Source organism: Pelobates fuscus, chromosome 5, assembly GCF_036172605.1.
Source record: "Pelobates fuscus isolate aPelFus1 chromosome 5, aPelFus1.pri, whole genome shotgun sequence".
Classification (NCBI taxonomy): Eukaryota; Metazoa; Chordata; class Amphibia; order Anura; family Pelobatidae; genus Pelobates; species Pelobates fuscus.
In genome coordinates, this window is record NC_086321.1 from 235,561,216 (window position 1) to 235,633,304 (window position 72,089).

Below are 72,089 nucleotides of genomic sequence, written 5' to 3' on the forward strand. Positions count from 1 at the left end.
TTAACCTTAATATGTAGATATCCCAACCCTACTATGAAAAACAGACATAAGAAACAAGTGACCGGTAGCAGAGACTACAAACAGTTGCATACGTACCTGATTAATCTAAACTAAAACATAAAACAAGGGAGGGATAAGAAAGGGTGGGAAATACTCGCCTCCTGTCATTAATAAAATTAAGATTATAGGTACACTAAAGCTAGCATAATATACAATTTTATAACATGACAGGAGGCTTTGTATTTGCTGTTTCAACGTTCAATACACCAATCCAACGCTGTTTGTGTCGCTGGTACCTTTTTAAGGAGATATCCGAGTAATCCTAATCGGACTTAACAATTGCGATCAAGGACAGAAGACGGATCAATGAAGATGCCAGCCGACGAAGCATCTCAAACACGGAAAAAAGACACCATCCGCCGATAGATCCATTGTACGTGGTGTTGCGACGTGTTTCCTAGCAGTCGGTCCACGAGCTGGCAAGCTGACCTATCAGCCATATTCCTGTAGTTGTATAATATCGAAGGTCAATTTCGGACTTAGGGTCGCGAGAAGAAACTGCCACCATGTCTCAACTCATGATCCATAAGGCGGCTCCTCCGCTCGTGCCAGGGTCATTCGGCAATGTGGCCTTGCAGGTAGATCCATCTCAAGGAATGCGCCTAAGTCCACCACCAAAATCGCAATAGAAACCGAGGAGGCTCTTTCGTTCCTTCCTGTCCTACCCGGTGAGATGTCTCCTCCGAGCATAAAATTCATAATGCAGGCAAGAGTGTGGCCAAACCAGCCGTATTCTAAGTGATTCCAATATTCCAAATGGACTGTGTAATCCTCGGACGCAGTAGAGAAAAGGCTCCAAAGGACGTCCATTCAGGGTTCCGAACTGAACTTGTGTGGAGGAACGGTGGTCGGCTATTCTGGGAATAGGGAATCCCAGAAATCTTCAAAGGAATGGGAAATGCAAACAGGAACGCAGATTTCCATCCAGAAATGCCCTCGTCCAAGAGTGAAAGATTTCTGTGTAGGAGTCGGGGCACACTAGGTACCTCCATAAAGTCTCGTAGGTCTCCACGACGATAGTTGAAAAGAAGGTTAGCGCGAATCCAACAAAACAGCTCCCGTGAGGGATAAATAGAGTATAGACGGAGGGTCCTCCATCTCCGAACCATGATCACCAGGTATGCGCTCCGAGGAGACAGGGCAGTCCTGCCATCTTATCCCAAGATCTGATGACCGGGCAGATCAAGACAACCGGGGTTTCCGGTCTTACCATGTGATCCATACGTACGGTTTTACTTTCAGACCGCGTAATAGGCCTTCCTTAATCTTGTTACCCGAGCAAGGCAGTGCCCGTTTGCTCCATGAAGGTCTCCGTATCTCCTGACATCTTGACATGGGAGAAAGTGTCTGCGCAGTTTGTTCGTAATGGTCTGGATATCCAAAACAGAAAGCAATTCTCTGTATTATATGGTGCAGAATATACCAAAAACCTGCATTCTCATAATACCGGAGGACCATCAGTCAGCCGAACCATCTCCAGGAGTGTGTGTAAATAAGTGGGGGTCTCCCCCCGTTATACCTCTGTGAGTATTTCTCGCGTGTGTTACCGCGGTCCGGATCCAGTAGATCCATTACAGGAGATAGAATAGAGGGATCCAGTCTAAATAATTATATCTTGCATGACCAGGCAGTCCTCTAGAACGAAGACAGTAGCATGAATGTAATCTCTAATTGAATGCAGGAGGGACACCCCTCTATGTAGTAATCAATGTCTTGCACAAGTACAAGCCTGTGTGATGAACAAATGGCCGGTGCTGTAGAGCGTCGAGTGTATGAGAGAGCCGCGCTCTCTACTAATGTGATCGCATACCGTGATAGCGTCTGGCTGCTAGCCTGAGCGGGCCGCACCCGTTAATAACCAACAGCAGAGTCTACATCCGTGTCTGGTTCTCTCTATGAGAATGTGTCCTCCAAACCTGTCCTCTGTATCCAGCCCAGTATCTGGTTGAGGTCGAGGGAGGGGCTGCGCCCTCTAATAACAAATCAGTATCCGGTTCTGTATATGAGAGGGGTTCGCCCTCTGTTCCTGAAAATAAATCTACTCGGATCGAGGTGATGGAGGGCTGCACCCTCCTGTGATGCAAACTAGAGCCCCTAGAGACTCAGGGTGACCAAACTGCAGGGCACACCTCTTATAAATCTCAGCATAAGGCTGAGGGCAATCTTCGGAAACAACGATGGAAAACTATCAACCGACTATCCGGATCCCGTGCGCGCGAGTGGGGTCCAGGCTGACCGTTGGTAGTCTGAGGAAAGCTGGAGACATTCTCCGCAATCCACGAGTGCCCGGGAAGTCGGAGGAGGTCAAGTCAGGCCTCGCGACGACCAGAGCAAAAAAGGAAAGGAAGTCATGAAAAAGGAAACAATTAACGTAGATAAGAGAAAAAACACCAATTCTATCTCAGATAGAAGGCAAATAGCAGGCCGGAAGGTAATAAAAGTAAGTCCCACTGGACAGGGCCAGGAGCTAACCTAACGTGGGAAAAAACTGCCGACACCTATAAGGATTCCGGGAGGCAGATACGGAGTAGCTGGTAAAGACAAGGAAAAAAACACCGCTATCTCCTGAAGGTCCTGAGTACCGGTCCTTGCCTGTGCGAAGTTCTCCTTGGAGATGTGCCGTCGCCGGTTTGGAGTAAACCGTGGGTGTGTCCGGGGTCTTCATAAGAAACTTTGCCCTTCAGGCATGAGGTTTAGGGCCTTCACCCTTCCCACCATATTCAGATGGCCGTATACTGGTGTCCTCTTGAACATCATGGCAATGGTGTTTGTTTGGACACCTGCCTATCTCCATGTCACTGGCGGCCACTGGGTTTTCCTCAGTGATATTCCCCCAGGCCTGCGGCCAAAAGGGGTTCGGTACCAATAGTGCAGGCCCATGTGTAGGGTACAGGCCCAGAAGGCCAAACGAATGGACACAGAATGGTTAGCCAAGCAAATAGGCACAGCCATAGCAGGCCATTCAATGGGGCACAGACATAGCAGGCCGTTTTAATGGGCACAGACATAGCAGGCCGTTCTTATGGGCACAGACATAGCAGGTCGTTCTTATGGGCACAGACATAGCAGGCCGATCTTATGGGCACAGACATAGCAGGCCGTTCTTATGGGCACAGACATAGCAGGCCAATCAATGGGGCACAGACATCATGGGGCACAGACATCATGGCCAATCTGTCATGGCCGTTACCTGCACTACCTGTCTCTTCCGGGTTGACGGACTGTAGCCACACCCCCCCCTCTGACGCGGTCTCATTGCGCTACATAATGCGACCGCGCCAGGCAACAGACGCTGGATTAATGAACAGCGTACCGCGGAATTAAACCGGCTGCAACTTTTCTCTACAAACTTACCTGTGTACCGAACCGGACTCGTAAACGACTAACCTCCTTCTCCTTCCTCGACCACGGCTAGCACTTGACTCCTCTCGACCTCTCTCCACGGAACCTCTCCGGAAGGCACTCTGGAACCAACTTCAACTCCTCTGGAAGCTAAGTTACCTCGCTGTATTATACGAACTTTCCCTGACTACTGAGCTCAAGCTCAGCCTGCTCACACATCCTCCTATCGTTATAGGAGTAATTCCTAATCATTTACCTTTCTACCTCCAAAAGAGATGTTTTCTATCAATTAAGCTAAAACGAATCTCTGCAAGTTAAATCTACATTGCTTCCTTCATATTATTGCTTCAATTCATTTGTATAAATGAATCTAAGAATCCACTCAACAAACTTGAACCATTTAAAGATACAGTACCTGTGTTTCTTCAACCAAATATATTAAAGACACAGTATCAGTTAACACCCTGGTTAACTGTCATCTCTTTATTTCCTCAACTCCTCACATTCACATCTAATTAATCAGAAATCTGCAGTTGAGCTCCTTCAAACTCTATGTGAACGTGACAGATTAATCCAGCCTTGTAATGGATCCAGCAGATTTCGATTCAAAATTGACAAGGCATGCAAGATCTCCAGGTTACAAATGAACGGATTCTTACTTATGTCAGAGACTTACAAACCCACACTCCTCATGCTGTTATGCACTCAGCCAGTGAACCTGCTGTCTGTAATCCGGAGAAGTTTTCTGGAGATAGATCAAAATACAGGGAGTTCCTAAACTCCTGCAAACTATTGATTGCTCTAAAACCCCGATCTTATCCCACTGAAAGATCTAAGGTTTGTTCAGTTATATCCTTCCTAAGAGGTGAGCCTATGGCCTGGGCCCACTCCTTCTTGGAAAATGATGATCCCATCTTAGACTCATTGGACGAGTTCTTTGAAGCTATGTCTCTCCTTTACGAAGATCCTAATAAACAGTCTACAGCTGATCTAACCATCCGAACCCTCCAGCAAAAGCATAGACCTGTTGAGGATTACATAGCTGAGTTCAAGAGATGGGCAATTGAAACTCAATGGAACGATATAACCCTGCGCAACCAATTTCGAATTGGGTTATCCGAAGGAGTAAAAGATGAACTTTCTCGAACTGAACTCCCTGCTACATTAAACGCTCTTATTCAACTATCTATCAGTATTGACAGACGGCTTAGGGAAAGAAAGGCTGAAAGAGCTCTCTCAGGTTCATCAATTAGGAAACCAGCTGCTCCTCCAAAACCAGCTGAAAAACCTTCGTTGCCTAATGAACCTATGGAAATTGGCACTATAAGAAGTCCTCTCACACTAGAAGAAAAATCTAGAAGACGACTACTTAACCTTTGCATGTACTGTGCCTCACAAGACCACTTAATCCCGGACTGCCCTCTATTGAAAAGACCACGGAGTGGTAAGCATGCTCATACCACTTCTATACTGAGTGCACTCCCTCCTAAATCATCCACTCAATTTTTCTCCATTTCTCTCATATTACAGTGGGACAAAGAAAGAATAACGACTGAAGCCATCGTTGACTCTGGGGCTAACGGAGTGTTCATCGATTCATCCTTTGTAATCAAAAATAAAATTCCTTGTGTCCGTAAAAGCACTTCTGTCTCTGTCAGAGTAATTGATGGCTCCCTCATAGCCTCGGGTCCTATCACAAAAGAAACTATTCCTATACGAACAACTTCACTTAACACTCATACCGAATACCTCATTTTCGATGTTATCTCTTCTCCCCTTTATCCGGTCATCCTAGGAATCAATTGGCTAAGGGACCACAACCCTCAAATTACCTGGTCTCCCTTTTCTCTCGCTTTTAACTCCGTGTACTGTAAGGAAACGTGCTTACAACATATTCCACTCCTCCAAACTATCGAAGAACCATATATACCTTCTTGCTATTCAGAGTTCTCTGATGTATTCAGTAAAAAGGCAGCTGAGACACTTCCACCTCATCGTCCCTACGACTGCCCTATCGACCTCATACCTGGTGCCCCCATACCTTTTGGGCACATATACCCTCTCTCTGAATCTGAATTAAAAATCCTCAAGGAATACTTGGAGGAAAACCTCCGTAAGGGGTTCATTAGACCTTCCAGCTCACCTGCTGCCTCCAGTATGTTTTTTTGTGAGGAATAAGGACCAGACCATCCGTACCATCATTGATTACAGAGCTTTGAATAAGATAACAGTCAAAAATCGCTATCCTCTTCCCCTGATAAACGAGCTAATTGAAAGGTTAAAAACAGCCACTATCTATACTAAGCTTGACCTCCGTGGGGCATACAATCTCGTTAGAATCAAAGCCAACGATGAATGGAAAACTGCCTTCAGAACTAGATATGATCTCTACGAGTATCTTGTGATGCCTTTCGGCCTCTGCAATGCCCCTGCCACCTTTCAACATTTCATAAATGACATCTTCAGGGATCTTCTGGACGTCTGTGTTATCATTTACTTAGATGACATTCTTATATACTCCAATACACCTGAAGAACACAAAAAACACGTGAGATGGGTGTTATCCAGACTTCGAACTCATAAATTATACGCTAAACCAGAAAAATGTCTCTTTAATGTCAACGAAATAACCTTCTTAGGTTACGTTATCACTCCTCATTCAATTGGAATGGATAACTCAAAAATCAGTTGTATCCTCAACTGGCCCATTCCTTTTAATGTAAAAGAATTACAACGGTTCTTGGGCTTTGCTAACTTCTACAGGAAATTCATTAAAATTACTCTGATGTAACTCATTCACTTAATTCACTTAACAGCAAAAAACATGCTTTCAATTGGAACGAAAAGGCCCAAAAGGCTTTCGATGAATTGAAAAGAAGGTTTACAACTGCTCCTATCCTTCAACTCCCTGATCCCACATGTCTATATGTCCTTGAAACAGATGCTTCAGAAACTGCTCTCGGAGCTGTCCTTTCCCAACACAAAACTCCTCAAGATCCTCTTCACCCTGTTGCCTTCTTTTCCCGTTCCATGTCTCCGGCTGAAAAGAATTACCCTATAGGAGAAAAAGAATTATTAAGCATAAAATTAGCTTTAGAAAACTGGAGACATCTTCTGGAAGGAACACAAACTCCTATAATAGTTTATACTGACCATAAAAACCTTGAATATCTTCACTCCAACAAAACTCTGTCTGCGAGACAAGTAAGATGGAACCTCTTCTTCTCCCGGTTTAATTTTCAAATCGTTTTTAGACCTGGGGCAAGGAACAAAAAGGCGGATGCCCTCTCCAGAATTCATCAAGATCCTGAAGTAGAAAACCCCCATACAGTCATCGGAATTGTCACATCCCTTAAAGATGACATAAAAGGTCTTCATCCAGATGCTCTTGACCTTCCTAAATCAACGAAATTATCACTGAAGGACGGTCTCTATTATTTTCATGATAGAATTTACATTCCTCCCCCATTTAGGAATAAAATACTTGAATTCATTCATGACTCTCCTCTGGCAGGTCATCCAGGTATTAAAAAGACCCTCGAATTATCCAAAAGATATTATTGGTGGCTGCGTCAGGACAGCACCATCGAATCCTACGTGAAAAACTGTTCAACCTGTCAAAGATCCAAATCTGACCATCATCAACCCTTTGGTCAGTTGATGAACCTACCAGTTCCAGAGAGACCTTGGCAATCTATCTCTATGGACTTCCTGGTGGAACTTCCCCCTTCTCAACACCATTCTGCCATTTTAGTAGTAGTAGACCGATTCACAAAGATGTCCCATTTCATGCCTTTGAAGAAGTTACCTTCATCATCTGAACTTTCAAAAACATTTCTCGATAATATTGTAAAACTTCATGGACTCCCAGATGAAATCATATCGGACCGCGGAACCCAGTTTACCTCCAAATTCTGGAATGCATTATGTACTTCCCTTCGTATCCAACGTAAACTATCTTCCGCTTATCATCCTCAAACCAACGGGCAAACTGAAAGAGTTAACCAATGCCTGGAACAGTATTTACGTTGTTATTGTTCCCACCTACAGGATGATTGGATGACATGGTTACCTAAGGCCGAATTTGCTTATAACAACTCAGTTCATTCAAGTAGCAAAATGACTCCCTTCTTCTCCAATTATCGATTTCATCCCTCCTCATTTCCTTCTCAAATCATTCCTTCATCTAACCCCACTGTCTCGGATCAAATCTCTCACATGTCCTCCTTATTTCGACAATTACATGAAAATCTTGAAGTGGCATCTTCTAACCAGAAGTAGTTTTTTGATGCTAAAAGACAACTTTCCCCTTCTTACAAAGTGATTTTGCGATTTTGTCTGGCTCTCCTCAAAAAACATCTCCACCAACCGTCCCTCGAAGAAGTTGAGTTCCCTGTTTCTTGGCCCTTTTCAAATAATGTCTATCATAAACTCTAATGTTGTGAAATTGAAGCTTCCACCTACTTTTAAGCTTCACCCCGTCTTTCATGTGTCCTTGCTCAAGCCCTATCATCCTGATCCTTTTCAAAGGAATGTAATCACTTCTCCTGATCCTATTTTGGTACATGGTACTGAGGAATACGAGGTCCATAAAATTCTTGATTCAAGGATCCATCGTGGCTCTCTACAGTACCTCATTAGATGGAAGGGTTATGGAGTTGATGAAGATTCATGGGAAGATTCCTCTGTGATTCATGCTGATAGGCTGCGTACAGCATTCCACAAACATTATCCGTCCAAACCACGTGGATAGCACCCAGTGGGTGCTCGTTACAGGGGGGATACTGTCATGGCCGTTACCTGCACTGCCTGTCTCTTCCGGGTTGACGGACTGTAGCCACACCCCCCCCCCTCTGACGCGGTCTCATTGCGCTACATAATGCGACCGCGCCAGGCAACAGACGCTGGATTAATGAACAGCGTACCGCGGAATTAAACCGGCTGCAACTTTTCTCTACAAACTTACCTGTGTACCGAACCGGACTCGTAAACGACTAACCTCCTTCTCCTTCCTCGACCACGGCTAGCACTTGACTCCTCTCGACCTCTCTCCACGGAACCTCTCCGGAAGGCACTCTGGAACCAACTTCAACTCCTCTGGAAGCTAAGTTACCTCGCTGTATTATACGAACTTTCCCTGACTACTGAGCTCAAGCTCAGCCTGCTCACACATCCTCCTATCGTTATAGGAGTAATTCCTAATCATTTACCTTTCTACCTCCAAAAGAGATGTTTTCTATCAATTAAGCTAAAACGAATCTCTGCAAGTTAAATCTACATTGCTTCCTTCATATTATTGCTTCAATTCATTTGTATAAATGAATCTAAGAATCCACTCAACAAACTTGAACCATTTAAAGATACAGTACCTGTGTTTCTTCAACCAAATATATTAAAGACACAGTATCAGTTAACACCCTGGTTAACTGTCATCTCTTTATTTCCTCAACTCCTCACATTCACATCTAATTAATCAGAAATCTGCAGTTGAGCTCCTTCAAACTCTATGTGAACGTGACACAATCAATGGGTTGTGTATTACCATTATATTATTATTATCATGTATTTATATAGCGCCTTCCAATTCCGTAGCACTTTACATAGGGTATTGAATGAGTAACGGGGACCTCTGAGTTCGGGTAGATGTCCCTAAAAAATTGTACATCCTCAGGGCATCCTGTGACATAGGACCCTTAGACACCAACCCTTTTAGACAGCGTGATGCCATGTGAGTAACCTGAACCGGGACTGACAGCCCCTAAATGCCCAGCAGGCAAACAGTGGTATTCCAGCTGTAGCGGGTATAAGCGGAAGTTGTTCCAGTGACCATCATGTCCATGAATGTAAGATACACTGATCGATACTCTCCGTAAACTGTGAATCGGTATGCACATGCTCACACAGATCCGTTCGAAATGTCTTAGCATCAGATAGATTACCATCACCATACCACCTGAAGGATATTGCAACCATGGACACTTCCAGGAGTAGGGCTAAACAATAGCCAACTCAATGACTCTCCCCAAGAACCTGATAAAATGTATAGTATCAGCGTAGACTCGTCTCCCATATCAGTTTGAGTCAGAGCCAGGTCTGTATCTTATATATACGCCATGGACAGAGAATCATACCAGAGTAGTCCCCTCTGAGACCTCATAGCTGGGCCAGAAAAAATATATACTGAGAAGGATATGAATCCAAGAGCTAACTGGCACTGTATACACCCTGTACAGAGCCTGTATTACTGCGTTCATATACACCTGTAACTCGCAGAAATCTGTGATATAACCTGACAGAGAACGCACAGTAGTCAGCGATACGCATTGTCCGCAAAACTCTCAGCAATCTGAGATATACACTGTGAGCAAAAACTCACATGTCAGTAGTAAAACTCACAGCAGTCTGTGATACACGCTGTCAGGAAAACTAAAACTCGAAGTACACTGTCAGTACAACTAAATCTGTGATCAACACTGTCAGTAAAACACACAGCAATCTACAGTAATCTGTGGTATATACTGTCAGAAAACTGTGACATACACTGTCCGCAAACTGTGACATACACTGTCCGCAAACTGTGACATACACTGTCAGCAAACTGTGACACACACTGTCAGCCAACTGTGATATACACTGTCAGCAAACAGTGATACACACTGACAGTAAAACACATAACAAGCTAAATAACAACTGACATAGAACTCAGAAGCCTAACATGAAAAGAAATCTAATATAAAAAAGTCATAAAGCTCACAGCAAGCTGTGAGATATACACAGTTATATTACACTATAGTCATATTGTAGAAAGCCGTGGTAGACCTGCTGAGATCTGCTGGGGGATCCCAGCAGGGCAACAAAACACTGAGATCCGACCATGGAAGGAGGAGGGGCCACGAGCAGGCGCCCCTTCTAGAGCCGGTCGGATGCACATGGCTGAAAAAAAAAAAAAACAGCCGTGGCGAGGCGGCCACGTGCGTGAGCAGACCCGGTCGCAGGGTACTCGCGTCTGACCGCGAGAAACCTCGGTCGCTGGCAGGCTCATGCTGGAGCTCGGGTAGACCGAGGAGGCAGCCAAACGGCTAGTCTCCTGACACCCAAACGTGCACCTGTAGAAGGGCGCTAGGTGGTGGTATGGAGGGGGGGTAAGCAAATAGAAGGGAATCCCAAGGGGCCCCCCCGAAAACCACCACATGTCCGGAAAGAACATCCCCAAAGACACAGGGGAAACGAGGAAAAAACGGGCAGAAATCCCAAAACAAAAATAAATAAAATAACGAAAAAACAATATAAATAATCTGCAAATAAACATATGAAAAGGATAAAGGCTATAACTAAAATCATAGCTTAAAAAATACATAAACAATATATATAATCAATAAATATGAAATCAAAAAAATAATTAAGACTAAATACAATATACATAATATAGATAGCACTAAATACTATAAACCTAAAAATATATACCTAAGAAAGATATAATATATAGATATAATGATAACATGACTAAATTAAATAAATATATATCCTAAATAAATCATAGAAATGGTTTGGCTTACTGGCCTTTTTTATACTCCCCTCATTTAGAACATGTCTCCTTGTTTACTTGCTTCCAGCATCTCTCAACTGCAGTTTATGCCTCCAGGCCTCCAGAAGCTTACCTCTGTAACATGTCTCCCACCTCCACACTACAGCTGTCTTCAACTATCTTGCCACCAGTGTCTGACACTGATACATGTTTGAACACTGTCTAAGTTTCTGATAGCTCACACCACTCTACAAGCTCCAAAAACACTACATTTATAAGGACTGCAAGTAAGGAATGTCTATTTACACTGGTAGACTGACTAAGTGTTTTAGTGGGAACATGGAGGGAAGATTGGGTAAGTCAATGTGTAGACAATTTGACAAAGTTTGATTAGTACCTCTATCAGTGCTTTGGTTCTGAGTCATTTTTTATATTATGTTTATATTTAATCATAGAGTTATATATACCTCTACAAACATATCAATACAACCTAATTACCACAACACTTATAGATTACCATCCAGGTGCTTTCATACAGTAATACAAGGAGTGGGCCATTCTACCATACAGTTGGAATTACAGTACCTAGATATTGCTTGTATAAGTGGCACACTAGTCATCTCACTCAATTACCTCTTCATTCCCTTTGTATTTTACCTATAGCTGCTTCTCTCTGTTAACTCTTTTAGCCATCTCCTCCAAATTTCCCCTGCTACCTCTTGTCTCAAATCCCCATTGTATCCTTTAAATTGTAAGCTTACAGGCCATCTAGCTAAGCACTTTGTATAAAAGAGCTCCAATGGCTAAATATCAGCTTACTGGCAGAGCTCTCTCCACCTCTTGTATGTGTCTGTGTATATTGTACGTTCTCCACTAATTGTACAGCGCTGCGGAATCTGTTGGCGCTTTATAAATACCAGTAATGTATAAAAAATACATTAACTATAATTAGCTCAACTTCCTTCATGTCTGATCGACAATAAATAAACAATAATATGCCCTGGTGATAGTGAAGACGAAGCGCAGAGTTTATTTATCTTAGTTCGACAATGTAAAACATTGTATCAAATCTCACACCGTCAACCTATTTCAATCATAAATAGTATCACAGTGACATTTCAATAAGGTTAATGCATTCTGCTTACTGTATTCGGCCCCCATTAGAAAATAATTTCTACTCGTTAATCCATACTCAATCGATACTATCGATGTATATATGTATATATACACATATATACATATATATATATATATATGGCTGAAATGTTATGATAAATGTTGTATCATAGATGTTATGGTTTGATAGTAGGTGTTGGTAGTGTTGCTTTTATGATTCTACAAATTTCATACATTTCCAGGGCGGATATAATACAGAGAGTGATTATAATTTGGAGAAAATATATTATTTTTTGTTACTGAGCTTTGTATATCACAGTACTCACTCAATTGAGATGGTGTTTGTTATGAACTTCCTCTATCTAGAGGACATATAATTGGGCTATTTTTGTCACTGTACTTCCTCTATCAAAAGGTCATTTATATGGAATATGGTTTGTTATGGTGAGTTACTGAGCCTTCTATACTGCAGTGCTCACATAACTGAGATATTGTTTGTTCTGAATCTCTTTTATCTCAGAGGTCATGTAATTAAATGTTGTTACTGCATGTCCTTTATCAAAGAGGTCATGTGATTGGAAGTTTCTTTGTTACTGAGCACCCTCTATTTCAAAGCACATGTATAATTGGGCTATTGTTATCAGTATCACTCCATCACTGTTATCACTCCAGATAATCAGATTGTTTCAACCACTTGTGAAATAAATCTCCCTACATTAAAATACAATTCTTGGTATTTTAATTAACCCACCACTGCCATCTGAACTTGAAAAGATTATTGGTCTTGTAATTCACGCACATTTGTTTCTATTTCACACTGATTATGGTATTGTTTTAGGCTGATGTCCCTTCGGTTTGATACTCCTCATGAGTGATGTACCGAACTGTCCGCCGGCGGACAGTTCCCGGCGAAATTAGCTTGTTCGCGTTCGCCGCTGCGGGCGGACACATGCGCAGTTCGATCCGCCCCCTATTCGTCATCATTGGGCAAACTTTGACCCTGTGCCTCTCGGTCAGCAGACACATTACAGCCAATCAGCAGCACTCCCTCCCTTCCACACCCTCCAACCTCCCTCCCAGCATCCATTTTCGATTCATTCGGAAGATGCATGCTTAGTGAGAGGAGGGAAAGTTTAGCTGCTGCTGATTACATAGGGAAATTGATAGCTAGGCTAGGGTATTCAGTGTCCACTACAATCCTGAAGGACTCATCTGATCTCTGCTGTAAGGACAGCACCCCAAAAAGCCCTTTTTAGGGCTAGAACATCAGGCTGCTTTTTTTTTTTTTTTTTTCCTGTGTAATGTAATTGCAGGTGCCTGCCTGCCAGCCTGTGTGTCAGGCTCACAGCATATACTGTGCCCACTTGCCCAGTGCCACCACTCATATCTGTTTTAACAATCGGTTAAGCTTTACATTTACAATAAATATTTTTTTTTCACTGTAATAGAAGAGCAGTTGCCTGCCTGCCAGCTTCTGTGTGAGGTTGGATGCCTTGCCCATTTGCACAGTCAGTGCCACCACTCATATCTGTTTTAACAATCAGTTAAGCTTTAGATTTAAAATAAATAAAAAAATTTCACTGTAATAGAAGAGCAGTTAGTTGTCTGCAAGCATCTGGGTGTCAGGCCTACTTCAGCGTGTGCCCTGCACAACCCTGCCAGCGTGCTTTGACAGTTGCCAATCATATCTGCTGTCTCTTTAGCGTGCTTTTACAAAGAAAAAAGGTTTCCAGTGTAAGCTAATAGCAGCCAGTCAGTGTCCTTCAAGCGGCTCTGTCAGGCCTTCCTTCAGCATGTGCTCTGCACAACCCTGCCAGCGTGCTTTGACAGTTGCCAATCATATCTGGTGTCTCTTTAGCGTGCTTTTACAAAGAAAAAAGGTTTCCAGTGTAAGCTAATAGCAGCCAGTCAGTGTCCTTCAAGCGGCTCTGTCAGGCCTTCCTTCAGCGTGTGCCCTGCACAACCCTGCCAGCGTGCTTTGACAGTTGCCAATCATATCTGGTGTCTCTTTAGCGTGCTTTTACAAAGAAAAAAGGTTTCCAGTGTAAGCTAATAGCAGCCAGTCAGTGTCCTTCAAGCGGCTCTGTCAGGCCTTCCATCAGCGTGTGCCCTGCACAACCCTGCCAGCGTGCTTTGACAGTTGCCAATCATATCTGGTGTCTCTATAGCGTGCTTTTACAAAGAAAAAAGGTTTCCAGTGTAAGCTAATAGCAGCCAGTCAGTGTCCTTCAAGCGGCTCTGTCAGGCCTTCCTTCAGCGTGTGCCCTGCACAACCCTGCCAGCGTACTTTGACAGTTGCCACTCATATCTGGTGTCTCTATAGCATGCTTTTAAAACCAAAACTTTGTTTCCACTGTAAAAGAAGAGCAGTTGCCTCCCTGCCAGCTTCTGTGTGAGTTTCACAGTGGATACTGTGCCCTCTTGCCCAGTGCCACCACTCATATCTGTTTTTACAATAGCTTAAGCTTTAGATTTAAAATAAATATTTTTTTTCACTGTAATAGAAGAGCAGTTAGTTGTCTGCAAGCGTCTGGGTGTCAGGCCTACTTCAGCGTGTGCTCTGCAGACCTGTGCCAGTGTGCTTTGACAGTTGCCACTCATATCTTGTGTCTCTATAGCGTGCTTTTACAACCAAAATTTGTTTTTCACTGTTATAGATTGAATAGCAGTTACCTGTCTTCAAGCGGGTGTCTCAGGCCTACTTCAGCGTGTGCTCTGCAGCACTGTTCCAGTGCACATTGCCAATCATATCTGGTGTCTCTATAGCGTGCTTTTAAAAACAAAATTTGTTTTTCACTGTTATAGATTGAATAGCAGTTACTTGTCTTCAAGCGGGTGTCTCAGGCCTACTTCAGCGTGTGCTCTGCAGACCTCTGCCAGCGTGCTTTGACAGTTGCCACTCATATCTTGTGTCTCTATAGCGTGCTTTTACAACCAAAATTTGTTTTTCACTGTTATAGATTGAATAGCAGTTACTTGTCTTCAAGCGGGTGTCTCAGGCCTACAGTGTGTGCTCTGCAGAACTGTTACAGTTCACATTGCCAATCATATCTGGTCTCACAGTAGCTTGCACGCGTAGTACCACTAATCCCCAAAAAAATGACAGGCAGAGGCAGGCCACCCCGCAGGGGCCGTCGTGGTCGTGGTGCTGTGATTCCCTTTTGCCCTAGAATAATGCCCAATTTTCAGAAGCCACGTACCCTGAACTTGAAAAGTTCTGAGGACATAGTTGACTGGCTAACACAGGACACCCAATCTTGTACAGCCTCCGCTCGGAACCTTGACGCACCATCCTCCTCCAGCTTAGCTTCAGGCACCTCTCAAGATAGCACTCACCCGCCTGCCGCCACCACCAAAACTAGCACCACAGCCGCTTTACTTGGTATGTCAGAGGAGTTATTCACACACCCGTTTGAAGAAATGAGTGATGCGCAACCATTATTGCTAGAGGATGTAGATAACAGGGATATGTCTCAGGCAGGCAGCATTAAACACATGGAGGTACGGTGTGATGATGATGATGTTGTACCCGCCGCTGCTTCCTTTTCTGAATTGTCAGATACAAGCGAAGCGGTTGATGATGACGATGCGTCCATGGATGTCACGTGGGTGCCCGCTAGAAGAGAAGAAGAACAGGGCGAAAGTTCAGATGGGGATACAGAGAGGAGGAGGAGGAGACCAGTTGGAAGCAGGGGGGGTCGTCGCAAGGAGCTAGTGGCACAGTCAGACAGCATGCATCGGCACCCGGGGTCAGCCCGACAGCACGCCAATCAACGCATGCTGTGTCCACCACCAGAATGCCGTCATTGCAGAGCTCAGCAGTGTGGCATTTTTTTTGTGTGTCTGCCTCTGACAACAGCGATGCCATTTGCAACCTGTGCCAAAGGAAACTGAGTCGTGGGAGGTCCAACACCCACCTAGGTACAACTGCTTTGCGTAGGCACATGATCTCACATCACAAACGCCTATGGGATCAACACATGAGTACAAGCAGCACGCCTACTCTAAGCCGCCATCCTCCTCCTGGTCCAGCATCTTCAGCCACGTCAACCACTGCTGTCCTTCTTGCCCCCTCTCAACCATCCGCCACTCCGTCTCCCGCCTTGAGCAGTTCCCGCTCATCTGCCCACAGTCATGTGTCTGTCAAGGACATGTTTGAGCGTAAGAAGCCAATGTCACCAAGTCACCCCCTTGCCCAGCGTCTGACATCTGGCTTGTCCAAACTATTAGCCCGCCAGCTTTTACCATACAATCTGGTTGAGTCTGAGGCGTTCAAAAAATTTGTAGCTATTGGGACACCGCAGTGGAAGGTACCCGGCCGGAATTTCTTTTCACAAAAGGCAATCCCCAACTTGTACTCGATTGTGCAAAAGGAAGTCATGGCATGTCTGGCACACAGTGTTGGGGCAAGGGTCCATCTGACCACTGATACCTGGTCTGCAAAGCATGGTCAGGGCAGGTATATCCAAATACAAAAAGAGAAGTCCTGCGCTTAAGCAGCAAGGACTACAACACATATCAGCCCCAATATATAGTAAAAACCAAAGAAAAGAAAATGTTACTTGCGCTTTCTCCTTAATCCCTATGTATATTTAGACAAATGGAGGTCATTTAGTTGCTCCAATGGCCATTGGAGGGATGCCCGCCTGCCAACGTCAAGGCAGACCCCCCTAAGCGGGTCCTAACACTGACCCTTCAGCCTGCTTCCTTGAGCTTCTGGCAAAGATATCTCTAATGAGACAGAAAGGGGTATTTTTTATATACACCCCTTTACTTATTAACCCTTAATAGGGAACACATGGGATGGGTAGCAGCATTGTAACCAGGCTGTGTGATACAAAGTAAATACAAATACAAAAAGAGAAGTCCTGCGCTTAAGCAGCAAGGACTACAACACACATCAGCCCCAATATATAGTAAAAACCAAAGAAAAGAAAATGTTACTTGCGCTTTCTCCTTAATCCCTATGTATATTTAGACAAATGGAGGTCATTTAGTTGCTCCAATGGCCATTGGAGGGATGCCCGCCTGCCAACGTCAAGGCAGACCCCCCTAAGCGGGTCCTAACACTGACCATTCAGCCTGCTTCCTTGAGCTTCTGGCAAAGATATCTCTAATGAGACAGAAAGGGGTATTTTTTATATACACCCCTTTACTTATTAACCCTTAATAGGGAACACATGGGATGGGTAGCAGCATTGTAACCAGGCTGTGTGATACAAAGTAAATACAAATACAAAAAGAGAAGTCTTGCGCTTAAGCAGCAAGGACTACAACACACATCAGCCCCAATATATAGTAAAAACCAAAGAAAAGAAAATGTTACTTGCACTTTCTCCTTAATCCCTATGTATATTTAGACAAATGGAGGTCATTTAGTTGCTCCAATGGCCATTGGAGGGATGCCCGCCTGCCAACGTCAAGGCAGACCCCCCTAAGCGGGTCCTAACACTGACCCTTCAGCCTGCTTCCTTGAGCTCCTTGAGGGCAGATATATCACCTACACTGCGCATTGGGTAAACCTGCTGACGGCTGACAAGCAAGGAATGCGTGGCATTGCAGAGGAGTTGGTGACACCGCCACGAATTGCAGGCAGTCCTGCTGCCACCTCCTCTACTCCTCCTACTCCATCCTCTTCCATAACCTCCTTGGCTGAGTCCTCTTGTGCCGCTGCTTCTTGCTCCACATCAACGGCACCCCCCCAGCTCCCCAGGTACTATTCCACATCCCGGATACGGCAGTGTCACGCCGTCTTGGGTTTGACTTGCTTGAAAGCAGAGAGTCACACCGGACAAGCACTCCTGTCCGCCCTGAACGCACAGGTGGAAAAGTGGCTGACTCCGCAGCAACTGGATATCGGCAAAGTGGTGTGTGACAACGGAAAAAATTTGATAGCGGCATTGAAGTTGGGCATGTTGACACATGTGCCGTGCATGGCACATGTGTGTAATCTGATCGTACAACGCTTTGTGCATAAGTACACAGGCTTACAGGACGTCCTGAAGCAGGCCTGGAAGGTGTGTGACCATTTCAGGCGTTCCTACACGGCCATGGCTCACTTTGCCGATATCCAGCGGCGAAACAACATGCCAGTGAGGCGCTTGATTTGCGACAGCCCTACACTTTGGAATTCAACACTCCTAATGTTCGACCGCCTGCTCCAACAAGAAAAAGCTGTTAATGAATATTTGTATGACCGGGGTGCTAGGACAGCCTCTGGGGAGCTGGGAATTTTTTTGCCACGTTACTGGACGCTCATGTGCAATGCCTGTAGGCTCATGCGTCCTTTTGAGGAGGTGACAAACCTAGTCAGTCGCACCGAAGGCACCATCAGCGACATCATACCATTTGTTTTCTTCATGGAGTGTGCCCTGCGAAGAGTGCTGGATCAGGCTGTAGATGAGCGTGAAGAGGAAGAGTTGTGGTCACCATCACCACCAGAAACAGCCTTATCAGCATCGCTTGCTGGACCTGCGGCAACGCTGGAAGAGGATTGTGAGGAAGAGGAGTCAGAGGAGGATTGTAGCTTTGAGGAGGAGGAGGAGGAGCAAGACCAAACACAACAGGCATCCCAGGGTGCTCGTTGTCACCTATCTGGTACCCGTGGTGTTGTACGTGGCTGGGGGGAAGAACATACCTTCAATGACATCAGTGAGGAGAAGCAACGGGAAATGAGTAGCTCGGCATCGAACCTTGTGCAAATGTGGTCTTTCATGCTGTCCTGCCTGTTGAGGGACCCTCGTATAAAAAGGCTGAAGGAGAACGACCTGTACTGGGTGTCCATGCTACTAGACCCCCGGTATAAGCAGAAAGTGGCGGAAATATTACCCAATTACAACAAGTCGGAAAGGATGCAGCATTTGCAAAATAAATTAAAAAGTATGCTTTACACAGCGTATAAGGGTGATGTCACAGCACAACGGGAATCTAACAGGGGGAGAGGTGGAAGTCATCCTCCTTCTCCTCCTCCCACGACCACGCCGGCAAGGACAGGACGCTTTAAAGACGTGTTGTTGATGGAGGACATGCGGACCTTTTTAAGTCCTATGCATCGCCACAGCCCTTCGGGATCCACCCTCAGAGAGCGACTCGACCGACAGGTAGCAGACTACCTCACCTTAACTGCAGATATCGACACTCTGAGGAGCGATGAACCACTTGACTACTGGGTGTGCAGGCTTGACCTGTGGCCTGAGCTATCCCAATTTGCGATAGAACTTCTGGCCTGCCCCGCTTCAAGTGTCCTGTCAGAAAGGACCTTCAGTGCAGCAGGAGGTATTGTCACTGAGAAGAGAAGTCGCCTAGGTCAAAAAAGTCTAGATTACCTCACCTTTATTAAGATGAATGAGGGATGGATCCCGAAGGGACTGACACTGGGCGATACATTCGATTAAAAAAGGCCTGATGAGATGAGCTGCCTTGGGCTAAAAATTGTCCACACGCTGCTGTATTTTAGCTCTGAATGACGTTTGACTTGCGTGACTTATCCGCCACCAACTAGGGTTCAAGCCGCCATGTTTTAGGGCACTTTCTGCCTGTGAAACAAACATCAATTTTTCTGGACGCTGCTACAGCAGCGGCTGCAACAATACCAAATTTTTCAGGCATGTGTAGATGCCTAATTTTTAGGCCCACTGGTGCAAGTGGACTGATTACAATTACAGGGCCTCTAAAGAGTCCTGTATTGTTATTTGTCGTCACTACCTTCCCGCGTCGGGAGTGGGTCATTTGTGCCCCTGCTGCCTTCCTTGCATGTGGTAGCTGTTTGTCAGGGATTTGTCAATCCATATCTGCCAAGTGACCCTATGTAGGGGTAACAGTCCCTATTCTGCTCTGTGTCAGTGTGTATCATGGTCTCTGTGGACAAGGAACAGTCTCTATTCTGCTCTGTGTCAGTCTGTATCAGGGGTTTTGAGGACAGGTGTCAATCCATATCTGCCAAGTGACCCTATGTAGGGGGAACAGTCTCTATTCTGCTCTGTGTCAGTGTGTATCAGGGGTTTTGAGGACAGGTGTCAATCCATATCTGCCAAGTGACCTCATGTAAAGGGAACAGTCTCTATTCTGCTCTGTGTCAGTGTGTATCAGGGATCATTAGGACAGGTGTCAATCCATATCTGCCAAGTGACCCTATGTAGGAGGAACAGTCTCTATTCTGCTCTGTGTCAGTGTGTATCAGGGATCATTAGGATAGGTGTCAATCCATATCTGCCAAGTGACCCTATGTAGGAGGAACAGTCTCCATTCTGCTCTGTGTCAGTGTGTATCAGGGATCATTAGGACAGGTGTCAATCCATATCTGCCAAGTGACCCTATGTAGGAGGAACAGTCCCTATTCTGCTCTGTGTCAGTGTGTATCAGGGATCATTAGGACAGGTGTCAATCCATATCTGCCAAGTGACCCTATGTAGGAGAAACAGTCCCTATTCTGCTCTGTGTCAGTGTGTATCAGGGATCATTAGTATAGGTGTCAATCCATATCTGCCAAGTGACCCTATGTAGGGGTAACAGTCTCTATTCTGCTCTGTGTCAGTGTGTATCAGGGATCATTAGGACAGGTGTCAATCCATATCTGCCAAGTGACCCTATGTAGGAGGAACAGTCTCTATTCTGCTCTGTGTCAGTGTGTATCAGGGATCATTAGGACAGGTGTCAATCCATATCTGCCAAGTGACCCTATGTAGGAGGAACAGTCCCTATTCTGCTCTGTGTCAGTGTGTATCAGAGATCATTAGGATAGGTGTCAATCCATATCTGCCAAGTGACCCTATGTAGGGGGAACAGTCTCTATTCTGCTCTGTGTCAGTGTGTATCAGGGATCATTAGGATAGGTGTCAATCCATATCTGCCAAGTGACCCTATGTAGGAGGAACAGTCCCTATTCTGCTCTGTGTCAGTGTGTATCAGGGATCATTAGGATAGGTGTCAATCCATATCTGCCAAGTGACCCTATGTAGGGGGAACAGTCTCTATTCTGCTCTGTGTCAGTGTGTATCAGGGATCATTAGGATAGGTGTCAATCCATATCTGCCAAGTGACCCTATGTAGGGGGAACAGTCCCTATTCTGCTCTGTGTCAGTGTGTATCATGGTCTCTGTGGACAAGGAACAGTCTCTATTCTGCTCTGTGTCAGTGTGTATCAGGGGTTTTGAGGACAGGTGTCAATCCATATCTGCCAAGTGACCCTATGTAGGGGGAACAGTCTCTATTCTGCTCTGTGTCAGTGTGTATCAGGGGTTTTGAGGACAGGTGTCAATCCATATCTGCCAAGTGACCCTATGTAGGGGGAACAGTCTCTATTCTGCTCTGTGTCAGTGTGTATCAGGGCTGGGCTTTGAGGACAGGTGTCAATGTTAGGTGATGTCTGCCTTTATGGATTAAAAGCAGACTCTGCATCAACTGTGCAATTTTCCATGGGAGTTTTGCCATGGATCCCCCTCTGGCATGCCACAGTCCAGGTGTTAGTCCCCTTGAAACAACTTTTCTATCACTATTGTGGCCAGAAAGAGTCCCTGTTGTTTTTAAAATTCGCCTGCCCATTGAAGTCAATGGCGGTTCGCGCGGTTCGCGCGGTTCGCGCGGTTCGCGCGGTTCGCCGGTTCGCGAACATTTGCGGAAGTTCGCGTTCGCCGTTCGCGAACCGAAAATTCCGGGTTCGCGACAACACTACTCCTCATATCTATTCTTTGTACATGAATGTCTGTCCCTTTTCCTATACTGAAACAATGATGAATCTTATTATCTGTAGTGATGTACCAAACTGTCCGCCGGCGAACAGTTCCCGGCGAACTTAGCGTGTTCGCGTTCGCCACCGCGGGCGAACACATAGGCGGTTCGATCCGCCCCCTATTCGTCATCATTGGGCAAACATTGACCCTGTGCCTCTCGGTCAGCAGACACATTCCAGCCAATCAGCAGCACTCCCTCCCTTCCACACCCTCCAACCTCCCTCCCAGCATCCATTTTCGATTCATTCTGAAGCTGCATGCTTAGTGAGAGGAGGGAAAGTTTAGCTGCTGCTCATTAGATAGGGAAATTGATAGCTAGGCTAGGGTATTCAGTGTCCACTACAATCCTGAAGGACTCATCTGATCTCTGCTGTAAGGACAGCACCCCAAAAAGCCCTTTTTAGGGCTATAACATCAGGCTGCTTTTTTTTTTCCTGTGTAATGTAATTGCAGGTGCCTGCCTGCCAGCTTCTGTGTGAGGTTCACATTGGATACTGTGCCTACTTGCCCAGTGCCACCACTCATATCTGTTTTAACAATTGGTTAAGCTTTAGATTTAAAATAAATAATTTGTTTTCACTGTAATAGAAGAGCAGTTGCCTGCCTGCCAGCTTCTGTGTCAGGTTGGATGCCTTGCCCATTTGCACAGTCAGTGCCACCACTCATATCTGTTTTAACAATTGGTTAAGCTTTAGATTTTAAATAAATAATTTGTTTTCACTGTAATAGAAGAGCAGTTGCCTGCCTGCCAGCTTCTGTGTCAGGTTGGATGCCTTGCCCATTTGCACAGTCAGTGCCACCACTCATATCTGTTTTAACAATAGCTTAAGCTTTAGATTTTAAAGAAATCATTTTTTTTTTCACTGTAATAGAAGAGCAGTTGCCTGCCTGCCAGCTTCTGTGTCAGGTTGGATGCCTTGCCCATTTGCACAGTCAGTGCCACCACTCATATCTGTTTTAACAATAGCTTAAGCTTTAGATTTTAAAGAAATCATTTTTTTTCACTGTAATAGAAGAGCAGTTGCCTGCCTGCCAGCTTCTGTGTCAGGTTGGATGCCTTGCCCCTTTGCACAGTCAGTGCCACCACTCATATCTGTTTTAACAATAGCTTAAGCTTTAGATTTTAAAGAAATACTTTTTTTTCACTGTAATAGAAGAGCAGTTGCCTGCCTGCCAGCTTCTGTGTCAGGTTGGATGCCTTGCCCATTTGCACAGTCAGTGCCACCACTCATATCTGTTTTAACAATAGCTTAAGCTTTAGATTTAAAAGAAATCATTTTTTTTTCACTGTAATAGAAGATCAGTTAGTTGTCTGCAAGCGTCTGGGTGTCAGGCCTACTTCAGCGTGTGCTCTGCAGACCTGTGCCAGCGTGCTTTGACAGTTGCCAATCATATCTGGTGTCTCTTTAGCGTGCTTTTACAAAGAAAAAAGGTTTCCAGTGTAAGCTAATAGCAGCCAGTCAGTGTCCTTCAAGCGGCTCTGTCAGGCCTTCCTTCAGCGTGTGCCCTGCACAACCCTGCCAGCGTACTTTGACAATTGCCATTCATATCTGGTGTCTCTATAGCGTGCTTTTACAAAGAAAAAAGGTTTCCAGTGTAAGCTAATAGCAGCCAGTCAGTGTCCTTCAAGCGGCTCTGTCAGGCCTTCCTTCAGCGTGTGCCCTGCACAACCCTGCCAGCGTACTTTGACAATTGCCACTCATATCTGGTGTCTCTATAGCGTGCTTTTTCAAAGAAAAAAGGTTTCCAGTGTAAGCTAATAGCAGCCAGTCAGTGTCCTTCAAGCGGCTCTGTCAGGCCTTCCTTCAGCGTGTGCCCTGCACAACCCTGCCAGCGTACTTTGACAGTTGCCACTCATATCTGGTGTCTCTATAGCGTGCTTTTACAACCAAAATTTTGTTTCCACTGTAATAGAAGAGCAGTTGCCTGCCTGCCAGCTTCTGTGAGAGGTTCACAGTGGATACTGTGCCCTCTTGCCCAGTGCCACCACTCATATCTGTTTTTACAATAGCTTAAGCTTTAGATTTAAAAGAAATAATTTTTTTTCACTGTAATAGAAGATCAGTTAGTTGTCTGCAAGCGTCTGGGTGTCAGGCCTACTTCAGCGTGTGCTCTGCAGACCTGTGCCAGCGTGCTTTGACAGTTGCCAATCATATCTGGTGTCTCTTTAGCGTGCTTTTACAAAGAAAAAAGGTTTCCAGTGTAAGCTAATAGCAGCCAGTCAGTGTCCTTCAAGCGGCTCTGTCAGGCCTTCCTTCAGCGTGTGCCCTGCACAACCCTGCCAGCGTACTTTGACAATTGCCACTCATATCTGGTGTCTCTATAGCGTGCTTTTACAAAGAAAAAAGGTTTCCAGTGTCAGCTAATAGCAGCCAGTCAGTGTCCTTCAAGCGGCTCTGTCAGGCCTTCCTTCAGCGTGTGCCCTGCACAACCCTGCCAGCGTACTTTGACAATTGCCACTCATATCTGGTGTCTCTATAGCGTGCTTTTTCAAAGAAAAAAGGTTTCCAGTGTAAGCTAATAGCAGCCAGTCAGTGTCCTTCAAGCGGCTCTGTCAGGCCTTCCTTCAGCGTGTGCCCTGCACAACCCTGCCAGCGTACTTTGACAGTTGCCACTCATATCTGGTGTCTCTATAGCGTGCTTTTACAACCAAAATTTTGTTTCCACTGTAATAGAAGAGCAGGTGCCTGCCTGCCAGCTTCTGTGAGAGGTTCACAGTGGATACTGTGCCCTCTTGCGCAGTGCCACCACTCATATCTGTTTTTACAATAGCTTAAGCTTTAGATTTAAAAGAAATAATTTTTTTTCACTGTAATAGAAGATCAGTTAGTTGTCTGCAAGCGTCTGGGTGTCAGGCCTACTTCAGCGTGTGCTCTGCAGACCTGTGCCAGCGTGCTTTGACAGTTGCCAATCATATCTGGTGTCTCTTTAGCGTGCTTTTACAAAGAAAAAAGGTTTCCAGTGTAAGCTAATAGCAGCCAGTCAGTGTCCTTCAAGCGGCTCTGTCAGGCCTTCCTTCAGCGTGTGCCCTGCACAACCCTGCCAGCGTACTTTGACAATTGCCACTCATATCTGGTGTCTCTATAGCGTGCTTTTTCAAAGAAAAAAGGTTTCCAGTGTAAGCTAATAGCAGCCAGTCAGTGTCCTTCAAGCGGCTCTGTCAGGCCTTCCTTCAGCGTGTGCCCTGCACAACCCTGCCAGCGTACTTTGACAATTGCCACTCATATCTGGTGTCTCTATAGCGTGCTTTTTCAAAGAAAAAAGGTTTCCAGTGTAAGCTAATAGCAGCCAGTCAGTGTCCTTCAAGCGGCTCTGTCAGGCCTTCCTTCAGCGTGTGCCCTGCACAACCCTGCCAGCGTACTTTGACAGTTGCCACTCATATCTGGTGTCTCTATAGCGTGCTTTTACAACCAAAATTTTGTTTCCACTGTAATAGAAGAGCAGTTGCCTGCCTGCCAGCTTCTGTGTGAGGTTCACAGTGGATACTGTGCCCTCTTGCCCAGTGCCACCACTCATATCTGTTTTTACAATAGCTTAAGCTTTAGATTTAAAAGAAATAATTGTTTTTCACTGTAATAGAAGAGCAGTTAGTTGTCTGCAAGCGTCTGGGTGTCAGGCCTACTTCAGCGTGTGCTCTGTAGACCTGTTCCAGCGTGCTTTGACAGTAACCAATCATATTTGGTGTCTCTTTAGCGTGCTTTTACAAAGAAAAAAGGTTTCTAGTGTAAGCTAATAGCAGCCAGTCAGTGTCCTTCAAGCGGCTCTGTCAGTCCTTCCTTCAGCGTGTGCTCTCCAGAACTGTTCCAGTGCACATTGCCAATCATATCTGGTGTCTCTATAGCGTGCTTTTAAAACCAAATTTTTTTTTTTCACTGTTATAGATTGAATAGCAGTTACTTGTCTTCAAGCGGGTGTGTCAGGCCTACAGTGTGTGCTCTGCAGATCTGTTCCAGAGCACATTGCCAATCATATCTGGTGTCTCTATAGTGTGCTTTTAAAACCAAAATGTGTTTTTCAGTGTTATAGATTGAATAGCAGTTACTTGTCTTCGAGCGGGTGTCTCAGGCCTACAGTGTGTGCTCTGCAGAACTGTTCCAGTGCACATTGCCAATCATATCTGGTGTCTCTATAGCGTGCTTTTAAAACCAAAATAAGTTTTTCACTGTTATAGATTGAATAGCAGTTACTTGTCTTCAAGCGGGTGTCTCAGGCCTACAGTGTGTGCTCTGCAGAACTCTTACAGTTCACATTGCCAATCATATCTGGTCTCACAGTAGCTTGCACTTATAGAACCACTAATCCCCCAAAAAATGACAGGCAGAGGCAGGCCACCCCGCAGGGGCCGTCGTGGTCGTGGTGCTGTGATTCCCTTTTGCCCTAGAATAATGCCCAGTTTTCAGAAGCCACGTACCCTGAACTTGAAAAGTTCTGAGGACATAGTTGACTGGCTAACACAGGACACCCAATCTTGTACAGCCTCCGCTCGGAACCTTGACGCACCATCCTCCTCCAGCTTAGCTTCAGGCACCTCTCAAGATAGCACTCACCCGCCTGCCGCCACCACCAAAACTAGCACCACAGCCGCTTTACTTGGTATGTCAGAGGAGTTATTCACACACCCGTTTAAAGAAATGAGTGATGCGCAACCATTATTGCTAGAGGATGTAGATAACAGGGATATGTATCAGGCAGGCAGCATTAAACACATGGAGGTACGGTGTGATGATGATGATGTTGTACCCGCTGCTGCTTCCTTTTCTGAGTTGTCAGATACAAGCGAAGCGGTTGATGATGACGATGCGTCCATGGATGTCATGTGGGTGCCCGCTCGGCAAGAAGAAGAACAGGGCGAAAGTTCAGATGGGGAGACAGAGAGGAGGAGGAGACGAGTTGGAAGCAGGGGGAGGGGTCGTCGCAAGGAGCTAGTGGAACAGTCAGACAGCATGTATTGGCACCCGGGGTAAGCCCGACAGCACGCCAATAAACGCACGCTGTGTCCACCACCAGAATGCCGTCATTGCAGAGCTCAGCAGTGTGGCATTTTTTTTGTGTGTCTGCCTCGGACAACAGCGATGCCATTTGCAACCTGTGCCAAAGGAAACTGAGTCGTGGGAGGTCCAACACCCACCTAGGTACAACTGCTTCGCGTAGGCACATTACCTCACATCACAAACGCCTATGGGATCAACACATGAGTACAAGCAGCACGCCTACTCTAAGCCGCCATCCTGCTCCTGGTCTAGCATCTTCAGCCACGTCAACCACTGCTGTCCTTCTTGCCCCCTCTCAACCATCCGCCACTCCGTCTCCCGCCTTGAGCAGTTCCCGCTCATCTGCCCACAGTCATGTGTCTGTCAAGGACATGTTTGAGCGTAAGAAGCCAATGTCACCAAGTCACCCCCTTGCCCAGCGTCTGACAGCTGGCTTGTCCGAACTATTAGCCCGCCAGCTTTTACCATACAATCTGGTTGAGTCTGAGGCGTTCAAAAAATTTGTAGCTATTGGGACACCGCAGTGGAAGGTACCCGGCCGGAATTTCTTTTCACAAAAGGCAATCCCCAACTTGTACTCGATTGTGCAAAGGGAAGTCATGGCATGTCTGGCACACAGTGTTGGGGCAAGGGTCCATCTGACCACTGATACCTGGTCTGCAAAGCATGGTCAGGGCAGGTATATCACCTACACTGCGCATTGGGTAAACCTGCTGATGGCTGACAAGCAAGGAATGCGTGGCATTGCAGAGGAGTTGGTGACACCGCCATGAATTGCAGGCAGTCCTGCTGCCACCTCCTCTACTCCTCCTACTCCATCCTCTTCCATAACCTCCTCGGCTGAGTCCTCTTGTGCTGCTGCGTCTTGCTCCACATCAACGGCACCCTCCCAGCTCCCCAGGTACTATTCCACATCCCGGATACGGCAGTGTCACGCCGTCTTGGGTTTGACTTGCTTGAAAGCAGAGAGTCACACCGGACAAGCACTCCTGTCCGCCCTGAACGCACAGGTGGAAAAGTGGAATTCCACACTCCTAATGTTCGACCGCCTGCTCCAACAAGAAAAAGCTGTTAATGAATATTTGTATGACCGGGGTGCTAGGACAGCCTCTGGGGAGCTGGGAATTTTTTTGCCACGTTACTGGACGCTCATGCGCAATGCCTGTAGGCTCATGCGTCCTTTTGAGGAGGTGAAAAATCTAGTCAGTCGCAACGAAGGCACCATCAGCGACATCATACCATTTGTTTTCTTCCTGGAGCGTGCCCTGCGAAGAGTGCTGGATCAGGCTGTAGATGAGCGTGAAGAGGAAGAGGAAGAGTTGTGGTCACCATCACCACCAGAAACAGCCTTATCAGCATCGCTTGCTGGACCTGCGGCAACGCTGGAAGAGGATTGTGAGGAAGAGGAGTCAGATGAGGAATGTAGCTTTGAGGAGGAGGAGGAGGAGGAGCAAGACTAAACACAACAGGCATCCCAGGGTGCTCGTTGTCACCTATCTGGTACCCGTGGTGTTGTACGTGGCTGGGGGGAAGAACATACCTTCAATGACATCAGTGAGGAGGAGGAACGGGAAATGAGTAGCTCGGCATCCAACCTTGTGCAAATGGGGTCTTTCATGCTGTCCTGCCTGTTGAGGGACCCTCGTATAAAAAGGCTAAAGGAGAACGACCTGTACTGGGTGTCCACGCTACTAGACCCCTGGTATAAGCAGAAAGTGGCGGAAATGTTACCGAATTACAACAAGTCGGAAAGGATGCAGCATTTGCAAAATAAATTAAAAAGTATGCTTTACACAGCGTATAAGGGTGATGTCACAGCACAACGGGAATCTAACAGGGGGAGAGGTGGAAGTCATCCTCCTCCTCGTCCCACGACCACGCCGGCAAGGACAGGACGCTTTAAAGACGTGTTGTTGATGGAGGACATGCGGACCTTTTTAAGTCCTATGCATCGCCACAGCCCTTCGGGATCCACCCTCAGAGAGCGACTCGACCGACAGGTAGCAGACTACCTCGCCTTAACTGCAGATATCGACACTCTGAGGAGCGATGAACCCCTTGACTACTGGGTGTGCAGGCTTGACCTGTGGCCTGAGCTATCCCAATTTGCGATAGAACTTCTGGCCTGCCCCGCTTCAAGTGTCCTGTCAGAAAGGACCTTCAGTGTAGCAGGAGGTATTGTCACTGAGAAGAGAAGTCGCCTAGGTCAAAAAAGTCTAGATTACCTCACCTTTATTAAGATGAATGAGGGATGGATCCCGAAGGGACTTACACTGGGCGATACATTCGATTAAAAAAGGCCTGATGAGATGAGCTGCCTTGGGCTAAAAATGGTCCACACGCTGCTGTATTTTAGCTCTGTATGACGTTTGACTTGCGTGACTTATCCGCCACCAACTAGGGTTCAAGCCGCCATGTTTTAGGGCACTTTCTGCCTGTGAAACAAACATCAATTTTTCTGGCCGCTGCTACAGCAGCGGCTGCAACAATACCAAATTTTTCAGGCATGTGTACATGCCTAATTTTTAGGCCCACTGGTGCAGCACTGTGGCTTCAAAAACCAAACCAAAAAAAAATCCTCCAAGATGGCACCAATATACCAGTGGTCTAAGCATCTTCCCACCTTGGCCTAAAAAGGGGAGGTGATTCAACAATTAAAAATCTCTGCCATTTACACGTCCACTGATAGGAGACGCGGAAGGTATTAAACTGATATGAACAATACTAAACTCACCACTCCTATCTGGTGGCACATTAGCTTGCCCGCGCAGTGCCACAAATTTCAAGTAAGAGGACCGACCAAGCATCTTCTTCCATCTCCCTGTTACATAAATCAATGCCATATCCATAGAACTTGTAGAGAATATCCAGGATAGTTTTACAGGGCCAAATCATGTCACCTGTTGAAAGAGGTGACCTTGCTCGGGTCCCAGGTGTGCGGTTCCTAAAATGGCTGCCATATACATGTCCTCTGATAGGAGACGCGGAAGGTATTAAACTGATATGAACAATACTAAACTCACCACTCCGAGTGCTGTTATTTATTTAATTTTTTTGTGGTGAGGCTTTACAGGACAGAGTGCTTCTCCACGGGACATGTTAACTCACGGGCAGCTGGCTCATCAAGGAACCAGAGCAGCTTGAACGAGGTGACCTTGCTCGGGTCCCAGGTGTGCGGTTCCTAAAATGGCTGCCATATACACGTCCACTGATAGGAGACGCGGAAGGTATTAAATTGATATGAACAATACTCCACTCTTATCTGTAGGTCCGTCCCATTGTGATTTATGCCCCCCACCCACCGCGTAGGGATGGGGGCCGGGGGGGAGGAAAGTAGGCCCCGCCCATTGTGATTTATGGCCCCCACCCACCGTGCAGTGGTTGGGGAGGACAGTAGGTCCCCCCAGTGTGTATCATGGGCTTTGAGGACAGGTGTCAATCCATACCTGCCAAGTGACCCTATGTAGGGGTAACAGTCCCTATTCTGCTCTGTGTCAGTGTGTATCATGGTCTCTGTGGACGGGGAACAGTCTCTATTCTGCTCTGTGTCAGTGTGTTTCATGGTCTCTGTGGACGGGGAACAGTCTCTATTCTGCTCTGTGTCAGTGTGTATCATGGACTCTGTGGACAGGGAACAGTCTCTATTCTGCTCTGTGTCAGTGTGTATCAGGGGCTTTGAGGACAGGTGTCAATCCATACCTGCCAAGTGACCCTATGTAGGGGGGACAGTCTCTATTCTGCTCTGTGTCAGTGTGTATCATAGTCTCTGTGGACGGGGAACAGTCTCTATTCTGCTCTGTGTCAGTGTGTATCATGGTCTCTGAGGACAGGTGTCAATCCACATCTGCCAAGTGACCCTATGTAGGGGGAACAGTCTCTATTCTGCTCTGTGTCAGTGTGTATCAGGGGTTTTGAGGACAGGTGTCAATCCATATCTGCCAAGTGACCCTATGTAGGGGGAACAGTCTCTATTCCGCTCTGTGTCAGTGTGTATCAGGGATTTGACTATCTTTATTCAGATTCAAAAATTACAATTCCAGGAAAAATTTAACAAACATTTACAAGAACATGTTATGCACATCATAGAAACAACGTGAACCTCTTTAAAGCCACAAACTTAAGACAAAAAATACGTACACACAATGTGTAAGGGTTTGAAAGAATATTCTGAATCCTTACATGTTTACTTTATCGTTTGTTTGATTTTTGTGAACCATATATAAACTACAAGCAGCGTGAAAACTATAAAAACTCAAGTGGCCATGCTGATCAAATTAAATAGTATGCTTTACACAGCGTATAAGGGTGATGTCACAGCACAACGGGAATCTAACAGGGGAAGAGGTGAAAGTCATCCTCCCCCTCCCACGACCCCACCATATCTGCCAAGTGACCCTATGTAGGGGTAACAGTCTCTATTCTGCTCTGTGTCAGTGTGTATCATGGTCTCTGAGGACAGGGAACAGTCTCTATTCTGCTCTGTGTCAGTGTGTATCAGGGGCTTTGAGGACAGGTGTCAATGTTAGGTGATTTCTGCCCTTTATGGATTAAAAGCAGACTCTGCATCAACTGTGTAATTTTCCATGGGAGTTTTGCCATGGATCCCCCTCCGGCATGCCACAGTCCAGGTGTTAGTCCCCTTGAAACAACTTTTCCATCACTTTTGTGGCCAGAAAGAGTCCCTGTTGGTTTTAAAATGAAGTCAATGGCGGTTCGCGCGGTTCGCCGGTTCGCGAACATTTGAGGAAGTTCGCGTTCGCCGTTCGCGAACTGAAAATTTCGGGTTCGCGACAACACTAATTATCTGGAGTGATCTGTTTGTCTTCTGCAGTACCTTACAAGACTAAAGGGATAGTACCCTGCCAGATAATCTTAAAAAGAATGCAAGTGGCCAACATTTAACAGAAGTATGAGTAGCATCAGTAGGTCTGCATGTGTATATTGGTTTTGTAATTATAATTTATTTTGCCCCCTCTTCTACAGGCTCATCTACTTATCGGCAATGGCACACCAAAGCCAACTGATCTCTATAACTAAATGCTTTTCCACAGCTTTTGTCCTTGATCATAAATGAGAAGGCTGTTAAGCTTGCAGTGGTCATTTGGGGTTAACTTCATGCTCCCAGTGCTTATATACCAAGAGTGCCAGTACACAAACGAAGAGAGAAGCCGCATTCAATTCCAATTGACACCATGTGCACTGGAGCAGGACCAGCAATCCCACAATGCTTAGGCAAACAAAAAAATGGTCTCCAGGCACTCAGAGTGTTTAAACCAAAGGCAGATTTATTGGGTCAAAACGAGACAGAGCAGCAATGTTTCAATGTTTGTAAGAACTTCTGTAACAATGGGCAATCTCCCTCCTCAATCTCCCATCAGCCCTTGCTATTGTCTGACCCCACCCTTCCTTGTACTATAGTGCTCTATGTAACCTATTGTATGTATATGATGCTGTTGGGGGTTTAAATGTGTGTATAAATTGTAAGTGCTGGCTTGCATTAAAAATACCTGCTTGACCCCTTCTTGAAGCCTTGGCTCATGTTTGGGGGATGGGATAACTACACTCTTAGGGATTGCTATAATCACAATACTCCCCTGAGTATAAGCTCTTGTAAGAGCTTGTTCCTGCTACGCTCTCTGGAGTAGGAGAGGTCTACCCACTGGAAGCTGGATCCTGGTCTTGAGTCCAGGGTGGGTGGAGGACCCCAGAGCAGCTGCAGTGCTTATGGTGTCTGGTGGAGTGCTTGGAGTCCTCGGCAAGCAGTAGGAGCTTGGATTGGTGGAGGTACTCGGTCGGAGTGCCAGCGGTCCGTAACATTGAATATTAATATATTAACCTGTCTGTTGCACTAACTTTCAGCATATAAGCACTGGGGTTGTGAATTTATTGCTACTGCCCCACATGAACACTACAGCAACTAGTCACACTGCAGGGAGTAAGATTTAGACCCCAGTCTCTGCAGTAGTCAGTTAGCCCACCTGAGGATCCTGGAATTATTCATCGAGTGAAACGTGCGTCTAAATGCCATCTTATTAACAATCCTCCAGCAACCATTTTTACTTGATTGTTAGAAACTTCTTTTGAAATATCAGTTCTATTTCATTCCTAACCCTCACAAACTATCTTTCTTGGGGAATATGGTTGGCTTGCAAAAATGCATGGTCTAGCTAGTGCATTCTACAGCTGAACTATACTGGTGAACAGCCAATATGTGTTTCCCAACTTGTGAAGTTTGTGATAAATATTTTTGTTATGGTTTAACTTTTACTAATATTTTAATACAACAACTTTATTCCATGTTATTTAGGTGGTTTTGAGTATCTAATACCCTCTAGTTGTATGAATGCCATATATGGGTGACAAAAGCCAACTCTAGTGGATGATTCGTATAACTACATGTACCACGCTATTGAAAATACACTTATTTGTAAAGATCTATATTACATAAACTAGTGGATATTTGGATTCTATTGGAATGCACCTTAGTGATAATAACCAAGAGGAAAAATAGGTTGAGTGGATTCTAAGTTACTACCCCCTTCTATATAGTTTGGACTTTATATTACTAATTTATACTTGTAATCGCCTTCTTTATGGACTAGTGGGTTCAAAGCGGGAGATGGAAAAAGATGCTTGGTCGGTCTTCCTACTTCAAATTTGGGGCACTGCGCATGCAATCAAATGTGCCACCAGATAGGAGTGGTGTGTTAAGTAGTACTATTCCTATCAGTTTAATCCCTGTTACATCACCTATCAGGGGACGTGTATATAAGGCATCGATTTTAGGAAGCGAGAGATGGAAAAACATGCTTGGTCGGTCCTCCTACTTCAAATTTGGGGCACTGCGTGTGCAATCTAATGTGCCACCAAATAGGAGTGGTGTGTTAAGTAGTCCCCCTCATCAGGCCTTTTTTAGACGAATGTATCGCCCACTGTCAGTCCCTTCGGGATCCATCCCTCATTCATCTTAATAAAGGTGAGCTAATCTAGACTTTTTTGACCTAGGCGACTTCTCTTCTCAGTGACAATACCTACTGCTGCACTGAAGGTCCTTTCTGACAGGACACTTGAAGCGGGGCAGGCCAGAAGTTCTATTGCAAATTGGGATAGCTCAGGCCACAGGTCAAGCCTGCACACCCAGTAGTCAAGGGGTTCATCGCTCCTCAGAGTGTCGATATCTGCAGTTAAGGCGAGGTAGTCTGCTACCTGTCGGTCGAGTCATTCTCTGAGGGTGGACCCCAAAGGGCTGTGGCAAAGCGTAGGACTTAAAAAGCTCTGCATGTCCTCCATCAACAACACGTCTGTAAAGCGTCCTGTCCTTGCCGGCATGGTCATGGGAGGAGGAGGATTACTTTCACCTCTTCCCCTGTTAGATTCCCGTTGTGCTGTGACATCACCCTTATACGCTGTGTAAAGCAAACTTTTTAATTGATTTTGGAACTGCTGCATCATTTCCGACTTGCCGTAATTCGGTAACATTTCAGGCACTTTCTCCTTATACCGGGGGTCTAGTAGCGTGGACACCCATTACAGGTCGTTCTCCTTCAGCCTTTTTATACGAGGGTCCCTCAACAGGCACGACAGCATGAAAGACCCCATTTGCACAAGGTTGGATGCCGAGCTACTCATGTCCTGTTCCTCGTCCTCAGTGATCTTTCTGAAGGTATGTTCTTCCCCCCAGCCACGTACAACACCACGGGTACCAGATAGGTGACAACGAGCACCCTGGGATGCCTGTTGTGGTTGGTCTTCCTCCTCCTCCTCAAAGCCACATTCCTCCTCTGACTCCTCTTCCTCACAATCCTCTTCCAGCATTGTCGCAGGTCCAGCAAGCGATGCTGATAAGGCTGTTTCAGGTGGTGATGGTGACCACAACACTTCCTCTTCACGCTCATCTATGGCCTGATCGAGCACTCTTCGCAGGGCACGCTCCAGGAAGAAAACAAATGGTATGATGTCACTGACGGTGCCTTCGGTGCGACAGACTAGGTTTGTCACCTCCTCAAAAGGATGCATGAGCCTACAGGCATTGCGCATGAGCGTCCAGTAACGTGGCAAAAAAATTCCCAGCTCCGCAGAGGCTGTCCTAGCACCCCGGTCATACAAATACTCGTTAACGGCTTTTTCTTGTTGGAGCAGGTGGTCGAACAATAGGAGTGTTGAATTCCAATGTGTCGGGCTGTCGCAAATCAAGCGCCTCACAGGCATGTTGTTTCGCCACTGGATATCGGAAAAGTGAGCCATGGCCATGTAGGAACGCCTGAAATGGCCACACACCTTCCTGGCCTGCTTAATGATGTCCTGTAAGCCTGGGTACTTATGCACAAAGCGTTCTACGATCAGATTACACACATGTGCCATGCACGGTACATGTGTCAACTTGCCCAAATGCAATGCCGCCAACAAATTTCTTCCATTGTCCCAAACCACTTTGCCGATCTCCAGTTGGTGCGGAGTCAGCCACTGATCCACCTGTGCATTCAGGGTGGACAGGAGTGCTGGTCCGGTGTGACTATCTTCTTTCAGGCAAGTCAACCCCAAGACGGCGTGACACTGCCGTATCTGGGATGTGGAACAGTATCTGGAGAGCTGGAGGGGTGCCGTTGATGTGGAGCAAGATGCAGCAGCAGAAGAGGACTCAGTCGAGGAGGTTATGGAAGAGGATGGAGTAGGAGGAGTAGAGGAGGTGGCAGCAGGCCTGTCTGCAAGTCGTGGCGCTGTCACCAACTCCTCTGCAGAGCCACGCATTCCATGCTTGGCAGCCATCAGCAGGCTTACCCAATGCGCAGTGTAGGTGATATACCTGCCCTGACCATGCTTTGCAGACCAGGTATCAGTGGTCAGATGGACCCTTGCCCCAACACTGTGTGCCAGACATGCCATTACTTCCTTTTGCACAATCGAGTACAGGTTGGGGATTGCCTTTTGTGCAAATAAATTTTGTCCGGGTACCTTCCACTGTGGTGTCCCAATAGCTACACATTTTTTGAACGCCTCAGACTCCACCAGCTTGTATGGTAAAAGCTGGCGGGCTAAGAGTTCAGTCAAGCCAGCTGTCAGACGCCGGGCAAGGGGGTGACTTTGTGACATTGGCTTCTTACGCTCAAACATGTCCTTGAGAGACACCTGACTGTGGGCAGATGAGCCGGACAGGAGGACGGAGGGGCGGATGGTTGAGAGGGGGCAAGGAGGACAGCAGTGGTTAACGTGGCTGAAGATGCTGGACCAGGAGGAGGATGGCGGATTTGAGTTTGTGTGCTGCTTGTACTCATGTGTTGATCCCATAGGCATTTGTTAAGTGCGATCATGTGCCTTCGCAAAGAAGTTGTACCTAGGTGGGTGTTGGACTTCCCACGACTCAGTTTCTTTTGGCACAGGTTGCAAATGGCATCGCTGTTGTCAGAGGCAGACACACTAAAAAAAATGCCACACTGCTGAGCTCTGCAATGTCACCATTCTGGTGGTGGTGCTTTTATTTTACAGTCCAAAACGTTGTTTTTTTGTTAAATGCAAGCTATTGTGACACCAGTGAGTGAGTGGTGGCACTGGGCAAGCCCTGAAACGCACACGTGTGAAGGATACTGACTGCTATTATACTACATTAAAAAAGTTTTTTTTGTTTAAATGCAAGCTATTGTGACACCAGTGAGTGAGTGTTGGCACTGGGCAAGTGGGCACAGTATATGCTGTGAGCCTGACACATAGGCTGGCTGGCAGGCAGGCAACTGCAATTACATTACACTGAAAAAAAAAAAGCAGACTGATGTTCTAGCCCTAAAAAGGGCTTTTTCGGGTGCTGTCCTTACAGCAGAGATCAGATGAGTCCATCAGGACTGTAGTGGACACTGAATACACTAGCCTAGCTATCAATTTCCCTATCAAATCAGCAGCAGCTACACTGTCCCTACTCTCACTAAGAATGCAGCTTCACAATTAATGTAAAATGGATGCTGTCCAGGAGGTGGGAGGGTCTGGGAGGGAGGGTCTGCTGCTGAATGGCTGGAATGTGTCTGCTGACTGTGAGATATTGGCAAGGGTCAAAGTTTACTTAATGATGACGAATAGGGGGCGGACCGAACAGCGCATTTGTTCGCCGTCCGTGGAGAACGCGAACAAGCGATGTTCACCGGGAACTATTCGCCAGCGAACAGTTCGGGACATCACTATTTGTAACCCTCTCCAGTTGGTTAGGTCTTTACTTGTAATAACCTCGGTATAGGTTGGGTTTCTGGTAATCTATATAGCACTGACTTTTGGTATATAGATACGCAACATTGAAACTTCATATGTGGTTGTCCCTTAGAATTATACATACTGTAATCTATTGTGTACTATCAAATTTAGTATTAATAATATTATTTCAATATAAATGAAAATTCTGGCTCTCAGGTTATGGTAGTAACACATCTCTGTTCGTATACACATCTCTGCTATATTAGTAACCTCTTAGTGTAGATAACAAACACTAAATAAAAAAAAATTAGAAAAGCATATATTGGATATACAAATATAGCAATAGTTCTTCCTCTTCTTTAAAACATAGTCTATTGGATACTTTCCAAGTCCTCTTTCAATATTAGCCACCATTGTGTAAGTCCCGTCTAGTCACTTTCTTTGACGTATCAGGCCTACACACCGAGGTCCGTAGCGTCACTTCCTGTATTACAGAAGGTTAATGTTAGTAAGGTCCTTAGAGTCTCTCTAGCCTGAAGGGTGCCATTTTTAAATAGGTATCAAGTCCAAAACATCATAAAGGAAAAAAGGCAAAGAGAAAAATTTAAAACTATTTAAAAGACCCAATTAATAATAAAATCTAAAAGGGAAACACACTTCATCTGCCAGGAGCTGTGCTGTACCTTATGCGTGTTCAAGAGTACAATAATGATGTCTCTGATGTTTAATGTTTTCATAGTGTTCCTTTAAGTTATTAATTTAAAATCCATTTGTTTTACTTGTTTTAATATTTTTATTTGCCTCCCACAAGTATGTATAACAATAAAAATATTAGAATCACAATTTCAAGATTTAACCAATATTCCTTCTTAATGATTCAATAAAAAATAAGACACATTTGCCAAGCTTCTATATTATATTATATTAAACTAAGAATATTGTTTGTGTACATCTTGTGTGTTATTGAAGAGTACTTAAACATCTGTATCTAAACCCAGAGATATGTATCATAGGATAATTATTGTATTTAGAGTGTGTTAACATTATAGTCAGATTCCCTAACACATTCATCATCTGTGACACTAAGTAGTAATTCAATATGCTCATAAAAAGTCTACAGAGAACATGATAAACAAAAATCAGAAGGTTAAAATGTGAATGGGAGAACAATGGGAAAAATAAGAAATGTATATGAAACATGCTGAACATTTATCTATATACAAATATAACCCCTACTACTATAAAAAAAATATATAATTAACATGTCATCAAGATTTCAAACAAACCAAATGAAGCGCTAAGCGATAAAAAAATATCACTCAATTGACAAACTAGTGGAGAGAGTCAAGGCAGATTTTTTTTATGTACCGGTGTATACTCTTGCAAGGTAATATCTAAAACATATCGGCATTATCCCTTTTTGGACTGCTAAATAAACTAGATATATTCTAGACATTTTTTTTTTATATTTCATTCGAATGAAAAAAAAAACATTTGTTTAGTCTGAACCAATCTTCATCTGTTTGTTTATTAGTTTTCAGACAAAATTTGGTATTTGTTTTCATTTACAAATTTCATTCGGACAAATGACATTTCAATCCGTGTCTAGGGCCGTATCTTCATCATTCAGATGTTTAGTAGAAAAAACCCTAAATTGGTATCCTTGTGCGGTTGCCATATTTAAGGGTGCAAATTTAGGAAACTGTTTAGCAGATAGATCATTTTTGGTATCCATATGGCAATCCCACAAGGATTAGGGAGCTATTTACTAAAAAGCTGAAAAAAACCTTCCTTTTCTTAATTTTTGTCTTTCACACAACTTTACTAATGGTAAGTAAAACATACTTAGTATTAGTTAGTGATGTCGCAAACACAAAATTTTCCATTCGCGAACGGCGAACGGGAACTTCCGCAAACGTTCGCGAACCGGTGAACCGGGCGAACCGCCATTGACTTCAATGGGCAGGCGAATTTTTAAACCCACAGGGACTCTTTCTGGCCACAAAAGTGATGGAAAAGTTGTTTCAAGGGGACTAACACCTGGACTGTGGCATGCCGGAGGGGGATCCATGGCAAAACTCCCATGGAAAATTACACAGTTGATACAGAGTCTGTTTTTAATCCATAAAGGGCATAAATCACCTAACATTCCTAAATCACAATGGATATGGATTGACACTTGACATATGACATATTGACGCCTTGACATATGGATTGACACCTGTCCTTAGAGACCCTAATACACACTGACACAGAGCAGAATAGAGACTGTTCCCCCTACATAGGGTCACTTGGCAGATATTGATTGACATCTGTCCTCAGAGACCATGATACACACTGACACAGAGCAGAATAGAGACTGTTCCCCCTACATAGGGTCACTTGGCAGATATGGATTGACACCTGTCCTCAGAGATCATGATACACACTGACACAGAGCAGAATAGAGACTGTTCCCCCTACATAGGGTCACTTAGCAGATATGGATTGACACCTGTCCTCAGAGTCCCTGATACACACTGACACAGAGCAGAATAGGGACTGTTCCCCCTACATAGGGTCACTTGGCAGATATGGATTGACACCTGTCCTCAGAGACCTAATTGTGTAATAATGGTAATACTATTACATATTATATAATATTGGCAGGGGCAAGGAAATTCCCTCTAAATAGATGGGTATAGGCAGAGAGTATGGAGACCAGAGTGATAAAGTGTCAATAAGGTGATATAAAGTTAAATGTATCACAGACAAACAGCCACCCTTTCTCTTATCTAGTTTCCAGAAATGCTGGATAGGTAGAAGGGCTATAAAGACTCAGATAGGTCTAAGAAGAATCCTCTAAACTAGCCCTAATCTCCTGAAACACCTTCAAGGGTGTTCTAAGCTAAGGAGGATGACTTTCACCTCTTCCCCTGTTAGATTCCCGTTGTGCTGTTACATCACCCTTATCCGCTGTGTAAAGCATACTTTTTAATTTATTTTGCAAATGCTGCATCCTTTCCGACTTGTTGTAATTCGGAAACATTTCCGCTACTTTCTGCTTATACCGGGGTTCTAGTAGCGTGGTCACCCAGTACAGGTCGTTCTCCTTCAGCCTTTTTATACGAGGGTCCCTCAACAGGCACGACAGCATGAAAGACCCCATTTGCACAAGGTTGGATGCCGAGCTACTCATTTCCCATTCCTCCTCCTCAGTGATGTCAATGAAGGTATGTTCTTCCCCCCAGCCACGTACAACACCACGGGTACCAGATAGGTGACAACGAGCACCCTGGGATGCCTGTTGTGGTTGGTCTTCCTACTCCTCCTCAAAGCCACATTCCTCCTCTGACTCCTCTTCCTCACAATCCTCTTCCAGCGTTGCCGCAGGTCCAGCAAGCGATGCTGATAAGGCTGTTTCAGGTGGTGATGGTGACCACAACTCTTCCTCTTCACGCTCATCTACGGCCTGATCCAGCACTCTTCGCAGGGCACGCTCCAGGAAGAAAACAAATGGTATGATGTCGCTGATGGTGCCTTCGGTGCGACTGACTAGGTTTGTCACCTCCTCAAAAGGACGCGTGAGCCTACAGGCATTGCACATGAGCGTCCAGTAACGTGGCAAAAAAATTCCCAGCTCCCCAGAGGCTGTCCTAGCACCCCAGTCATACAAATATTCATTAACAGCTTTTTCTTGTTGGAGCAGGCGGTCAAACATTAGGAGTGTTGAATTCCAACATGTCGGGCTGTCGCAAATCAAGCGCCTCACAGGCATGTTGTTTCGCCGCTGGATATCGGCAAAGTGCGCCATGGCCATGTAGGAATGCCTGAAATGGCCACACACCTTCCTGGGCTGCTTCAGGACGTCCTGTAAGACTGTGTACTTGTGCACAAAGCGTTGTACGATCAGATTACACACATGTGCCATGCACGGCACATGTGTCAACTTGCCCAACTTCAATGCCGCCAACAATTTTTTTCCGTTGTCACAAACCACTTTGCCGATATCCAGTTGCTGCGGAGTCAGCCACTTTTCCACCTGTGCGTTCAGGGCGGACAGGAGTGCTTGTCCGGTGTGACTCTCTGCTTTCAAGCAAGTCAAACCCAAAACGGCGTGACACTGCCGTATCCGGGATGTGGAATAGTACCTGGGGAGCTGGGGGGGTGCCGTTGATGTGGAGCAAGACGCAGCATCAGAATAGGACTCAGCCGAGGAGGTTATGGAAGAGGATGGAGTAGGAGGAGTAGAGGAGGTGGCAGAAGGCCTGCCTGCAAGTTGTGGCGGTGTCACCAACTCCTCTGCAGAGCCACGCATTCCATGCTTGGCAGCCGTCAGCAGGTTTACCCAATGCGCAGTGTAGGTGATATGCTTTGCAGACCAGGTATCAGTGGTCAGATGGACCCTTGCCCCAACACTGTGTGCCAGACATGCCATTACTTCCTTTTGCACAATCAAGTTGGGGATTGCCTTTTGTGAAAATAAATTTCGTCCGAGTACCTTCCACTGCGGTGTCCCAATAGCTACAAATTTTTGAACGCCTCAGACTCCACCAGCTTGTATGGTAAAAGCTGGTGGGCTAATAGTTCAGACAAGCCAGCTGTCAGACGCTGGGCAAGGGGGTGACTTTCTGACATTGGCTTCTTACGCTCAAACATGTCCTTGACAGACACCTGACTGTGGGCAAATGAGCGGGAACTGCTCAAGTCGGGAGGCGGAGTGGCGGATGGTTGAGAGGGGGCAAGGAGGACAGCAGTGGTTGATGTGGCTGAAGTTGCTGGACCAGGAGGAGGATGGCGGCTTTGAGTTTTCGTGCTGCTTGTACTCATGTGTTGATCCCATAGGCGTTTGTGATGTGCGATCATGTGCCTACGCAAAGCAGTTGTACCTAGGTGGGTGTTGGACTTCCCACGACTCAGTTTCTTTTGGCACAGGTTGCAAATGGCATCGCTGTTGTCAGAGGCAGACACACACAAAAAATGCCACACTGCTGAGCTCTGCAATGACGGCATTCTGGTGGTGGACACAGCATGCGTTGATTGGCGTGCTGTCGGGCTGACCCCGGGTGCCGATGCATGCTGTCTGACTGTGCCACTAGCTCCTTGTGATGACCTCCCCCTGCTTCCAACTCGTTTCCTCCTCCTCCTCTCTGTCTCCCCATCTGAACTTTCCCCCTGTTCTTCTTCTTGCCGAGCGGGCACTCACATGACATCCATGGACGCATCGTCATCATCAACCGCTTCAATTGTATCTGACAACTCAGCAAACGAAGCGGCAGCGGGTACAACATCATCATCATCACTCCGTACGTCCATGTGTGTAATGCTGCCTGCCTGAGATATATCCCTGTTATCTACATCCTCTGGAAATAATGGTTGCGCATCACTCATTTCTTCAAACGGATGTGTGAATAACTCCTCTGACATACCAAGTGAAGCGGCTGTGGTGCTAGTTTTGGTGGTGGCGGCAGGCGGGTGAGTGGTATCTTGAGAGGTGCCCGAAGCTAAGCTTGAGGAGGATGGTGCGTCAAGGTTCCGAGCAGAAGCTGTAGAAGACTGGGTGTCCTGTGTTAGCCTGTCAACTATGTCCTCAGAACATTTCAAGTTCAGGGTACGTGGCCTCTGAAAACTGGGCATTATTCTAGGGCCAAAGGGAATCACAGCACCACGACCACGATGGCCCATGCAGGGTGGCCTGCCTCTGCCTGTCATTTTTTTTTGGATTAGTGGTACTATGCGTGCAAGCTACTGTGAGACCAGATATGAGTGGCACTGTGCAGTGGCAGAGGTTGGCAGAGTACACGCTGAAAGCCTGACACACCCGCTTGAAGACAACTAACTGCTATTCAATCTATAACAGTGAAAAAAGTGTTTTGTTTTTAAATGCACGCTATTGTGACACCAGATATGAGTGGCAATGTGCACTGGCAGAGGTTGGCAGAGTACATGCTGTTGGCCTGACACACCCGCTTGAAGACAAGTAACTGCTATTCAATCTATAACAGTGAAAAAAGTTTTTTGTTTTTAAATGTCAAGCTTAAGCTATTGTGACACCAGATATGAGTGGTGGCACTGGGCAAGTGGGCACATTATCCACTGTGAGCCTGACACAGAAGCTGGCAGACAACTAACTGCTATTCAATCAATTACAGTGAAAAACTTTTTTTTCTTTTTAAAGGCACGCTATTGTCACACCAGATATGAGTGGCAAAGTGGACTGGCTGAGTTTGGCAGAGTACACGCTGAAGGCCTGTCACCCACTTGAAGGACACTGACTGCTATTAGCTTACAGTGAAAAACTTTTTTTTCTTTTTAAAGGCACGCTATTGTCACACCAGATATGAGTGGCAAAGTGGACTGGCTGAGTTTGGCAGAGTACACGCTGAAGGCCTGACACCCAGACGCTTGCAGACAACTACTTACAGTGAAAAACGTTTTCTTCTTTTTAAAGGCACGCTATTGTCACACCAGATATGAGTGGCAAAGTGGACTGGCTGAGTTTGGCAGAGTACACGCTGAAGGCCTGTCACCCGCTTGAAGAACACTGACTGCTATTAGTTTACAGTGAAAAACTTATTTTCTTTGTAAAGGCACGCTATTGTCACACCAGATATGAGTGGCAAAGTGGACTGGCTGAGTTTGGCAGAGTACACGCTGATGGCCTGACACACCCGCTTGAAGGACACTGACTGCTATTAGCTTACAGTGAAAAACTTTTTTTCTTTGTAAAGACACGCTATAGAGACACCACATATGAGTGGCAAAGTACACTTGCTGAGGTTGGCAGAGCACACGCTGAAGGCCTGACACACCCGCTTGAAGGACACTGACTGCTATTAGCTTACAGTGAAAAACTTGTTTTCTTTTTAAAGGCACGCTATTGTCACACCAGATATGAGTGGCAAAGTGGACTTGCAGAGTTTGGCAGAGTACACGCTGAAGGCCTGACACACCCGCTTGAAGGACACTGACTGCTATTAGCTTACAGTGAAAAACTTTTTTTCTTTTTAAAGGCACGCTATTGTCACACCAGATATGAGTGGCAAAGTGGACTGGCTGAGTTTGGCAGAGTACACGCTGAAGGCTTGTCACCCGCTTGAAGGACACTGACTGCAATTAGCTTACAGTGAAAAACGTTTTTTTCTTTTTAAAGGCATGCTATTGTCACACCAGATATGAGTGGCAAAGTGGACTGGCTGAGTTTGGCAGAGTACACGCTGAAGGCCTGACTCCCAGACGCTTGCAGTCAACTAACTGCTATTAGCTTACAGTGAAAAACGTTTTTTTCTTTGTAAAGGCACGCTATAGAGACACCAGATATGAGTGGCAAAGTGGACTGGCTGAGTTTGGCAGAGTACACGCTGAAAGCCTATCACCCGCTTGAAGGACACTGACTGCTATTAGCTTACAGTGAAAAACTTTTTTCTTTTTGAAGGCACGCTATTGTCACACCAGATATGAGTGGCAAAGTGGACTTGCAGAGTTTGGCAGAGTACACGCTGAAGGCCTGACACACCCGCTTGAAGGACACTGACTGCTATTAGCTTACAGTGAAAAACTTTTTTTCTTTTTAAAGGCACGCTATTGTCACACTAGATATGAGTGGCAAAGTGGACTGGCTGAGTTTGGCAGAGTACACGCTGAAGGCCTGACACCCAGACGCTTGCAGACAACTAACTGCTATTAGCTTACAGTAAAAAACTTTTTTTCTTTGTAAAGACACGCTATAGAGACACCACATATGAGTGGCAAAGTACACTTGCTGAGGTTGGCAGAGCACACGCTGAAGGCCTGACACACCCGCTTGAAGAACACTGACTGCTATTAGCTTACAGTGAAAAACGTTTTTTCTTTTTAAAGGCACGCTATTGTCACACCAGATATGAGTGGCAAAGTGGACTTGCAGAGTTTGGCAGAGTACACGCTGAAGGCCTGACACACCCGCTTGAAGGACACTGACTGCTATTAGCTTACAGTGAAAAACTTTTTTTCTTTTTAAAGGCACGCTATTGTCACACCAGATATGAGTGGCAAAGTGGACTGGCTGAGTTTGGCAGAGTACACGCTGAAGGCCTGACACCCAGACGCTTGCAGACAACTAACTGCTATTAGCTTACAGTGAAAAACTTTTTTTTCTTTGTAAAGGAACGCTATAGAGACACCAGATATGAGTGGCAAAGTGGACTGGCTGAATTTGGCAGAGTACACGCTGATGGCCTGACACACCCGCTTGAAGGACACTGACTGTTATTAGCTTACAGTGAAAAACTTTTTTTCTTTGTAAAGACACGCTATAGAGACACCACATATGAGTGGCAAAGTACACTTGCTGAGGTTGGCAGAGCACACGCTGAAGGCCTGACACACCCGCTTGAAGGACACTGACTGCTATTAGCTTACAGTGAAAAACTTGTTTTCTTTTTAAAGGCACGCTATTGTCACACCAGATATGAGTGGCAAAGTGGACTTGCAGAGTTTGGCAGAGTACACGCTGAAGGCCTGACACACCCGCTTGAAGGACACTGACTGCTATTAGCTTACAGTGAAAAACTTTTTTTCTTTTTAAAGGCACGCTATTGTCACACCAGATATGAGTGGCAAAGTGGACTGGCTGAGTTTGGCAGAGTACACGCTGAAGGCCTGTCACCCGCTTGAAGGACACTGACTGCAATTAGCTTACAGTGAAAAACTTTTTTCTTTTTAAAGGCATGCTATTGTCACACCAGATATGAGTGGCAAAGTGGACTGGCTGAGTTTGGCAGAGTACACGCTGAAGGCCTGACTCCCAGACGCTTGCAGTCAACTAACTGCTATTAGCTTACAGTGAAAAACGTTTTTTTCTTTGTAAAGGCACGCTATAGAGACACCAGATATGAGTGGCAAAGTGGACTGGCTGAGTTTGGCAGAGTACACGCTGAAAGCCTATCACCCGCTTGAAGGACACTGACTGCTATTAGCTTACAGTGAAAAACTTTTTTCTTTTTGAAGGCACGCTATTGTCACACCAGATATGAGTGGCAAAGTGGACTTGCAGAGTTTGGCAGAGTACACGCTGAAGGCCTGACACACCCGCTTGAAGGACACTGACTGCTATTAGCTTACAGTGAAAAACTTTTTTTCTTTTTAAAGGCACGCTATTGTCACACTAGATATGAGTGGCAAAGTGGACTGGCTGAGTTTGGCAGAGTACACGCTGAAGGCCTGACACCCAGACGCTTGCAGACAACTAACTGCTATTAGCTTACAGTAAAAAACTTTTTTTCTTTGTAAAGACACGCTATAGAGACACCACATATGAGTGGCAAAGTACACTTGCTGAGGTTGGCAGAGCACACGCTGAAGGCCTGACACACCCGCTTGAAGAACACTGACTGCTATTAGCTTACAGTGAAAAACGTTTTTTCTTTTTAAAGGCACGCTATTGTCACACCAGATATGAGTGGCAAAGTGGACTTGCAGAGTTTGGCAGAGTACACGCTGAAGGCCTGACACACCCGCTTGAAGGACACTGACTGCTATTAGCTTACAGTGAAAAACTTTTTTTCTTTTTAAAGGCACGCTATTGTCACACCAGATATGAGTGGCAAAGTGGACTGGCTGAGTTTGGCAGAGTACACGCTGAAGGCCTGACACACCCGCTTGAAGGACACTGACTGCTATTAGCTTACAGTGAAAAACTTTTTTTCTTTTTAAAGGCACGCTATTGTCACACTATATATGAGTGGCAAAGTGGACTGGCTGAGTTTGGCAGAGTACACGCTGAAGGCCTGACACCCAGACGCTTGCAGACAACTAACTGCTATTAGCTTACAGTGAAAAACTTTTTTTTCTTTGTAAAGGAACGCTATAGAGACACCAGATATGAGTGGCAAAGTGGACTGGCTGAATTTGGCAGAGTACACGCTGAAGGCCTGACACCCAGACGCTTGCAGACAACTAACTGCTATTAGCTTACAGTGAAAAACTTTTTTTCTTTGTAAAGGCACGCTATTGTCACACTAGATATGAGTGGCAAAGTGGACTGGCTGAGTTTGGCAGAGTACACGCTGAAGGCCTGACACCCAGACGCTTGCAGACAACTAACTGCTATTAGCTTACAGTGAAAAACTTTTTTTTCTTTGTAAAGACACGCTATTGTCACACCAGATATGAGTGGCAAAGTGGACTTGCAGAGTTTGGCAGAGTACACGCTGAAGGCCTGACACACCCGCTTGAAGGACACTGACTGCTATTAGCTTACAGTGAAAAACTTTTTTTCTTTTTAAAGGCACGCTATTGTCACACCAGATATGAGTGGCAAAGTGGACTGGCTGAGTTTGGCAGAGTACACGCTGAAGGCCTGTCACCCCCTTGAAGGACACTGACTGCAATTAGCTTACAGTGAAAAACGTTTTTTCTTTTTAAAGGCACGCTATTGTCACATCAGATATAAGTGGCAAAGTGGACTGGCTGAGTTTGGCAGAGTACACCCTGAAGGCCTGACTCCCAGACGCTTGCAGTCAACTAACTGCTACTAGCTTACAGTGAAAAATTTTTTTTTCTTTGTAAAGGCATGCTATAGAGACACCAGATATGAGTGGCAAAGTGGGCTGGCTGAGTTTGGCAGAGTACACGCTGAAAGCCTATCACCCGCTAGAAGGACACTGACTGCTATTAGCTTACAGTGAAAAACTTTTTTCTTTTTAAAGGCACGCTATTGTCACACCAGATATAAGTGGCAAAGTGGACTTGCAGAGTTTGGCAGAGTACACGCTGAAGGCCTGACACACCCGCTTGAAGGACACTGACTGCTATTAGCTTACAGTGAAAAACTTTTTTCTTTTTAAAGGCACGCTATTGTCACACTAGATATGAGTGGCAAAGTGGACTGGCTGAGTTTGGCAGAGTACACGCTGAAGGCCTGACACCCAGACGCTTGCAGACAACTAACTGCTATTAGCTTACAGTGAAAAACTTTTTTTTTCTTTGTAAAGGCACGCTATAGAGACACCAGATATGAGTGGCAAAGTGGACTGGCTGAGTTTGGCAGAGTACACGCTGAAGGCCTGTCACCCAGACGCTTGCAGACAACTAACTGCTATTAGCTTACAGTGAAAAACTTATTTTCTTTGTAAAGGCACGCTATTGTCACACCAGATATGAGTGGCAAAGTGGACTGGCTGAGTTTGGCAGAGTACACGCTGAAGGCCTGTCACCCAGACGCTTGCAGACAACTAACTGCTATTAGCTTACAGTGAAAAACTTTTTTTCTTTGTAAAGACACGCTATAGAGACACCACATATGAGTGGCAAAGTACACTTGCTGAGGTTGGCAGAGCACACGCTGAAGGCCTGACACACCCGCTTGAAGGACACTGACTGCTATTAGCTTACAGTGAAAAACTTGTTTTCTTTTTAAAGGCACGCTATTGTCACACCAGATATGAGTGGCAAAGTGGACTTGCAGAGTTTGGCAGAGTACACGCTGAAGGCCTGACACACCCGCTTGAAGGACACTGACTGCTATTAGCTTACAGTGAAAAACTTTTTTTCTTTTTAAAGGCACGCTATTGTCACACCAGATATGAGTGGCAAAGTGGACTGGCTGAGTTTGGCAGAGTACACGCTGAAGGCCTGTCACCCGCTTGAAGGACACTGACTGCAATTAGCTTACAGTGAAAAACTTTTTTCTTTTTAAAGGCATGCTATTGTCACACCAGATATGAGTGGCAAAGTGGACTGGCTGAGTTTGGCAGAGTACACGCTGAAGGCCTGACTCCCAGACGCTTGCAGTCAACTAACTGCTATTAGCTTACAGTGAAAAACGTTTTTTTCTTTGTAAAGGCACGCTATAGAGACACCAGATATGAGTGGCAAAGTGGACTGGCTGAGTTTGGCAGAGTACACGCTGAAAGCCTATCACCCGCTTGAAGGACACTGACTGCTATTAGCTTACAGTGAAAAACTTTTTTCTTTTTGAAGGCACGCTATTGTCACACCAGATATGAGTGGCAAAGTGGACTTGCAGAGTTTGGCAGAGTACACGCTGAAGGCCTGACACACCCGCTTGAAGGACACTGACTGCTATTAGCTTACAGTGAAACACTTTTTTTCTTTTTAAAGGCACGCTATTGTCACACTAGATATGAGTGGCAAAGTGGACTGGCTGAGTTTGGCAGAGTACACGCTGAAGGCCTGACACCCAGACGCTTGCAGACAACTAACTGCTATTAGCTTACAGTAAAAAACTTTTTTTCTTTGTAAAGACACGCTATAGAGACACCACATATGAGTGGCAAAGTACACTTGCTGAGGTTGGCAGAGCACACGCTGAAGGCCTGACACACCCGCTTGAAGAACACTGACTGCTATTAGCTTACAGTGAAAAACGTTTTTTCTTTTTAAAGGCACGCTATTGTCACACCAGATATGAGTGGCAAAGTGGACTTGCAGAGTTTGGCAGAGTACACGCTGAAGGCCTGACACACCCGCTTGAAGGACACTGACTGCTATTAGCTTACAGTGAAAAACTTTTTTTCTTTTTAAAGGCACGCTATTGTCACACCAGATATGAGTGGCAAAGTGGACTGGCTGAGTTTGGCAGAGTACACGCTGAAGGCCTGACACACCCGCTTGAAGGACACTGACTGCTATTAGCTTACAGTGAAAAATTTTTTTTCTTTTTAAAGGCACGCTATTGTCACACTAGATATGAGTGGCAAAGTGGACTGGCTGAGTTTGGCAGAGTACACGCTGAAGGCCTGACACCCAGACGCTTGCAGACAACTAACTGCTATTAGCTTACAGTGAAAAACTTTTTTTTCTTTGTAAAGGAACGCTATAGAGACACCAGATATGAGTGGCAAAGTGGACTGGCTGAATTTGGCAGAGTACACGCTGAAGGCCTGACACCCAGACGCTTGCAGACAACTAACTGCTATTAGCTTACAGTGAAAAACTTTTTTTCTTTGTAAAGGCACGCTATTGTCACACTAGATATGAGTGGCAAAGTGGACTGGCTGAGTTTGGCAGAGTACACGCTGAAGGCCTGACACCCAGACGCTTGCAGACAACTAACTGCTATTAGCTTACAGTGAAAAACTTGTTTTTCTTTGTAAAGACACGCTATTGTCACACCAGATATGAGTGGCAAAGTGGACTTGCAGAGTTTGGCAGAGTACACGCTGAAGGCCTGACACACCCGCTTGAAGGACACTGACTGCTATTAGCTTACAGTGAAAAACTTTTTTTCTTTTTAAAGGCACGCTATTGTCACACCAGATATGAGTGGCAAAGTGGACTGGCTGAGTTTGGCAGAGTACACGCTGAAGGCCTGTCACCCCCTTGAAGGACACTGACTGCAATTAGCTTACAGTGAAAAACGTTTTTTCTTTTTAAAGGCACGCTATTGTCACATCAGATATAAGTGGCAAAGTGGACTGGCTGAGTTTGGCAGAGTACACCCTGAAGGCCTGACTCCCAGACGCTTGCAGTCAACTAACTGCTACTAGCTTACAGTGAAAAATTTTTTTTTCTTTGTAAAGGCATGCTATAGAGACACCAGATATGAGTGGCAAAGTGGGCTGGCTGAGTTTGGCAGAGTACACGCTGAAAGCCTATCACCCGCTAGAAGGACACTGACTGCTATTAGCTTACAGTGAAAAACTTTTTTCTTTTTAAAGGCACGCTATTGTCACACCAGATATAAGTGGCAAAGTGGACTTGCAGAGTTTGGCAGAGTACACGCTGAAGGCCTGACACACCCGCTTGAAGGACACTGACTGCTATTAGCTTACAGTGAAAAACTTTTTTCTTTTTAAAGGCACGCTATTGTCACACTAGATATGAGTGGCAAAGTGGACTGGCTGAGTTTGGCAGAGTACACGCTGAAGGCCTGACACCCAGACGCTTGCAGACAACTAACTGCTATTAGCTTACAGTGAAAAACTTTTTTTTTCTTTGTAAAGGCACGCTATAGAGACACCAGATATGAGTGGCAAAGTGGACTGGCTGAGTTTGGCAGAGTACACGCTGAAGGCCTGTCACCCAGACGCTTGCAGACAACTAACTGCTATTAGCTTACAGTGAAAAACTTATTTTCTTTGTAAAGGCACGCTATTGTCACACCAGATATGAGTGGCAAATTGGACTGGCTGAGTTTGGCAGAGTACACGCTGAAGGCCTGTCACCCAGACGCTTGCAGACAACTAACTGCTATTAGCTTACAGTGAAAAACTTTTTTTCTTTGTAAAGACACGCTATAGAGACACCACATATGAGTGGCAAAGTACACTTGCTGAGGTTGGCAGAGCACACGCTGAAGGCCTGACACACCCGCTTGAAGGACACTGACTGCTATTAGCTTACAGTGAAAAACTTGTTTTCTTTTTAAAGGCACGCTATTGTCACACCAGATATGAGTGGCAAAGTGGACTTGCAGAGTTTGGCAGAGTACACGCTGAAGGCCTGACACACCCGCTTGAAGGACACTGACTGCTATTAGCTTACAGTGAAAAACTTTTTTTCTTTTTAAAGGCACGCTATTGTCACACCAGATATGAGTGGCAAAGTGGACTGGCTGAGTTTGGCAGAGTACACGCTGAAGGCCTGTCACCCGCTTGAAGGACACTGACTGCAATTAGCTTACAGTGAAAAACTTTTTTCTTTTTAAAGGCATGCTATTGTCACACCAGATATGAGTGGCAAAGTGGACTGGCTGAGTTTGGCAGAGTACACGCTGAAGGCCTGACTCCCAGACGCTTGCAGTCAACTAACTGCTATTAGCTTACAGTGAAAAACGTTTTTTTCTTTGTAAAGGCACGCTATAGAGACACCAGATATGAGTGGCAAAGTGGACTGGCTGAGTTTGGCAGAGTACACGCTGAAAGCCTATCACCCGCTTGAAGGACACTGACTGCTATTAGCTTACAGTGAAAAACTTTTTTCTTTTTGAAGGCACGCTATTGTCACACCAGATATGAGTGGCAAAGTGGACTTGCAGAGTTTGGCAGAGTACACGCTGAAGGCCTGACACACCCGCTTGAAGGACACTGACTGCTATTAGCTTACAGTGAAACACTTTTTTTCTTTTTAAAGGCACGCTATTGTCACACTAGATATGAGTGGCAAAGTGGACTGGCTGAGTTTGGCAGAGTACACGCTGAAGGCCTGACACCCAGACGCTTGCAGACAACTAACTGCTATTAGCTTACAGTAAAAAACTTTTTTTCTTTGTAAAGACACGCTATAGAGACACCACATATGAGTGGCAAAGTACACTTGCTGAGGTTGGCAGAGCACACGCTGAAGGCCTGACACACCCGCTTGAAGAACACTGACTGCTATTAGCTTACAGTGAAAAACGTTTTTTCTTTTTAAAGGCACGCTATTGTCACACCAGATATGAGTGGCAAAGTGGACTTGCAGAGTTTGGCAGAGTACACGCTGAAGGCCTGACACACCCGCTTGAAGGACACTGACTGCTATTAGCTTACAGTGAAAAACTTTTTTTCTTTTTAAAGGCACGCTATTGTCACACCAGATATGAGTGGCAAAGTGGACTGGCTGAGTTTGGCAGAGTACACGCTGAAGGCCTGACACACCCGCTTGAAGGACACTGACTGCTATTAGCTTACAGTGAAAAATTTTTTTTCTTTTTAAAGGCACGCTATTGTCACACTAGATATGAGTGGCAAAGTGGACTGGCTGAGTTTGGCAGAGTACACGCTGAAGGCCTGACACCCAGACGCTTGCAGACAACTAACTGCTATTAGCTTACAGTGAAAAACTTTTTTTTCTTTGTAAAGGAACGCTATAGAGACACCAGATATGAGTGGCAAAGTGGACTGGCTGAATTTGGCAGAGTACACGCTGAAGGCCTGACACCCAGACGCTTGCAGACAACTAACTGCTATTAGCTTACAGTGAAAAACTTTTTTTCTTTGTAAAGGCACGCTATTGTCACACTAGATATGAGTGGCAAAGTGGACTGGCTGAGTTTGGCAGAGTACACGCTGAAGGCCTGACACCCAGACGCTTGCAGACAACTAACTGCTATTAGCTTACAGTGAAAAACTTGTTTTTCTTTGTAAAGACACGCTATTGTCACACCAGATATGAGTGGCAAAGTGGACTTGCAGAGTTTGGCAGAGTACACGCTGAAGGCCTGACACACCCACTTGAAGGACACTGACTGCTATTAGCTTACAGTGAAAAACTTTTTTTCTTTTTAAAGGCACGCTATTGTCACACCAGATATGAGTGGCAAAGTGGACTGGCTGAGTTTGGCAGAGTACACGCTGAAGGCCTGTCACCCCCTTGAAGGACACTGACTGCAATTAGCTTACAGTGAAAAACGTTTTTTCTTTTTAAAGGCACGCTATTGTCACATCAGATATAAGTGGCAAAGTGGACTGGCTGAGTTTGGCAGAGTACACGCTGAAGGCCTGACTCCCAGACGCTTGCAGTCAACTAACTGCTACTAGCTTACAGTGAAAAAATTTTTTTTCTTTGTAAAGGCATGCTATAGAGACACCAGATATGAGTGGCAAAGTGGACTGGCTGAGTTTGGCAGAGTACACGCTGAAAGCCTATCACCCGCTTGAAGGACACTGACTGCTATTAGCTTACAGTGAAAAACTTTTTTCTTTTTAAAGGCATGCTATTGTCACACCAGATATAAGTGGCAAAGTGGACTTGCAGAGTTTGGCAGAGCTGAAGGCCTGACACACCCGCTTGAAGGACACTGACTGCTATTAGCTTACAGTGAAAAATTTTTTTCTTTTTAAAGGCACGCTATTGTCACACTAGATATGAGTGGCAAAGTGGACTGGCTGAGTTTGGCAGAGTACACGCTGAAGGCCTGACACCCAGACGCTTGCAGACAACTAACTGCTATTAGCTTACAGTGAAAAACTTTTTTTTCTTTGTAAAGGCACGCTATAGAGACACCAGATATGAGTGGCAAAGTGGACTGGCTGAGTTTGGCAGAGTACACGCTGAAGGCCTGTCACCCAGACGCTTGCAGACAACTAACTGCTATTAGCTTACAGTGAAAAACTTTTTTTTCTTTGTAAAGGCATGCTATAGAGACACCAGATATGAGTGGCAAAGTGGACTGGCTGAGTTTGGCAGAGTACAAGCTGAAGGCCTGACACCCAGACGCTTGCTGACAACTAACTGCTATTAGCTTACAGTGAAAAACTTTTTTTTCTTTGTAAAGGCACGCTATAGAGACACCAGATATGAGTGGCAAAGTGGACTGGCTGAGTTTGGCAGAGTACACGCTGAAGGCCTGACACCCGCTTTAAGGACACTGACTGCTATTAACTTACAGTGAAAAACTTTTTTTCTTTGTAAAGGCACGCTATAGAGACACCAGATATGAGTGGCAAAGTACACTTGCTGAGGTTGGCAGAGCACACGCTGAAGGCCTGACACCCGCTTTAAGAACACTGACTGCTATTAGCTTACAGTGAAAACCTTTTTTTCTTTTTAAAGGCACGCTATTGTCGCACTAGATATGAGTGGCAAAGTGGACTGGCTGAGTTTGGCAGAGTACACGCTGAAGGCCTGTCACCTGCTTGAAGGACACTGACTGCTATTAGCTTACAGTGAAAAACTTTTTTTCTTTTTAAAGGCACGCTATTGTCACACTAGATATGAGTGGCAAAGTGGACTGGCTGAGTTTGGCAGAGTACACGCTGAAGGCCTGACACCCAGACGCTTGCAGACAACTAACTGCTATTAGCTTACAGTGAAAAACTTTTTTTTCTTTGTAAAGGCACGCTATAGAGACACCAGATATGAGTGGCAAAGTGGACTGGCTGAGTTTGGCAGAGTACACGCTGAAGGCCTGTCACCCAGACGCTTGCAGACAACTAACTGCTATTAGCTTACAGTGAAAAACTTTTTTTTCTTTGTAAAGGCATGCTATAGAGACACCAGATATGAGTGGCAAAGTGGACTGGCTGAGTTTGGCAGAGTACAAGCTGAAGGCCTGACACCCAGACGCTTGCTGACAACTAACTGCTATTAGCTTACAGTGAAAAACTTTTTTTTCTTTGTAAAGGCACGCTATAGAGACACCAGATATGAGTGGCAAAGTGGACTGGCTGAGTTTGGCAGAGTACACGCTGAAGGCCTGACACCCGCTTTAAGGACACTGACTGCTATTAACTTACAGTGAAAAACTTTTTTCTTTGTAAAGGCACGCTATAGAGACACCAGATATGAGTGGCAAAGTACACTTGCTGAGGTTGGCAGAGCACACGCTGAAGGCCTGACACCCGCTTTAAGAACACTGACTGCTATTAGCTTACAGTGAAAACCTTTTTTTCTTTTTAAAGGCACGCTATTGTCGCACTAGATATGAGTGGCAAAGTGGACTGGCTGAGTTTGGCAGAGTACACGCTGAAGGCCTGTCACCTGCTTGAAGGACACTGACTGCTATTAGCTTACAGTGAAAAACTTTTTTTCTTTTTAAAGGCACACTATTGTCACACCAGATATGAGTGGCAAAGTGGACTGGCTGAGTTTGGCAGAGTACACGCTGAAGGCCTGACACCCAGATGCTTGCAGTCAACTAATTGCTATTAGCTTACAGTGAAAAACTTTTTTTTCTTTGTAAAGGCACGCTATAGAGACACCAGATATGAGTGGCAAAGTGGACTGGCTGAGTTTGGCAGAGTACACGCTGAAGGCCTGACACCCAGACGCTTGCAGACAACTAACTGCTATTAGCTTACAGTGAAAAACGTTTTTTCTTTGTAAAGGCACGCTATTGTCACACCAGATATGAGTGGCAAAGTGGACTGGCTGAGTTTGGCAGAGTACACGCTGAAGGACTGTCACCCGCTTGAAGGACACTGACTGCTATTAGCTTACAGTGAAAAACGTTTTTCTTTTTAAAGGCACGCTATTGTCACACCAGATATGAGTGGCACAGTGGACTGGCAGAGTTTGGCAGAGTACACGCTGAAGGCCTGACACACCCGCTTGAAGGACACTGACTGCTATTAGCTTACAGTGAAAAACGTTTTTTCTTTTTAAAGGCACGCTATTGTCACACCAGATATGAGTGGCAAAGTGGACTTGCAGAGTTTGGCAGAGTACACGCTGAAGGCCTGACACACCCACTTGAAGGACACTGACTGCTATTAGCTTACAGTGAAAAACTTTTTTTCTTTTTAAAGGCACGCTATTGTCACACCAGATATGAGTGGCAAAGTGGACTGGCTGAGTTTGGCAGAGTACACGCTGAAGGCCTGTCACCCGCTTGAAGGACACTGACTGCAATTAGCTTACAGTGAAAAACGTTTTTTCTTTTTAAAGGCACGCTATTGTCACACCAGATATGAGTGGCAAAGTGGACTGGCTGAGTTTGGCAGAGTACACGCTGAAGGCCTGTCACCCGCTTGAAGGACACTGACTGCAATTAGCTTACAGTGAAAAACGTTTTTTCTTTTTAAAGGCACGCTATTGTCACACCAGATATGAGTGGCAAAGTGGACTGGCTGAGTTTGGCAGAGGACACGCTAAAGGCCTGTCACCCAGACGCTTGCAGAAAACTAACTGCTATTAGCTTACAGTGAAAAACGTTTTTTTCTTTGTAAAGGCACGCTATAGAGACACCAGATATGAGTGGCAAAGTTGACTGGCTGAGTTTGGCAGAGTACACGCTGAAGGCCTGACACCCAGACGCTTGCAGACAACTAACTGCTATTAGCTTACAGTGAAAAACGTTTTTTCTTTGTAAAGGCACGCTATTGTCACACCAGATATGAGTGGCAAAGTGGACTGGCTGAGTTTTGCAGAGTACACGCTGAAGGCCTGTCACCCGCTTGAAGGACACTGACTGCTATTAGCTTACAGTGAAAAACTATTTTTTCTTTGTAAAGGCACGCTATAGAGACACCAGATATGAGTGGCAAAGTGGACTTGCTGAGTTTGGCAGAGTACACGCTGAAGGCCTGACACCCGTTTTAAGGACACTGACTGCTATTAGCTTACAGTGAAAACCTTTTTTTCTTTGTAAAGGGACACTATAGAGACACCAGATATGAGTGGCAAAGTACACTTGCTGAGGCTGGCAGAGCACACGCTGATGGCCTGACACCCGCTTTAAGGACACTGACCGCTATTAGCTTACAGTGAAAAAACTTTTTTTCTTTTTATGGCACGCTATTGTCACACCAGATATGAGTGTCAAAGTGGACTGGCTGAGTTTGGCAGAGTACACGCTGAAGGCCTGTCACCCGCTTTAAGGACACTGACTGCTATTAACTTACAGTGAAAAACTTTTTTCTTTGTAAAGGCACGCTATAGAGACACCAGATATGAGTGGCAAAGTACACTGGCAGAGGTTGGCAGAGTACACGCTGAAGGCCTGACACCCAGACGCTTGCAGACAACTAACTGCTATTCAATCTATTACAGTGAAACATTTTTTTTTTCTTTTTAAATGTCAAGCTTAAGCTATTGTGACACCAGATATGAGTCGTGGCACTAGGCAAGTGGGCACAGTATCCACTGTGAGCCTGACACAGAAGCTGGCAGACAACTAACTGCTATTCAATCTATTACAGTGAATTATTTTTTTTCTTTTTAAACGTCAAGCTTAAGCTATTGTGACACCAGATATGAGTGGTGGCACTGGGCAAATGGTTGCAGTATCCACTGTGAGCCTGACACAGAAGCTGGCAGGCAACTAACTGCTATTCAATCTATTACAGTGAAAAAAAAATATTTTTAAATGTCAAGCTTAAGCTATTGTGACACCAGATATGAGTGGTGGCACTGGGCAAATGGGCACAGTATCCACTGTGAGCCTGACACAGAAGCTGTCAGGCAGGCAACTGCAATTACATTACACAGAAAAAAAAAGAAAAACAAAACAGACTGATGTTCTAGCCCTAAAAAGGGCTTTTTGGGGTGCTGTCCTTACAGCAGAGATCAGATGAGTCCTTCAGGACTGTAGTGGACACTGAATACCCTAGCCTAGCTATCAATTTCCCCTGTCTAATGAGCAGCAGCTACACTTTCCCTCCTCTCTCTAAGAATGCAGCTTCAGAATGAATCTAAAATGGATGCTGGGAGGGAGGTGGGAGGTTCTGGAAGGGAGGGTCTGCTGCTAATTTGCTGGAATGTGTCTGCTGACCGTGAGGCACAGGGTCAAAGTTTGCTCAATGATGCCAAATAGGGGGCGGATCGAACCACGCATGTGTTCGCCCGCGGTGGCGAACTCGAACACGCTATGTTCGCCAGGAACTATTCGCCAGCGAACAGTTCGGTACATCACTACAACATACTTTTGTATATATATATATATATATATGTATCAAACATAACAGAATTAATACTGAAATTATAGCTTTGCAAGTATAACAAAGACTAGCCGAACAGGATGTGATTAAAGCCTAGTCATTTCTTTCAGATCAAAGTAATCTCACTAGATTTAGTTGGATTTATGAACTCATATTACAAAGAAACATTTGATTTTCATTACTAAAGGCTTAATAAAATGGAAAATATGTCTGTCCTAGTAATTTCAGCTATCCTAATGACATGTTTAAAACAAAATGCAATGTATTTTAGTAGACTCCTCAGCACTTAAAACATATTATACACATGCTGTAATTCTGAAATAAAACTTCTTGACCAAGCTATGCTTATTACATGCAAATTGCATTGCAAACAATAACTTTTAATTCATCTATCGATACTAAGAATTTAATTTTGTTTTCCTCCCCATCCTGCTGATTTTAGGTAAATCGAATTCCTTTTACACTTAGAAATGTCTCTGTCCATTATCCTTATATGCTGCTCAAAATATAATAATTACAATATTTACATTTTTATTTCTTGCATATTGTGTCCTCTTCAGGGCCGGACTGGGAATTAAAAGCAGCCCTGGAAAAAAATATTTACCAGCCCCATAATGCATCGCGCCAGCATAGTGTGCTCCCCCCTCTGTCTCTTTCTCCCTCCATTCCCTGTGGCACTCTCCCTCCCCTCTGTCTCTCTATTCTCCCCCTCTGTCTCTTTCTCCCTCCTTTCCCTGTGGCACTCTCCCTCCCCCTCTGTCTCTCTATTCTCCCCCCTCTGTCTCTTTCTCCCTCCTTTCCCTATGACACTCTCCCTCCCCCTCTGTCTCTCTATTCTTCCCCCTCTGTCTCTTTCTCCCTCCTTTCCCTATGGCACTCTCCCCCCCCCTCTGTCTCTCTATTCCCCCCCTCTGTCTCTCTATTCCCCCCCCCTCTGTCTCTTTCTCCCTCCTTTCCCTATGGCACTCTCCCTCCCCCTCTGTCTCTCTATTCTCCCCCCTCTGTCTCTTTCTCCCTCCCCCTCTGTCTCTCTATTCTCCCCCTCTGCCTCTTTCTCTCTATTCTCCCCCCTCTGTCTCTTTCTCCCTCCTTTCCCTGTGGCACTCTCCCTCCCCCTCTGTCTCTCTATTCTCCCCCTATGTCTCTTTCTCCCTCCTTTCCCTATAGCACTCTCCCTCCCCCTCTGCCTCTCTATTCTCCCCCTCTGTCTCTTTCTCCCTCCTTTCCCTATGGCACTCTCCCTCCCCCTCTGTCTCTCTATTCTCCCCCCTTTGTCTCTCTATTCTCCCCCCTTTGTCTCTCTATTCTCCCCCCTCTGTCTCTCTATTCTCCCCCCTCTGTCTCTCTATTCTCCCCCCTCTGTCTCTCTATTCTCCCCCCTCTGTCTCTCTATTCTCCCCCCTCTGTCTCTCTATTCTCCCCCCTCTGTCTCTCTATTCTCCCCCCTCTGTCTCTCTATTCTCCCCCTTTGTCTCTCTATTCTCCCCCCTTTGTCTCTCTATTCTCCCCCCTCTGTCTCTCTATTCTCCCCCCTCTGTCTCTCTATTCTCCCCCCTCTGTCTCTCTATTCTCCCCCCTCTGTCTCTCTATTCTCCCTCCTCTGTCTCTCTATTCTCCCCCCTCTGTCTCTCTATTCTCCCCCCTCTGTCTCTTTCTTCCCTGAACCCTCTACCTTTCTCCCCCCCACCCACCTGAGCAGGGCTGGTGGAAGGATTTTTGCCGCCCTAGGCAAAAAAACGATTTGCCCCCCCCCCTCCCCCTATGTTGTGACGTAACAACCATATGACTCACCCATCTCAGCTTATTTGCCCAGATTACAGTAAAGCCACTACGTGTTGCACATAGGGATGTGCAGTGTATTTCAGTAGGATGTGTACCCGGAAATTATTCCCCTATGTTATTCTTTTAATATTATGTAATGTGAATATTTATTAAAATGTTGAGTGGATGTGTGGTGTGGGTGTGCGTCTTGTGTAGGGTGGCTGTAAGTGCAGTAGCTATGTGTTAGGTGTATGTTGTGGCTTTCTGTGCGTGATGTATAAGGCTGGCTCTGTTTATAGTTGTGCGTGATGTGCGTGGCTGCATGTGGGTAGATGTGAGCGGTATCTTTATGTGTAGCTGTGTGAGTAGCCATGAGTGAAAAGTTTGGGCCACTGTGAGTGATATGTGTGGCAATGTGTGAGGTGTAGGAAAAACATGTAAAAAGTAGAGGAATTTCCATTTAGCATAAGATGGGAAGGGAGAATCAGGGTTAGCTCTAATTGTATTGGGGGTTTGCTGTTGATTGGGATCTCAGGCAGTCCATGGGGGTTAGGGGCTGTAATGGATATAAGGAGCAGTAGGGGTGGGTCAAGACCTGTAGTGTAAGTGTCAGGGGCAGTATTGGTTGATCAGAGGCAATAGTGGGGTGGGGTGTTTTGAGCTGTAATCGTGGTTAGGTGCTGTAGTGGTTGCTTAGGGGCAAGAGTGTTGTTAGGACCTGTAATGGGGGCTGGGGGCTGTAGTGGGTTTACAAATTTGTGGGGGGGGGGATTAGGGGCAATAATGGGGATTAGAATCAGGAAAGAGAGCCCTGGACTGTGGCTCTGCCTAAATGAAATGTTCAGCTTTAGGCAGAGCCACAGTCCAGGGCTCTCTCTTTCCTGTGAGTATGTCATCTCTTACTTTGTCACTATCACTCCACTTCCTTCTCTTATCACCCCCTAGCTGTACCTCTGCCTCAATTTACTATTTATTAACCTCTTTCTCCTCAATCCCCGTTATTTCGGCTCTAACTTACCTCTTTCTGGTGTGTGGTCACTCTCTCTCTCTCCTCCAGCCCCTGAGCAGCATGCCTCTGCAGTCATCTTTCCTCCTGCAGACAGCTCCTCCGTGCAGTGTTTACCAAGTGCTGGGAGGGTGCCCACAGCATGTGAGTAGAAGGAGGAGGGGACATGTTGTTACTCCCTATCCCCTCCTCTTATTCATGACCGAGCACTCCACCCAGCACACAGACAGCAAGACCTGGTAGGGAGACTTCTAGTGCTACCAGGTCTTGCTCTATTAAGGGAAAGTGAGGGGGCGGCCGACACCTCGCCCGGTCAGGGAAATCTTTTTATCTTCCTGCCGGCTTGTTCAGCAGCAGGCTCTCCTCTGCGGCGTCCCCAGGGAGCTGGTGGTCTAATGAAAGCGCCGGCCCTGCACCTGAGAGGAGTCAGGGGGGGCAGCCACGTTCCATGCTGCAGCCTATCTGTACCATGCTCCCTCGCGGTTCCTGTGCTGCGAATTGTGGGAACCGCGAGGGAGCATGGTAGAGAGACATGCTCCTCCCTCCTCCTTCAGCCCCCAGCATTAGTGACAGGAGTGCCGCCGGACCGGCAAGGCTGCCACCCGGTCCGGCGGCTCCAGTGTGGAATGGTATGCGGCTGCCGGCCGGCCCCCTCAGAGTGTGTGCCACCGGACCGGCCACCCGGTGGCACATACATTCCCAGCGCAGCCCCCAGGTGCCGCGGCCCACCGGGAAATTTCCCGGTATCCCGGTGGGCCAGTCCGGCCCTGGTCCTCTTTGTATGTAAGATTATTTCTCACTGGGTATTTTGTTAACCGGTGCATTTTTTCTCACTGGGTATTTTGTTAACCGGTGCATTTTTTCTCACTGGGTATTTTGTTAACCCCTTGCGCATCAGGCTGTCTTACTAATTTGGTTCACAATTCTCATAGATTGGTGGAAACATAATGCTGCCATGATTAAGGATCTAGAAATCAAAATTGTGGCAAGTATGATGCAATTTTTACTTATTTCTCATAAAACATTTACTTATGGATCATTATATATAGTGGAAATGATAGAGTTTGTGTCGATCGGATGCTGCTGTGAGTGCTCCCTGACTTGGGACCTGGGATTATAATAGTATAATAGTACAACATCATCAATTTTACCTCTAATCTCCGACCCACACAATGTCACAAAACAAGTCCAAGCGCCTGCAAGAGCTTGCCGAAAAATAGAATTTCTTCCAACAAAAAATGGTGAAAGCATCTGCGGTACAAGAAATCCAAGATGCATGAGCCTGAGCATGAAAGCCCACCACATGTGGTGGACTCGTCTGTGGAAATGGACCCACTAACCTGCAGGTTTTTTAAGACATCTCTGGATGCTCTCTCAGCTAAATTCATAGCTACTTGGCAATCAGACATGGATGTTCTCCACAAAGACATTCAGGATTTGGACACCAGAACTTCACATATAGAGGAGAAGATGAGAAAGTATGCTGAGGCCCATAATTCCATAGCAGACACCATGCAGCAGCTTTAGACCAGAATAGAGGCTTATGAAGCACGTATGATGGGTATGACCAGAGTCAAATTAGTTTTTTGCATTTTTCACACACAAACAAATATCAATGCTAACTTTGGCTAGTGTTTGAGACCAAGTGGCTACTAAAAAATACTGGACATACCCCATTTGCAATACCTTGGGTTGTCTACTATTGCAAATGGTATGCCATCATGGGAGTAATTCTCATTCCTGGGCTACCGTACGGTCTCAAAGGCAATGTAACCAATCTGACGAATTTTAATGTGAAAATAATGAAAAATGTAACATGCTATATTTGACCCTGTAACTTCCTAAAACACCATAAAACCTGTACATAAGGGGTACTGTTTTACACATGAGACATCACTGAATACAAATATGTGTATTTTATTGCAGTGAAATTAAACAGTATTATGACATTTACAGTTAAAATGTCATGTAGAACTACATTTTTTTTTTAAAAAATATTCTTATTTTCTACCATTTTTTTATATTTTATTCATATTAAATTATGTTTCATAGCTAAATATTTTATGTCAAATGAAAGCTCTGTTTCCCCTGAATAAAATGATATATAATAAGTGTGGTTGTATACAGCGAATTACGCCTGAACAGACATATAGCACAAATTCAAGTTTTTGTTTACGTTTTGTTTTGACCACAACGTGTACATTTGGCTCAGTCCTTAAGGTTTAATCTCCTACAAAGATGTATTAAAGGGACACTCCAGGCACCCAGACAACTTCTGCCCCTTGGAGTCGTCTGGGTGCCATCTCCCACTACCCTTAACCCTGCAAGTGTAATTATTGCAGTTTATTTATAAACTGCAATAATTACCTTGCAGGGTTAACTCCACCTCTAGTGGCTGGCTAGACAGCCACTAGAGGGCACTTCCTGCTCTATAGCACAGAAAACCTGTGCTAGAGCGTCGCTGGACGTCCTCACGCTGTGTGAGGACCTCCAGCTTCGCTCAATTTCCTATGGGGAGCTCTAATGCGCATGCGCGGCATTGCCACGCATGCGCATTAGGTCTCCCCGGCCAGTGGGCGGGATAAGTCTCGCCCACCGACCAACGTAATGATTGGGAGGAGCGGCGGCGAGAAGAAACCACCGCCGAGGGACATGTCTCAGGTAAGTGACCTGAATGGAAGGTGGGAGGGAGAGGGGACCTGCAGTGCCAGGAAAACTGATTGTTTTCCTGGCACTGGAGTTTCCCTTTAATACAAATTTAAAAAAAAAAAAAATTGTAGTAAGTATGACACAATTTTTCCTTATTTCTGATTCAAGTTATATTCAAGAGGAAACAGGGGTGTTCTTGTAAACATTATGGAATAATAACATCATTCATCAATCTTATCTCAACATATCTTATCATATAGCTAGCTTGCAGGTGTAATAAAAAGTTACTACGCACTCATAAAATAGATATGTTACTACGCAGTAGGAATTACAGAAATAGAAAACAGGAAATAAGACCAACGCTCTGAGACAGGAAAGTTTATAGCTCTGTCTAGGGGTCACTAAGCATTGTATACAGACAAAGTGTATTATTCCCAATAGCTGACATGCTCCAAGTTAGCCAATTTAAAACAGACTGGACATCCGGTCATCTGTAGCTTGAGCTTTGGGTCCCTAAGCATTATATATAGGCAACGTGTATTATTCCCAACAAGCACATCACACAGATCACTCTATCTGAGATATGTGGAATTTGAAGGTCAAGATAACACTTTGAACTCTTTCTCATATTCCTTAAATCATTCCTGAACAGTTTTTGCAGTGTGGCAGTGTGCATTATCCTGCTGAAAGAGGCCACTGCCATCAGGGAACACTGTTCCCATGAAGGGGTTTACATGATTCGCAACAATTTCTAGTTAGGTAGTACGTGAAAAAATGGCATTCACATGAATGCCAGGACCCAAGGTTTCAGTGTCTCTGCCTACCCGCCTTCTTACCAGGGTGCATCCTGTGGCCATCTTTTCCTCAAGTAAACAATGTATGCGCACCCGGCTATCTAACTGATTTAAAAGTTCCATGGTCCACTTGTGTTTCCATTGAATGAGATTTTGACCTTGGATAGGGGCCATCATGGGCACCCTGACTATGCAGCCCCATAAGCAGCAAACTGTGATGAACTGTGTGTTCTGACACCTTTCTATCATGGCCAGCTTTACGTTTTTCAGCAATTTGAGGTATAGTAGCTCTTCTGTGTGTGTTTAGGCCAGATGGGCTAGTCTTCACTCCCAACATGCATCAATGAGCCTTAGGGACCCATGACCATGACACCTGTTCACTGATCATTCTTCCTTGTACCTTTTGGTTGGTACTAGCTCCTGCATACTGAGAACCCCATAAGACTTGCCATTTTGAAGATGCTCTGACCCAGTCATCTAGCCATCACTATTTTGCCTTTGTCAAAGTCACTCAGATCTTTTTTTTTATTTTTATTTTTGTATTCTTTATTTAGCATTGACGTATTGAACAAACAGGTTCAAATATATAACAGCATAGGTATAAAGCAGTGTTGTTATGTACAGCAAGTAAGCATGTTTAACATCGTGTCTAAATAACATTGCCGTAGCCACTTGGTAATACTTATTGGGCTACCAAAATTTCATATTATCCTGTGTAACTCTCCGGTTTGCGAACCATAGTTAATGTTGGTTTTCAGTTTTTTATCATCACAAGTCAAAGAGAAAAAAAAAAAAGAACATGAACATCTTACATTTATATCTCTGGGTGACCTTTGGGTCCCTACTGTAATCATTGGAGCTCTGATCCCTGCCCTGCCATGATAATGTTCGTTGTTAAGGTAGATGAACTCCTATCACTCTCTAACTTGGACGGTGTTCCTGGTGTATTGTCTAAATCTTCCTTTCTCTATCTTTTAGATTATCCGGGCTACTCAAAACATCAGCGAGAGCGCCCTTAAAGGGAAACTCCAGTGCCAGAAAAACGATCCGTTTTTCTGGCACTGGAGGGTCCCTCTCCCTCCCACCCACCAATCCCCGGTTACTGAAGGGGTGAAAACCCCTTCAGTCACTTACCTGGGACAGCGGCGATGTCCCTCGCCGCTGTCTCCGCCTCCACGACGCTCCTCCTAGTGATTACGTCGGCCGGTGGGCGAGACTAATCTCGCTCACCGGCCGAGGAGACCTAATGCGCATGCGCGGAAATGCCGCGCATGCGCATTACGTCTCCCCATAGGAAAGCATTGAAAAATCATTTCAATGCTTTCCTATGGGGTTTTGAGCGACGCTGGAGGTCCTCACACAGCGTGAGGACGTCCAGCGACGCTCTAGCACAGGAAACCTGTGCTAGAAACTAGGAAGTGACCTCTAGTGGCTGTCTAATAGACAGCCACTAGAGGTGGAGTTAACCCTGCAATGTAAAACACACACAAACAAATATCAATGCTAACTTTGGCTAGTGTTTGAGACCAAGTGGCTACTAAAAAATACTGGACATACCCCATTTGCAATACCTTGGGTTGTCTACTATTGCAAATGGTATGCCATCATGGGAGTAATTCTCATTCCTGGGCTACCATACGGTCTCAAAGGCAATGTAACCAATCTGACGAATTTTAATGTGAAAATAATGAAAAATGTAACATGCTATATTTGACCCTGTAACTTCCTAAAACACCATAAAACCTGTACATAAGGGGTACTGTTTTACACATGAGACATCACTGAATACAAATATGTGTATTTTATTGCAGTGAAATTAAACAGTATTATGACATTTACAGTTAAAATGTCATGTAGAACTAAATTTTTTTTAAAAAAAAATATTCTTATTTTCTACCATTTTTTTATATTTTATTCATATTAAATTATGTTTCATAGCTAAATATTTTATGTCAAATGAAAGCTCTGTTTCCCCTGAATAAAATGATATATAATAAGTGTGGTTGTATACAGCGAATTACGCCTGACGTCCAGCGACGCTCTAGCACAGGAAACCTGTGCTAGAAACTAGGAAGTGACCTCTAGTGGCTGTCTAATAGACAGCCACTAGAGGTGGAGTTAACCCTGCAATGTAAATATTGCAGTTTATGAAAAACTGCAATAATTACACTTGCAGGGTTAAGGGTAGTGGGAGTTGGCACCCAGACCACTCCAATGAGCAGAAGTGGTCTGGGTGCCTGGAGTGTCCCTTTGGCGTCTGTAGCGGTTCTGTCTCTCCTACCGGGGAGCCAGGTTGGGCTTTGGTCACCTGAAACCTGTCGGTTTTCCCCCGAATATATATAGGTAGATATTCGTAATGAGAAAGAGTAGAGAGAGGGATAGGGGGAGGGGGAGGGATACCTTGCACAGGGGAGGGCGGCAGGCGTGGAGAGGAATAGGGGGGAGTGGAGGTGTAGGGGGAGGGGGCACTCAGATATTTTCTCTTGCCAGATGTTCCTGTTTCCAAAACATGAAATTCAAGAACTGTTTTGTCACTTGCTGTCTAATATATCCCACCCCTTGACAGTTGGCATTGTAACAATAAAATTAATGTTATTCCGTTTACCTGTCACTGGTTTTAATGTTTTGACTGATCAATGTATTGGTTCTGTATTCTAAGATCCATATAATGTCAATTTCCAAGGGATTATTTATTTCCTATTTTATATCACTTTTACAATGACTATGGCCTTTATTTAATACACTGATCAACTGATTTATCTACAAAAAAATGCATAAACATTAATGGTGGCTTTTGTAGTTAAATATTTTGGAAAGTTTTTCTAACATTAAAGAATCTTTTGCAAAGTTTATTAAATCAAGGCCAGCTCTATAAATATCATAATAATAATAATAATAATAATAATAATAATAATAATAATAATAATGCCCCCTTCACCCCCCAAGAAGTAAAGGAGAGTTCTGCAAAATAGTTTGTTGGTTCCATCAGTGCCACTCTTTATTGAAGATGTTGAGTAGAGTACTCAGGCATTGTCCCCAATGTCCTCATTATCTTGGCAGTGGTAATAAATCTAGTGATGATGATATCAATCTCATCCCTACTGCACATTTGTTTAAGTTGGTCCCAGGAGGAACAAATCTTTGATACAGAGCAAGTACTAAGCAAGAGTCCAGCAATCCACTATTTTTGGCACCTACTGTGAACTCACCACTTTCCTTAGTAGGTGTTAGTTGCTCTGTACACATCCTACAACTTATAGTGAAGGGTGCAATTCACAAATCCAACACAAAGATACTAACTATATTAGATCATTGTTGGAGGATTGCTGGGCATTTCCACCATAGTGTGAAGGCTAGCTAACTTTTGAGGCAGGAGGAAAAGAAACCAGGCCTTCCCACACACTGTCTAATACAGAATGTTTACACATGATGGAACTCTACTCTACTTTAGACATGCTGGAAAGATATTTGGAACAGCAAAAATATTGCCTCTCGACTTAGGCAGGATGATTGGACAAAAAGAGGGCAGCTTAGTGTCAGTTTTTATTCCATTTTATTATATCCTGGGTGAGTCTTGGAGTGTGACTAGACCAGCTACCTCTGCCAATGCAGTTGGGAGAAACTGATAGGGCATTGTTTTATTCTCACACTTAGGGATGTTTACTGGTCAGGGTGGAAGGAGTAAGTGTGCGCTCAATTGGTCACTTTTTCCTTTCATTTTTTTTAAAAATCCATTTATTTCCACCTTACATTAATTTTTTTATCTTGACTGAATTATTTCCCAAAATGTTTCAGAACAAAATTTTGACAAGTCAAACTGCAACTATCCCATTTATCTTATTAAATGCATTAAGTGGTATGGAAAAACATTTTTTTTCTCCCTGCATAAGTCTAATGCATATAGATTATAAGATCTTATAGAAATAGAGCCAAAAAGGGACATCAACTCTTCCTGTATTTATTAATGATATTTTGTACTGTCTCAAGCATTTAACAGATTACAGGCGAGACATCTGAGATTGCTGTCCAGAACACTGCAGTTCTAGGAACAGCTAAGATAATGCATAGAACCCTCAGACTTTCAGGCCTCTGCAGTACCCAATCGTGAGGAATACATAAAAGTGTGCTGACCCCACTTGGGTGATTCAGTCTGCGGGCTGTCGTCTCACTACTATTGGTAAGTTAGTTTTAATATTTGTTATATGTTGGCACATTGGCACTTTTACTCTGGATCTTGATAAAGACCCTATTGGGTCGAAACATCGATTTTGTACACAGATGATTGTTTGACTTGATTTGAAACTGGATTACTGAATTAAACACAGTTTGTTTTTGAAGACCTTGGAGTGCACCCCTTCTTTTGTTTGTTACACATTCAATGCTGATTTTGCACCGAGGTGAGTTAACTATTCAAGTATTCAAGTTTTTTTTTATTGTGGTGTGCCAAGCACATTTATAAATATATATATATATATATATATATATGAAACAAGGGGGAGGTTGGCTGCACTCACCTGAACATGCAAATAAAAAAGACCAAATAAAAATCCATAATAACCGACGCACTTTGAAAAAAAAAACCCGAGCGCAAAAAAAAATAATCCTTCTTCACCCATGGAGGGCTCCGCACAGACTGAGCTCTGCAGGGCGGGGGAAGGCTTATAAAGCCTTGCCCCGTCCTGCAATTAGGCTTAGAGCACTCTAGTTGGTTGGTTTAAGCCATCCAATCAGAGTGCTCTGACAGATAAATGTAGAGACTGACAGGTAAGTCTCTACATTTACCTGTCACAGCACTCTGATTGGTTAGCTTGAAATCCAGCCAATCAGAGTGCTCTGTGTCATTTTACACAGCGTGGGAAAGTTCTTTGGAAAGTTCAGGGGTGGGGGCCGGGGGAGGACAATAGGTTCCCCCCATATTCTAATTTAGGGCCCCCACCCACCGCTCAGGGGTGGGGGCAAGGGGGGAGGACAATAGGTCCCCCCCCTTATTGATATTTAGGGCCCCCATCCACCACTCAGGGGTGGGGGCCGGGGAGGAGGACAATAGGTCCCCCCCTTATTCTTCTTTAGGGCCCCCACCCGCCGCTCAGGGGTGGGGGCCGGGGGGTGGACAATAGGTCCCCCCCATATTCTAATTTAGGGCTCCCATCCACTGGTCAGGGGTGGGGGCAAGGGGGGAGGACAATAGGTTCCCCCCTTATTGATATTTAGGGCCCCCACCCGCCACTCAGGGGTGGGGGCCGGGTGGAGGACAATAGGTCCCCCCTTATTCTTATTTAGGGCCCCCACCCGCTGTTCAGGGTTGGGGGCTGGGGGGGAACGTTTTTGTTTTTTTTAACAGTGAGCAGCCACAGGCTGCGCAATGTTTAATAGACATGCCACTACTCACGGTATAGCGAGTAGGGGATAATTTACTAATACTAAGTAATCTTTACTTAGTATTAGTAAATTTGGCTGAAAGACCAATTTAGGTCTATCAGCCTTTTAGTAAATAGCTCCCTAATACTGTGGGAATTAGGGAGTTATCTACTTATTCTTGTCATTCCATTGACTGGCTAAGTAACTTACATTTTATATGAATGTATGTTACTTGATTGTTGTAAGTGTTGCAAATGCTTACAGCTGAATCCTGGCTATGTTTGTATACTTTTTATTTAAACTTGTATACAGTGTAATATTCTTCATTCTTCCACTGGGTAGGTATGTTAGTACTTAGGCAATACTGTGCTTCGGAACTTCAACACTTCAAAACTTCGGCAACTTCGGCACTTCAGAACTTCGACACTTCGAAATTCAGCAAATTCGGAACTTCAAAACTTCGGGACTTCGGCTATTCTGCAATTCGTCAATTCAGCTATTCGGACATTCGGACGTATCCGAATGTCCGAATTGTCCGAAATTCGTCCGAATTGCCATTCAGAATGAAATGAATTGCACATGTCTAGTATCGTGCTGCTGGGGCAACAAAAAAATATTCCAGTGGTGATAATAGCATGATATAGATGTGCTTAGCTGTGTGAGGGGAGTGAGATCTTTAAAAGGAAATAGTGTAGATCAGGTGATAGGAGTGAGAGTAACCAAAAAGTGATAAATACGTGAAAATCACAGAGAATGCATGAGAAACAAAGTGCAGAAACATGGGAAAGGGAAAAGTGAATTCCATAGAGTTTAATATCTATATATCCTCTAGAAGCAATCTATCTGAGATATGTAACAATATGCATGGTATATAGGCAACTTTTCACAAGCTATGTGCAATTATAATATTATACAATCTAATGTTATGTTATGTAGTGTATAGTATTGCTATCATAGAGCAGAGCAGGGATAGGGTATAGTACTATATCCATAATATAAAAAAATCAGATATATTCATTGGTATTGCTCAATACAGGTTAAAAAGGGTCTGGATGGTTTTCCCAATTTGTTTAGGACTGTGTGTGCTTACTGTCCAGGTATATCTATAGATAAATCAGTAATAAGGGAAATCAGTGTTCAGGGATTCCTAAACTGGATATAAAGGTTCAAACAAGTATTGTGGGGACAATATACCAACGGACTCAATGCACAGCACAGTCAAAAAATTTAAGATAATATCAAAATCAAATAAATAGAAAAATCTAAAAAAAATGTATAAAAAATTAAAATGTCAAACATAGTTTGAAGATCCGGAATGATTGTAACGAATTTTGAAAAAATATGCAACGGTATGTATGAATAATGTACAAAGATAATGCTAAATAATAATAAAAATAAAGATAAAACTATAATATAATACCCAATATAATTATGGGTGTATGAAAAAGACCAATAACTGTATCCAAGTTATATCGGGATCAATTAAAGAGGGGTGAAAAAAACATATTATAAATATGTCACATATTTTTATAACATATCAATGTCCATTGATTCAGGAGATAACAATGAAAACTCTATAAAAAATATAGAGTATACAATGTTCTCATTGAGCCCTTTAGGGGCCACAGTGTCCAATCATAAAATCAATTTTTCCTCACATTGTAGCAGTGCCTTGGATCTGTCACATCCACGAGACATAAGGGGATATGGTCAATGGCCATAAATCTTAGAGTTGGCAATCCATGCTGCATGGCTAAGAAATGTTTGGCAACTAATTTGTACATGTGTTGATCCCTGCATGTGGTCATAATTGCTGATCGGTGTCCTCTTCTCCGATCCCTCAAGGTGAGATCAGTTTTCCCCACGTACGACAATCCTCAGGGACAGGTGATCATATATTTCACATGGTCAGTGGTACATGTAATATATTGGGAAATATTAATTATCTTGCCGCTATGCGGGTGGTCAAATGTCGAACCACTGACCATGTGACTACAGGTCACACATCCACTGCATTTGAAGCAGCCTTTTTTCTTAATGGCTGTCTGTTTAACCCCTTAAGGACCAAACTGTCAGGGTCTTACCTGAGTTGGGAGTCTGTAGCGCAGATATGACGCTCACCCTTGCAGATAGCCACAGACCGAGGTGGTCAGGTAAGAATTCACCTGGCCTGTGGGTCTGTGCACGGGGGCTGTGCAGGATGCAGTACCAAATTCGCAGGACAGGCAAGGACAGAACCAGCAGGATAGTCGAGGGATAGCCGAGGTCAAAGGATGCCAGAGTTCAGAATAACGTAGTCACAAGC